The sequence below is a fragment of the Ursus arctos genome, unplaced genomic scaffold (assembly GCF_023065955.2).
Source record: "Ursus arctos isolate Adak ecotype North America unplaced genomic scaffold, UrsArc2.0 scaffold_64, whole genome shotgun sequence".
Taxonomy (NCBI): domain Eukaryota; kingdom Metazoa; phylum Chordata; class Mammalia; order Carnivora; family Ursidae; genus Ursus; species Ursus arctos.
In genome coordinates this window covers 139,939-212,027 of record NW_026623083.1, presented here as the reverse complement: position 1 = coordinate 212,027, position 72,089 = coordinate 139,939, and the positions used below count along the sequence as shown (strand labels likewise).

General features: G+C 48.9%; 2 long non-coding RNA genes across 4 annotated transcripts; both read right to left on the bottom strand.

Annotated features, from left to right (window-relative positions):
* Positions 1-24,866: 24,866 nt before the first annotated feature.
* On the bottom strand, positions 24,867-26,223 carry LOC130542971 (uncharacterized). The gene is made up of 3 exons (XR_008957923.1): positions 26,164-26,223; positions 25,545-25,569; positions 24,867-24,916 (listed from the first exon to the last, which is right to left on the bottom strand). It is a non-coding gene; the product is annotated as an uncharacterized LOC130542971 (long non-coding RNA).
* A 2,758-nt stretch (positions 26,224-28,981) lies between these two features.
* LOC125281529 (uncharacterized) lies at positions 28,982-56,715 on the bottom strand. Of its 3 annotated transcripts, XR_007188770.2 has the most exons (7): positions 56,518-56,715; positions 46,834-46,988; positions 40,036-40,268; positions 35,532-35,594; positions 30,076-30,128; positions 29,641-29,665; positions 28,982-29,020 (listed from the first exon to the last, which is right to left on the bottom strand). It is a non-coding gene; the product is annotated as an uncharacterized LOC125281529 (long non-coding RNA). The 3 variants fall into 3 exon arrangements; XR_008957921.1 differs by lacking the exon at positions 28,982-29,020 and having other exon boundaries at positions 29,567-29,665; XR_008957922.1 differs by lacking the exon at positions 28,982-29,020 and having other exon boundaries at positions 29,567-29,665; positions 40,036-40,264.
* Positions 56,716-72,089: the final 15,374 nt, after the last annotated feature.

Genomic DNA, 72,089 nt, shown 5'->3' with positions numbered 1-72,089 from the left:
TGGCCAGAGGCTTGGCCGGGGCTGGAAGAGGATCTTGTGTTGGGGCAACCTCTCCGCCGTACCTGAGACACAGGTAATGCCAGTTGTCCGTGGGGGGAAATGTCCCCACCTGCCTGCTGATGGGGATTTAAGGGGCACGAATACTCTGGGTGCGTGGCTCGTTGCCACCACTCAGGCCTCCCTCCTTCCCTCCGTTGAGCAGGTCCGTGTTGATGGTCTCCTGTGCTGAGCTCTGTACCACACACACTCCAGACAGACTTCTAAGCAGAGGACGTTCCAGTCTTCCTTGGGTCACTGGCTGGCCTGCTCCTGTGGCTTTCCTTGCCATTACTTCTGAAGGAGCAGATGAGGAGACCCCACCCCACCCCTGCCCCGCTGGCAACAGCTCTGTTTCAGGCAAGGCTCTGCCCCTGTGTCCATCTCCCAGACCAGGAGAGCAGGAGTGGCTCTGGACTCTGCCTGCTTCCTCAGCTACCAGTGGGCAAACCCTCAGGGCCTCTATGCTGGGCCTCTGTCCTCCCTCCCAGGCCAACCTGTAGACTCGTGGGTTTCAAACCGAGCACCGTGGAACCCCCGGAGTCTCTGAGGGATCCTCTAGGAGACCAGAGGGTTCCCATGCCCCCCGAGTCAGACAACAGCAGCCCCATTTCCATCTGATTTGCAAATGGGGTCTGGGTAATCCTTTGCCTACAGGAAGGTTCCTGTGTTTTCAAAGACTGATAACTATCTTTGGACACTGGATCAGAAGAATCGTCCTCTTTGGGGTGCCTGGGTAGCGCAGTCGTTAAAGCGTCTGCCTTCGGCTCAGGGCGTGATCCCGGCGTACCGGGATCGAGTCCCACATCGGGCTCCTCCGCTGTGAGCCTGCTTCTTCCCTCCCACTCCCCCTGCTGTCTTCCCTCTAACGCTGGCTGTCTCTCTGTCACATAAATAAATAAAATCTTTAAAAAAAAAAAAAGAAGAAGAATCGTCCTCTAACTGTTTCATATGCCCTCCTGCCTAAGATGGGAGTACTGTGGTTCTCTGTCGGCCGGCACCTCAAAGGATGCTCTCGTGCCAGCTTGCCCTTCTACGGCTGGTCCGCGACCGCAGGTCTGTCTCCTGACCTCTCTGTGCCCCCATTCCACAGCTGGAGAAGGCATGCCAGGCAACCTTGCTTTGGCCCTGGCTGTCCTGGGGGTGCTTCCAAAGTTCCATCCTTAAGAATGCTCTTTGTTCCTGGTTTCTGGGGGAGCTATCCTTTATAAAGTTAAAACAAATTGTTTCCTATCTGTTTCTGGCTTCCTAGGAACTATTTTATCTAATTCTGGTGACAACTACATGGTTTTTTCCTTGGGTTCCTGCCTCAACCACCTGAGGCCCCATATTTGCATTAGCTTCTCTTTCCTAGATTAGACGGTGGCCCAGGGTGGTTGTCAGGAACATGCACTCTGAAGCCCAACAGCCTACATGCTAACCCCCACATAGCCTTGGGCAGGTCAGTGAGCCAGAAGCATCTCACCTGGGCTGACAGAAGCACTGAGATCATGAGGCGGTCATGCAGCTTCCGTTCAGAAGCAACACAGGAAAGAGACTCTAGTACCCAAGGCGTGCTCACTCATCCTGGCTGCTCTCCTTATCATCAGGACCCTCTGGCAGCAGCTCAAGTGGCCCCAGGAAGAGCCCGTGCCCTGCACACTGTCCTCTAGGCCCATCCATCCCCTCAGCAACCCCACCATGATTTGTAAGTAACCATTCCCCTCCTGGACGACTGTCTGCCTTCCCCCACAGGGACAGGGACCAAGGTGGTCTCCTTTACTGCTCTGCCCTCAGCACCAAGAACAAGGCCCCACACCTAAGAGGCTCTTGGCGAGGAAGGGAGGAAGAGAGGAAGGAAGGGGAGGGAGGGAGGAAGGAATGGGGGTAGGACTCGGGAGGGGTGAATGAGAGGACGCTCGTCACCATCAACATGGTGTCTGGCACATGTCAGCATGCCAGAAACGACCCTCGTCCTTGTATTTAGTGCTCATGTTCACCTAGCATGTTACCTTGAGGACATGTGTCAGACGTGTCATTGATCCCTCCATGTTTAGCACCTACTGTTCTCTAACGCTTTGTTTTGGAATCTGAGGCAGGGCCGCCTCCTCCATTCCCACCCCAGCACACACAGCAGGGGTGCAGTTCACACACTTCAGATAGCTGGAAGCTTCCGCCAGGGTCTGAGGTCAAGCGGAGGGTTCACGGAGAGCAGGAAGCAGAGTTCCCAGCTTTAGGCCTGTTTCCTGGGCTCGTGTCATTTACAGGACTGTTAGCTGTCTCGGGGGCCGCAGGGCACACCCAGGGGCTGAGCTGCAGGAGCACCCTCTCCTCGGGGTAGGAAGCCCACTAGGTGCCCTAAAAACAGACCAAGAGGGACCCAGCAGCAGTGAAGGGAGCTCCATGGGAGGTGACCACAGTCCCAGTGTCCCCTCTCCTGGTCCCTGACCCCTGCAAGTTCACCCAGCCCTTCCTCCTCATCCCTGCATAGCCAGTCCTTGAGACCCCTGGTCTACCTCCCAGTCCTGCACTGGCCTCCACCCACCCCCGGGCCCTTGCCATGCTCCCCCCTGAGGCAGAGCAGGACTTCAGGGCTGGTGACCTGTAAACAAAGGCACAAACCATCCTGGACCCTCTTCCTCAACCCCTCTCATTTCCCCCAGTTCTGTTCCCTGTTCACACGCCACGCCCACATCAGGGTCGGCCCAACCAGAATCCAGAGTCTGGTCCTGGCATCTAAGCCTGGGGAAGTCCTCAAACTTCTCTGAGCCTCCCTTTATTCATCTGTGAGAATGGCGGTACCGGTACCCGGCCCTCCCAGGGCTGCCATGACAGTCACAGGACATGACCCCCTCATGGAATAGGCGTATCCTACATGTGACCTCCTCTTTCTTGTCTTCCCAAAGTCCTCCTCTACCCCTGCCCACAGTGACCTCGTTGTCCCCAGATGCATCCGCCACACACAGACTCCCTTGGCCTCTCCCACTCAGCACCCTCTACCCACCAGCTTTCTGCCATCCACCCTCGAAACTGGCTGGATTTAGGTAAATGTTTGAGGTAACACCTTTTCCTAAACTCCAGCTGTCTGGGGAGGGAACAGGTCGGTGGCTCAGGATGCTCACTGTCCAAGCTCGCAGGAAGCAAGCACAGTTAGAAACCAAGCTTGTGCTTGACCTGCCTGTTCAGCTCCACAGCCAAAGTACTCGGGTGGGGGTGGCACGGAGGTGGCTTCCTGTCCCTGTCCCTGCCACGGAGCTGGAGGGAGAGTCTCATACACAGAAGGAGCTCCCTACATTCATTTGCCCGGTTTGGTTATGAAAATAAAGCCTGAGTCCTGATCATTTTAGAGGCTACCTACCGCTGCCTTTATGCCTCATCTATTCAGAACTCGTGATTAGCACCACAAAGATCAAAGAATATTGAACCCATGCAGGATATCCCTGGCCATTTAAATTAACCTGACCTTTCACGTGGCTTTATTTTTTAAAATGGCATGGAAGAAGAAAAGAAAGAACCCCGTGGAGATGGGGCCAGCATCCTGACTTGAACTGAATCCCTCTAGTTTCACACAGTAATCCCCTTCCGGCCCTCCTGGTTGGGTCCATCGCATCGCCCTGGGGACACGCAGAGGAACAGCAGGACCTGTTATCGGTGGATACACAGCTGTCAGCTGAGCTCACACTGCTGCTGTCTCATCCTAGTAACACCCAGAATGCCTGTGTGGCTCTGGGCCCACGGGCCTTCTCCTCCTCTATGGTACTGCATGTCTGCGGGATGCAGCCCCGATATGTCCCTCAACCCAGAACCTCCCTCCTGCTCCAGACCCACACCCTCTAAATGTGGGGACGGCCACTTGATGTAGATGGCGAAACTTTTTGCTTTGAACTTTGATTTAAACTTTTATGTTTTCTGGTCATTGGCAGATTTTAAGCAATCGGCAAACGTCAAATGTAACAAGAACGCTGAGAAAGAGGAGGTTAAAGTTGCTCTGAGGCTGTTGAACAGGAGGGAGGCCACACCACGGCCACGTGCAAAGCGCTGCTTTCCTAGAAACTCGGCCCACGGCGTGTGTCTGCTGACGAGTGGAAGAGACCCTGGAGGGGATGGACCACAGCGTCTCCCACACCAAATCAAACTGTCTGCCGGGAAACATGGCCCCTCCTTTCCAACGTGACGTCCCCTGCTCACCATTGTCTGTTTGATCTCAGGAAGCTCCGGGACAGAAAGGCCATTGGAGTTCCTTTTTCTCCTGTCTTTCACATGGCTACCCAAAGAGGTGACTCCCTGTGATGCCCAGTGCTGACCACACCCACGTGGGCATCACGTGGCACCCCAGTCACATGCTTACACCTTGAACCCAGGAGAGGGAGCTCCTTTTCTCTCTAAACTTTGCTGTTGCCCCATGTCAGAGGCAGAGACAGAGCCACATGCCAGCCCCCACTCCTCCCCCACAGCTTGAACTGCGCTGGGGGAGAGGGTGCCTGAGGATCAAGGCCGGTGCAGGAGCTCCCCCACCCCGGCTGCTCCTTTCCCTTGGCTGAGGTTCAGCAGCATGCAGAAGCTGAGCTGGGGAGCCTTGCAAAGGAGGTGCACCCATGGGAGGTGCTGGGGCTTCAGGCGAATATGACCTTTGCGATCCTCAGCTCTCCTCTGTAGAATGGGGACGATGATTCTCCCTCGCTGGGCTAACATGTGGGCTCGATGAGAAATGTGAGATTTTACAGCACAGTGCTCAGAATAGGGGGGGGAGGATCAGTACATGGTGTTCTATCTGAAAGGTGAGAGGAACATTGGCCAGCCTGGGAATGGGGTATAGACCTCCTCCATCATCCCAATGAGAGGTGCTGGCCAGGGTCCTGGAACCCTCAGCAGGTGGGACACGCTCCTTCGTGGCCCCCTCACAGCCTGACGTGACCTTCAGGGAATGTGACCACAGTCAGGGCCAGAGGAGGAGGACAGGAAAGATGCGAGGCCAGCTCCCCAGACAGGCCTGCCCACCAGAAAGACCCAGGGGGCTTCTACAGGGTGGCGTGAGCCTGCACAGCCCAGGCCTGCTTGTGGAGACACAAAGCCTGAGGTCCCTTCTGAGAATCCTCACCTAGATGGTTCGATAGCCCTGGTCCCCTATGAGCCATCATAAAGGAGAATGCCCTGGTCTCCAACCATAGCGCGAGGTGGGGGGTGCCCTCATCCCCCACTGCAGAGGGGGCTACCTTGGTCCCCCACTGTAGAGGGGGTGCCCTGCTCTCCCACCATAGAGAGGGGGGTGCCCTGGTCCTTTACTGCAGAGGGGAGGGTGTCCTGGTCCCTCACTGCAGAAGGGGTGCTCTGGTCCCTCACTGTAGAAGGGGGTGGGAACATGAGGAGGGGCCCCAATGAGGCTGTAGGTGCCAAGAACTTAGCTGTGGTGGTTGGCACCACTCCCCTCCACCTTTGCTTGGTGGTTCCCTCAGCAGCTGGATAAATGCTGGGTTCTCAAGGTGCAGTGGGGATGCCTCTGCCATTTCCCTTCTCAGCCATCACTAATGGATGACAGAACAAGTCTGCCTTGCTGACTAGGACAGAGAGCACAAAGAGAAGGTGCAACTCTCTCAGCCTGTGACACCCCTTCCCCCTACCTCCCCCTCCTCCACATCTGCCTCTCAGGGGATAGGGCACTAGAGCCCATACTTCCAGGCTCCCTGGCCCCATCATCTGTGCTTCATCAATCTCTGGGACCTGGGGTATGCACATGACATGCACAGGGCATGCCCAGAGGACAGACCCAGGGCAGAGGCCAGAGCAGCTCCAGGAGGTGGGAGTCCTGGTCCCTGGTACAGGGAGTGTGCACTAGGAGAAGAGAGCTCAGCGTCTCTGGCCCACACATATTCCCTGCTCTGTTCCCTGGGGAGGGCGTGCCTGGCTCTGGATACCTTTCAACAGCACAGGCTTTGGCCTTGTGGCGGATGGATGAGGAGTAGGTCTGCTGTTCTCCCCGGGGGCAGCTGTCACACCTGCACAGTGAAGTAGTGGATGGGGGGGGGCGCCATCGCTGCCCGGGACCCACTGGAGCTGGAGGCTGTGCGCAGTCACTTCTGACTGTGACACCAGGAGTTCTCGGACGGCGGGGGGGGGGGGGCACTGGACGCTCTGCAACCAAAAAAGAACAGACCAGGGACACGTGACCGGCTGCTTCTCCAGGAAGGCACCATGTCAGCTCAAGCATAAGGACGCGGGCTGCCCATGAGGGCAGAGAACAGGGAGGTCATTCCCAGTTCCGCAGGCACCTGCGGCTCCCTCACGGCCAATTCTGGACCTGCCCCAGCCTGGACCTCATGGGAGACCCTGGCTTGCTCCCAAAGCGCTGCTCTCTCCTGTCGGAGACAGTCGGACAGACAGGAGGATGAGCCCACATGTGCTCCGTGGCAAACACACATCCCTACAACATCTCGAAGTTGACACCTGGGCTCTGCTGAGCACATCCAGGCCCCTGTGGACTCTCCTTGTGATCTCAGGCTCAGTGCATCTTTCATGCTGACTCCTTCTTCCTGGAAGCCAACCCGAGCCTGAAACACAGATGGTGTCCCACTCGGCTCCTCCGGGATGTGTCACCGCCACTCTGTCCCCACAGTGCTGGCGACTGGGAGTGCAGAGCGCAGGGAGCGGGGACCTGGCTCCCGAGCGTGGATCGTTCCCAGCATGCATCTCCCTGTCCCATCAATTGCAGCAGAGAAACCCCACAGAGGAAGGAATAATTGATTAATTGTTTATCATGAAGAAAGTGCTGAATTTCCCTAGGGGGCTGCATCAACTCTGGCAAGAGCCTTTGGGAGAGGCACTCAGGGCCCTGAGCATGCCCCGGACAAGGGGGAGCCTGAGGATCTGGGCCAAAGCTGCAGGAGGGGTTCTCCTGGTGCCTGTCCCCGGTCTCGCCAACCCCACCCCTGTGCTGGCAGCTGCAGGTCAGACAGCGCTATGCGCCAAAAGCCAGGGGCCAACTATGCATGGCTGTCTCTCCACCCACCTCAAGCTTTGGCGTCTCCAGTGACTTCAAGGCTTCCTTCCTCCAGTTAGCAGTAGAGGTAACCTTGTCAGAGGAGGGGCTGTGCATTTGTCTTCATCCTTGGGGGACTGAGGCTCGGCGGTTGAGGTCGCGGGACTCACAGCAGGCTATGGCCTTCCCCTGGAAGGTGTGGAGCCCTGGAAGCTCCGAAGCCACAGATGGGGGACACCAGCGTCCCCCCATTGGCCATCGCAAGGGTCAGCCGTGTGCCTGGGCCAAGCAGCCCTGTCCTGAGCAGCTGGGTGTTCCAGCCAGGGCGGCCTCCGAGCAGGTGCCAGAGCTCAGTGGGCCCTTCCACCTTGTGGGGCATCAGCTTCCCCAGCTGCTCAGCCTGCTTGTGAGGGAATTTGAGAGAGCAGTGAGCCGCAGTGCCTGGAAGGTGGCCAGAGCGTGGCACGGGCTCAGTGCACGCTAGGCTCCTTTGCCTTCTACCTTTTGTAGGTTTCAGATCGGCCCTTGGGATGGTTTTCCAAGCACTCTGGGCTCAATTCATGCCTCCCTAAGACTGTCTAGATCTTCTCCTAGAGTGATCCCACAGGCCACGGGGACACTGGCTCACGTTCTGAGTGCAGCCATGGCACCAGCTCTGTCCCCGGAGTTCTGCGGGCCATTCTGGCCCTCAGGCTTCCCAAGAGGCCACCAGGTGAGTGCAGGGAACAGAGAGGGGAAGGGCCTTGCCTAAGGTCACACAGCTCCAGAGCCTGATGCTTAGGGACTCCCAGAGCCCACCCATTTACTCTGTGCGCAAGCACCTTCCTGTCATCCTCTTCCCTGAGACCTCTGGGTCTGGCCCTGATCTCCCAACCTGGAGTTGGGGCGGCCTTGGGGAGGGAGTCTTCTGAGGCAGATTCCAGAGTGAGGCTGGAGGGCATGTCAGGTGCTCGCTGAGATGGGAACCCACAGCAGATTTCTGTAGGTGGAGGAGATTGAGTGTCTGTGGAGGGTGTCCACGTCATGGCCTCACAGCTGTGTCCCCGGCAAATGACTGAATCCGTCTGGGCCCCACTTCTGTAGAACTGGGGCTCACAGCGCTTTGTTCCCCAGGCCTTTTTGAGGATAAACCAAGACAATGTACAATAAACATCTCACCAGTGCTTGGAACGGAAGCAGTGTCCGTGGAGACAGATCTCCCTATGACTGCTGGGTAGAAAACTTGTTTATTGAGCCCCTGCTGAGCTGGGCACCTGGTTTTGAACATCAGCCATCAAGTGCCTGGCTTCAGGGAGCTGCACTCCAACAGGATGACTCAGAGCCACCCTGGGCCAGTTACACAACCTCGCTGAGCCGCGTCTCCAGCTTTAAACCTTGGACATTCCTGTCTTTCTGGTAAATGGGCTGTGCAGACATGCGACAGTGCAGGGCCTGACCCAGGAAGCCATGGACCCAGCAAGTTCATGGCTCTCATTTAGGCCCAGCTCTCCTCCCCACAGCACCACAACAGTGGACTTGGGCCCCGGGGTCGTATGTCTCTTCTCAGTGGTGATGACAGTGGCCACCAGCAGCAGCCCATAGTGGTGTTTCGTCTTGGCCAAAAGCCTGAAGATGTATGCCGACTCCAGGGCCAGCTTGGCTGCTGTGAACTGCCTCACCGTGGTCCCCACTTCCACCGATGTGAACGTGCTGGGGCTTTTGCTGGCCAGGCGGTAGGGGATCTGGTACCCTGTGGACAGGGCAGGAGGACCACCCATTGGTCACATCACCCCCCTCGGACCCCCGCATTCCCGCCACCCAGCCACCACCGCTCTGCTTTGTTTCCCTGACATTCTTCCTCCTCTGCCAGCATCTGAGAGGGAGGGCACAGCCATGTTGATGGATGGAGACTCTGAGTGCTGGGCCCCCATGACCCTCGTTCCCCTTCATCCTTCCCGCCACCAAGATGTGGACAGTTTCATCTTCCCCAGGGCTGTTGGAGCTGAGAGAACATGGCAGGAACCAACCAGTGCTCCTGAGGGGCAGGCCCAGTGCTCCCTGCTTTTTCTCTTCCTCCTCACCCCTCCTGCCACCCCCCCCTTATCCTCCCAGGGCCCAGGGCAGTGCCTCCTCCTAGAATGTTCCTTCAAGTGTGCCCTTCTCCCACGGTTACATGTCTTTCCTCTCAGTCATCCTCCCTGTCTGTCCACAGATCCCAGCTTTGGGAATGGGACCTGGTGCAGCTCAGCATTGACTCCTGCTGTCGGCCCCTCCTCTGCGCCCACCCCCAGGAAACCCCAGCGTGGCCCCCATCCTGGGGGTTCCCCTGCAAATAATAACCCCCTGCCAAGGAAGCAGTGGGGTGCATGTTCTCAGTTCTGGGGGGCTTCCGCAGCTCTGAATGGCTCCTGAAGTTCCTTGGTTTTCAAGGGATTGCAGTTGATGAGATGTTATGAATGACCAAGCCTCCCAACCAGGCTGTGCCAGACCGCCTCCACGCATGTCTGAAGAGGCAATGCCAACTGTCAGACCCAGCCCGGGACCCAGCTGTGCTCCTGCCCTGATTAAAACCAGAGCTGGTGGGGTGCGGTGGCATCCACAAACACAGAAGACAGCCTACCTGCTCATTGACAGATGACGTGGGCCTCAAAGTCAGGAAATCATGGGGTCCAGAAAGAACTTGTGTTTACTCAATAGATGTGTGCCCCACGAACCCAGAAAGCTCTGGATCAGCAGAGGGGCTTCTTGGGTCTGTGACAGCAAGGGCAGAGTGGTGACAATGGTTACCGTCCCCATGGACTGTGCTCAGTCAGCCTCCAGGCCTCCCGGGTCCCTTTCTGCAGCCACCTATCGCAGTCAGTCCCTCCCAAATGTCCCCTGGGGGACACACTGCCCCTCCTGAGGACCATGGCTCCACAGTCGGACCCGCAGCAGCTTGCCTCCCCTGGGCCTCTCTGCTCTGCACTCTCCTCCCTTCTGTTCATCAGCAACAGGCAGGAGCCTGTTTGGGTCCATCCAGCCAACTCCTGGTGGACCTGCCATCCCAGAGCCGACCTAGGAAAAATTCCTCAGCCCCTCAAACTGTGAGGAGTGCCCTCCACTCTCTGTTCTGCTCACCACCTGCTTGTTCACAGGCCACATGCCTTGATGAGACCCTGGACTCCCTGGAGACCTGGAAGGCATCTGTCTTGGCCTCCCCGCAAAGTCCTTGGAGTGGCAGGGTTTCAGGGCCCTGAAGTGGAATCATGCAATATTGGTCTTTCTCTCCGTGCTTTATCGCACAGAGCATAATATCTTTTCAAGGTCCGTCCATGTTGGGGCATATTTCAAAATTGAATTCCTTTCTAGACCTCCAGTTAATAAAAGTGTATCGATATTGTTTTGCTAATTATAACAAATGCACCACATCCATATAAGATGTTATTAGTGGAGGAATTGGGGTCGGGGGGCGTGGGTTATGGGAACTTTCTATGTTACCTGTTCAACTCTTAGATTTGTCTAAACCTCCTGTTGTCAATAATGCCTATTAACTTTTTAAAATCTGAGAACACTCTTTCAGGGAGCGATCTGTGTCAGCCAATATTGGTTCGAACATCAGCTAAAGGTCTGTACGTTAGCTAAAGATGTTGTTTACTGGTAAAGGTGAGCCCATTCTTGAGTTAGAAATGCACGTTGACTGCTGGAGTTACAGCGATACTGACTGACTTGATCATTTGCCTTTGCATACAGAAGAGAAAAAGGTGGCTTCACATTTTGATGGTTATCTCTTACATACGGGTCACTGAATAAAGTAGCATCATTCTTCTTGAATGAACCTAATGAGTCCATCCCCACAGTACCTTCAACTGGGTCATTGGTAGGGTGCCCCCTGTTGTTTGGCCAGAGGCGGAGTTTTCAGAATCACTGCTTGGGGTCAGGTGATACTCTTGACTTCAGGCAGGAGCCGCGAGCACCTGAGAAAGTTACGGACACCCCTCTGTGTCTCATTTGCCTGTTCTGAGATGTTGAAATGTGACTGTGGCCTACTTGTTAGAATTATGTTATGAGGCTAAAAGTAAATAAACACAAGGAAAGCCTTAAGAAAAATAAAATAAATGACTGGTGTTTCATAATCACCCTAAGTGTTCAATTACTGAGCGACTGCAAGAATAAGGTAGACACTTGGTGGTGGTGGAATCCAGAGAGGGGACGTGGATGGCTCCACAGCAAGATAGGATGGACGCTCACTCTTAGCTTTACATGGGGAGGATGCTTTACTGCTCGTGGACAATACCTGTTACCATCTCCTGTAATCCTCAGGTCAGCCCTATTGAGGTGGGTGGGGGCAGAGCAGGGGCTGTAAGCCATATTCTAGTGGGAGGCACTGAAACGTAGAGAGATTAAGTGACATGCCAAGAGTTACCAGTCGCTTTTGCCAACATTAGAGATAGATTTCTTGTTTTGTTTTTTTTTAAAGATTTTATTTATTTATGTGACAGAGAGACAGCCAGAGAGAGAGGGAACACAGCAGGGGGAGTGGGAGAGGAAGAAGCAGGCTCACAGCGGAGGAGCCCGATGTGGGACTCGATCCCGGTACGCCGGGATCACGCCCTGAGCCGAAGGCAGACGCTTTAACGACTGCGCTACCCAGGCGCCCTAGAGATAGATTTCTTACAGGCTTTTTCTATTTATGCACTTCCCACCAAAGGGAACACTGTTCTCATTTGGGGCAGACGTAGCAATTCCTCCAAGTCGTGTGCCTGAATCATCACAAGTGGCCTCGGTTTGGAGCTGACACAGGAGTTGGAATGTCCAACCTTGGTGATTCATTTCATTTGATGAAATCGGAAGTTCCCAGAGGGACGTACCATGGGGGGTCCACGGACGGACGGCACATCCAGCAGTCAGAAACCCAGGAGTGACGTCAGGGATGTTCTGACCTATCAAGGGTAATAATTAGTAGAATGATTAGAATAAGAAAACGGGAGTAAAGGGGTCATTCTGGGTGAATGGCAACAAGGGTTTATGGAAAATGAGAAGAATTATTTTAACTGAGCAGATACAAAACAGAAAAAGAATCAAATGGGAGTCTTGACCCAATATCTTGTGTGGAAACTGCCCACTAGCCATCACAATTTGCCTGCTCTGAAAATCTTGGGGCAGCTGCCTGCTTCTGAAGACTGGCTATTTTCAGAGGATCTCTGAGAAACCTCAGTTTGAGTAGCCCTCTAATTGTGTGAAATTCTGATTTTTTAAATTATTATAATTATTTTAGTGGAGACATGTGAAGCCAAGGGTGAACTCCCAGGAGTTACACTGCTTTGTTTTTAAACAGTACCTGAAGGGGTCCCTTCAGGGGATGTGTAAGGGCAGTTTTTCTCTGATGTCTCTGCCTGAGGTTGAAGATCATGAAGAGGCTTCCAGGAAGATTTCAGGAATGGAGGCCTGAAGCTGTTGGTGAAAACCTTGGGCACTATTACAAGGGCTCTTTGCAATATGCTGCCATGTCTGCACGTAGTAGGGTAGTGCAATCTAGTCTGGGTAGTGAAATTCCTAGAGATAAGGAACTTCCAGCTACTCATTTAGTGGGAGAGCCCGTGTGTTCCCAAGGGTATAGACTGGAGAGCCATCATCGCTAGTGTGTATTTGCACCCAGGGAGCTCACAGGTTTCTGAAAGTTTTGCTACTTTTAATGGAAGGATGAAAATGTTTTGCCCACTTGAAACAGTTTATGTCTTAAATAATGAACTGTGTTCCAGCAAAATTGTCATTTCTTGTGAAACTCTATATTTCTTTTTGGCCAAGTAAAGAGAACCCTTTTTAGAGGCTTTTTTGTTCTCTGGACAAAGTCGGAGATCATTCACACGTTATATAAGAACTGAATTACAAGGGAAACTTAGATTTCCTTTTTCAGTCTTGATCGAGCACATGGGAAAAGGAGAGGGGCCTTCAGTGAACTCCTGGGCCATGACTGTCCAGGTATGCCACTGTTCTGTCCAGGAGAGAACAAAAAGGATATACCCTTCTGGTCTCTTAGTGAAACAACTTTGGATTCAGAATTTCTTTTGGAGGCCTCAACATAGCATCCAAAATGTGCTGCCCATTGGGCTTCCTCCTTTCCGATGATGCTTCTCAAATGAATGATTTTGCTCCAATCAGGTTGTCTAGAGTTGGCCCTGAAAAGCCAAGTCATCGTTGGTGAAGTCGTGGGGAACAAGAATTCGGATTGTGATGAATGTACACATGAGCATCAGACATTTTTTTCTGGAAGAGGAGAGGGGTTAGGTTTAGAGGATTCCCAAGAGAGCTGGTGACAGTTGGTTGAAATAGAACATTTGTGCATCTCATGCCTTGGGCCCCAAAAATGACAGGGCTGAAGAGAGAGATGATAGATTTGAAGATCCAAGAACATCAAGTGCCGGGAGGAGCCCAGGTCCTGCAGGAGGAGGATCATAAAAAGCAGGAAAGAGGAACTTGGCCAAAGCTACAAAAAGGACCTTCTCAGTAAGAGAGAGGAGACGGATGCCTGGGTGGCAAAGGCGGGTAAGCATGTGACTCCTGATTTCGGCTCAGGTCATGGTCTCTGGGTCCTGGGGTCAAGTCCCATGTCAGGCTCTGCCCTCAGTGGGGATTCTGCTTTGGGGTCTCCCTCTCTCTTCCTCTGTCCCTCCCCCACTCGTGCCATCTCAGTCTCTCCCAAAATAAAATAAATAAATCTTTACCAAAAAAAAAAAAGAGTATAAAAATGAAAGAGGAAATAAATTACATGTGGATGGTGGATCTATGGGTCCGAGTCTTCGCATCCTGCGAAGTCGTCTTCCTTACGGACGACAGTGGCCATCGTCATGGCCTGGTCTTGGGAAAGGAAAGGGGACAATCAGGGTGAAGTGAGGATTCAGGCCACTGCCCCCGGGATTATGTCCCCGACCCCAAAACTCAATGCTGCCCTCAGCTCCGCAGTCCCCCCACCTCACCACCCATGGGGCCGTGATCCCTTTACCTCACTGATGAGAAAGGCGTCCAGGGTCTCTGGGCCCTTCCCAGCCCTCAGATTTCATAACTGGGACCAGGAAGCAGTGCCTGTCAGCCCATTCTTTCAAGAGGCAGCCACAGTGGTGCCCACGACTTTTTGTCCCCATGATTTCCTACCTTCCTCTGCTCCCTCCTGCTACCCTCCCTCCTCTCTCCCTGAATCATTAATTCCTTATTTCCCTTCTCCTGTCATCTCCAACAACCAGACTGTTCTCTGCAATGGGAACAGTGGAGGAATGATCATGGGTTTACTGACACGCTCCCTAGTCAATCAGTTGATCAATGAGCCAATGCAGCTAACATGGAGGCGGCTGCCACGGGCCTGGGGTGATGCTGGGCCATGAGAGTGACCATCAGCTGGGCAATCAAGTAGACTGCCCCATGCCTGGGCTCATCTTGGGCACTTGACACACACTTCCAATTGATGACAGCCCGTAAGTGTCCTAGCCCAGAGAGGAGATGAGTGTGACAGTAGAGGTAATGGTACTTGTCCGAATTCCCCTAGTCTGTCAGTGGGGGGATGGGCATTCTCCAGCTGGTGTGGCCACATAAACACCAGTACCTGCAGTGTTCACCAAAGACCCTGAGACCTGGAAGGACTAGGGGAGGCCCCGAGCAGATGGATGGAAGGTCCGACGGTGGGCCGTGACCACGATGTGGGGACCAGGCCCGTCGCTGTCAGTGGACTCTGACAGGAGCAAAGACCCTGGCCCCGCTTCCCAGAGCCTCTGTCCTGGGCCTAGTCAGTCCCAGGAGACCAGCTCAGAGGGACGTGAGAGCCAGTGTGTGCTGCCAGCCCAGCAGCCTTCACACAGGCCTCTAGAATTCCCGTCAGCCAGGGAGGGTCTCCGGGCAGCTGCATATGAGCCTCTCTCCCATGGAGCCAAGTGAAGGTCTTGCTCTGCTCCCAGTATAAGGGATGTGGTGAAGAGAAGAGAGAAATGTGCTCCAGAATGTGCCTCTCACCTCACCTCTGCAGCAGAATGCCTCGGGGAGTATTGCTCGCTATGAATGGGGTTAGAGCATATGGAGGCATTTGGTTCCCAGGCATGAGCTGAGGGCCACCGCTTGGCCTCCCGCGGTCATAGGGCTATAATGTGTGCGCTGTGACGAGATTCCTTTATCTCGTCTTTTCATTTCGTTTCTTTTCTTTTAATTTCTTTTCTTTCTTTCTTTCTTTCTTTTTTTTTTTGAGAATGTGGACAATGGACATTGTGCAGTGGCAGTGGGATACACCTCCTGGAGCAATATGCAATCTCTCTCTCGCTCTTTCCATCTCTCCCTCTCTGCATCTCTGCATCTCTCTTTCTGTGTCTGACTCTCCCTGTCTCCCACACAAAAATACAATCTTATCACATAGAGCCACAAAAGACACCCCAAACCCAAGCCTCACGCACACACACCCACACCACACACAGGGAATACAATGGCTTCCTAGGACTGTAGACACATGGACACACTTTTTCACCTGGGAAATCTCCTGTCCACCACACCCCCACAACCCAATCACGGCGGCTCGCCAGACTGAGGATTGCAAGGATGCCCCACCTGCATTAACATCTAGAGTTTTGTCTCAGGAAGAGGCTGATTCCAGAATACGTACCGCATTCACCGGATGCTCCTGTCCCCTGCAGGTACAGAAAAGAGGACACCGTGAGGCCCAGGTCATGCTACACACTGTCTGTCTGCATGAGCTTTATTTCCCTCAATGACTTTAGGAACCCAGATGGAACACAGTGGTTGAGTCCAACGATCCCAAAGTAAGTGAACTGGGGATGCCTTAGGAAGTTGTTTTTCCTGGGGGACATGTCTGTCCAGTCCATTCAGGACGGTGACTACAAAATGCTTCATCCAAGCAGGAGAAAGTGTTACTGAGGGACAGGATCCTACCACAGCGTTTAGAACCACGTTTGGTGTCGCCAATGCTAAGTGTCCTCTCAAATCAGCTAACGGTTGGCAGAGACAACCACTCAACGCTCTCCCCACCAGGGAAATTCCATATGTAGAATCTCAAAAGTATATATAGCTTTTTACATAAAATCTGTATATAAAAATAATTTCATTTCCATATACAAGCAGTTGACATTAGGAAAATGATTTTTGTTTTAGTATTATGTTCAATTCGCCAACACAGAGTATACTGTCTGAATTTCATCTGAATTTGATTGGAAAGAAACCCAGAGAGCAACATTTGTTCCTCGGGGATAGACAGGCGAGCTCACCTTGTCAGGAGGCAGGCCCTCCTCCTCTGGGATCCTCTGATACAGCCAGGACCAGACAGCGCCATCATCAGTCACATCTAGAAGGACACAGAGTACCTGTCAGCGTATTGGTGGTGCTGCTCAAGAATGATGCGGGGAGGGGCGCCTGGGTGGCTCAGTCGGTGAACCATCTGCCTTCAGCTCAAGTCAGGACCGCAGGGTCCTGGGATCGAATCCCGCATGGGGCTTCTGCTCAGCAAGGGTCTGCTTTTCTCTCTCCTTCTGCCCCTCTCACCTGTTTGTGATCTCACTCACTCTCTCTCAGATAAATAAAATCTTAAAAAAAAAAAAAAAAGAATGCCTCGAGGTGTATTGCTCACTATGAATGGGGTTAGAGCATATGGAGGCATTTGGTTCCCAGGCATGGGCTGTATGCCCCGCTGGGCCTCCCGCGGTAATAGGGCTAAAATGTGTGCCCTGTGATGAGATTTCTTTATCTCATCTAATCTTTTCTGTTCTTCTCTTTTCTTTTCTTTTCTTTCTTTCTTTCTTTCTTCTTCTTTTTTTTTTTTTTTGAGAATGTGGACAATGGGAATTGTGCAGTGGCAGTGGGATACACCTCCTGGAGACATATGCAATCTCTCTCTCACTCTTTCCATCTCTCCCTCTCCCTCTCTGCATCTCTCTGTCTGTGTCTGTCTCTCCCTGTCTCCCACACAAAATCACACACTCACAATCACACCACATAGAGCAACAAAAGAAACCCCAACCCCAAGCCTCATGAACACACACCCACACCACACACAGGGAATACAATGGCTTCCTAGGACTGTAGACACATGGACACATTTTTTCACTTGGGAAATCTCTGGTGCCCCACACCCCCACAACCCAATCAGGGCGGCTCGCCAGACTGAGGATTGCAAGGATACCCCACCTGCATTAACATCTAGAGTTTTATCTCAGGAAGAGGCTGATTCCAGAATACGTACCGCTCTCGCTGGTGATGGTTGAAGGTGTCACCTGCAGGTACAGAAAAGAGGACACCGTGAGGCTCAGGTCATGCTACACACTGTCTGTCTGCATGAGCTTTATTTCCCTCAATGACTTTAGGAACCCAGATGGAACACAGTGGTTGAGTCCAACGACCCCAAAGTAAGTGAACTGGGGATGCCTTAGGAAGTTGTTTGTCCTGGGGGACATGTCTGTCCAGTCCATTCAGGACGGTGACTACAAAATGCTTCATCCAAGCAGGAGAAAGTGTTACTGAGGGACAGGATCCTACCACAGCGTTTAGAACCACGTTTGGTGTCGCCAATGCTAAATGTCCTCTCGAATCAGCCAACGGTTGGCAGAGACAACCACTCAACGCTCTCCCCACCAGGGAAGTTCCATATGTAGAATCTCAAAAGTACATATAGCTTTTTACATAAAATCTGTATATAAAAATAATTTCATTTCCATATACAAGCAGTTGACATTAGGAAAATGACTTTTGTTTTAGTATTATGTTCAATTCGCCAACACAGAATATACTGTCTGAATTTCATCTGAATTTGATTGGAAAGAAACCAAGAAAGCAACATCTGTTCCTCGTACAAAGAACTTCTAGCTCACCAAGGCGAGAGGTGTGCCTCCGGCGCTGTCTCCTTTGATGGGATCCAGGGCTTCCTCCAAGGCATCTAGGACACAGAGTACCCGTCAGCACATTCCTCTTGTTGCCCAAGATATTCATGAAATGTTGCTTGATATGGACACAAGGCTGGGGTGTATGGAGCCAGCTGGTTTCCAAGCATGGACTGAAGTGCCCCTGCTGGGCCACCCACTGCAGTAAGGCTCTAAAGTGCGCAGTGTGATGACATGGCTTTGGAGAAGGGTGACATCATGCAGTATCTGTCTGACATATCTCCTGGAGAAACACCTTTCTCTCTCTTTCTCCCCCTCTCTGTCTCTCTTTCTCGGTCATCTCTCTCTTTGTCTTTGTCTCTCTGTCTATGTCTCTCTGTCTTTCTGTCTTTGTTCCTCTCTCTCTCTCTCTCACACACACACACTCACAATCACGCCACATAGAGCCAAAAAAGACACCCCAACACCATGCCTCACGCACACACACCCACACCACACACAGGGAATACAATGGCTTCCTAGGACTGTAGACACATGGACACACTTTTTCACCTGGGAAATCTCCTGTCCACCACACCCCCACAACCCAATCAGGGCGGCTCGCCAGACTGAGGATTGCAAGGATGCCCCACCTGCATTAACATCTAGTGTTTTGTCTCAGGAAGAGGCTGATTCCAGAATACGTACCGCATTCACCAGATGCTCCTGTCCCCTGCAGGTACAGAAAAGAGGACACCGTGAGGCTCAGGTCATGCTACACACTGTCTGTCTGCATGAGCTTTATTTCCCTCAATGACTTTAGGAACCCAGATGGAACACAGTGGTTGAGTCCAACGACCCCAAAGTAAGTGAACTGGGGATGCCTTAGGAAGTTGTTTTTCCTGGGGGACATGTCTGTCCAGTCCATTCAGGACGGTGACTACAAAATGCTTCATCCAAGCAGGAGAAAGTGTTACTGAGGGACAGGATCCTACCACAGCGTTTAGAACCACGTTTGGTGTCGCCAATGCTAAATGTCCTCGCGAATCAGCTAACGGTTGGCAGAGACAACCACTCAACGCTCTCCCCACCAGGGAAGTTCCATATGTAGAATCTCAAAAGTACATATAGCTTTTTACATAAAATCTGTATATAAAAATAATTTCATTTCCATATACAAGCAGTTGACATTAGGAAAACGATTTTTGTTTTAGTATGTTCAATTCGCCAACACAGAGTATACTGTCTGAATTTCATCTGAATTTGATTGGAAAGAAACCAAGAAAGCAACATCTGTTCCTCGGACAAAGAACTTCTAGCTCACCATGGTGAGATGTGTACCTCTGGCGCTGTCTCCTTTGATGGGATCCAGGGCTTCCTCCAAGGCATCTAGGACACAGAGTACCCATCAGCACATTCCTCTTGTTGCTCAAGAATATTCATGGAATGTTGCTTGATATGGGCACGAGGCTGGGGTGTATGGAGCCAGCTGGTTTCCAAGCATGGACTGAAGTGGCCCTGCTGGGCCACCCACTGCAGTAAGGCTCTAAAGTGCGCAGTGTGATGACATGGCTTTGGAGAAGGGTGACATCATGCAGTATCTGTCTGACATATCTCCTGGAGAAACACCTTTCTCTCTCTTTCTCCCCCTCTCTGTCTTTCTCGGTCACCTCTCTCTTTGTCTTTGTCTCTCTATGTCTCTATGTCTTTCTATCTGTCTTTGTCCCTCTCTATCTCACACACACACACACACACACACACACTCACAATCACACCACATAGAGCCACAAAACACACCCCAACACCATGCCTCACGCACACACACCCACACCACACACAGGGAATACAATGGCTTCCTGGGACTGTAGACACATGGACACACTTTTTCACCTGGGAAATCTCCTGTCCACCACACCCCCACAACCCAATCAGGGCGGCTCGCCAGACTGAGGATTGCAAGGATGCCCCACCTGCATTAACATCTAGAGTTTTGTTTCAGGAAGAGGCTGATTCCAGAATACGTACCGCATTCACCAGATGCTCCTGTCCCCTGCAGGTACAGAAAAGAGGACACCGTGAGGCCCAGGTCATGCTACACACTGTCTGTGTGAGCTTTATTTCCCTCAATGACTTTAGGAACCCAGATGGAACACAGTGGTTGAGTCCAACGACCCCAAAGAAGTGAACTGGGGATGCCTTAGGAAGTTGTTTTTCCTGGGGGACATGTCTGTCCAGTCCATTCAGGACGGTGACTACAAAATGCTTCATCCAAGCAGGAGAAAGTGTTACTGAGGGACAGGATCCTACCACAGCGTTTAGAACCACGTTTGGTGTCGCCAATGCTAAATGTCCTCTCGAATCAGCTAACGGTTGGCAGAGACAACCACTCAACGCTCTCCCCACCAGGGAAATTCCATTTGTAGAATCTCAAAACCATATATAGCTTTTTACATAAAATCTGTATATAAAAATAATTTCATTTCCATATACAAGCAGTTGACATTAGGAAAATGATTTTTGTTTTAGTATTATGTTCAATTCGCCAACACAGAGTATACTGTCTGAATTTCATCTGAATTTGATTGGAAAGAAACCCAGAGAGCAACATTTGTTCCTCGGGGATAGACAGGCGAGCTCACCTTGTCAGGAGGCAGGCCCTCCTCCTCTGGGATCCTCTGATACAGCCAGGACCAGACAGCGCCATCATCAGTCACATCTAGAAGGACACAGAGCACCTGTCAGCGTATTGGTGGTGCTGCTCAAGAATGATGCGGGGAGGGGCGCCTGGGTGGCTCAGTCGGTGAACCATCTGCCTTCAGCTCAAGTCAGGACCGCAGGGTCCTGGGATCGAATCCCGCATGGGGCTTCTGCTCAGCAAGGGTCTGCTTTTCTCTCTCCCTCTGCCCCTCTCACCTGTTTGTGCTCTCACTCACTCTCTCTCAAATAAATAAAATCTTAAAAAAAAAAAAAAAAGAATGCCTCGAGTTGTAAAGCTCACTATGAATGGGGTTAGAGCATATGGAGGCATTTGGTTCCCAGGCATGGGCTGAACGCCACCACTGGGCCTCCTGCGCTAATAGGGCTAAAATGTGTGCCCTGTGATGAGATTTCTTTATCTCATCTTGTCTTTTCTTCTCTCTTTTTTTTTTTTCTTTGAGAATGTGGACAATGGGAATTGTGCAGTGGCAGTGGGATACACCTCCTGGAGACATATGCAATCTCTCTCTCACTCTTTCCATCTCTCCCTCTCCCTCTCTGCATCTCTCTGTCTGTGTCTGTCTCTCCCTGTCTCCCACACAAAATCACACACTCACAATCACACCACATAGAGCCACAAAAGAAACCCCAACCCCAAGCCTCATGAACACACACCCACACCACACACAGGGAATACAATGGCTTCCTAGGACTGTAGACACATGGACACATTTTTTCACCTGGGAAATCTCTGGTGCCCCACACCCCCACAACCCAATCAGGGTGGCTCGCCAGACTGAGGATTGCAAGGATGCCCCACCTGCATTAACATCTAGAGTTTTATCTCAGGAAGAGGCTGATTCCAGAATACGTACCGCTCTCGCTGGTGATGGTTGAAGGTGTCACCTGCAGGTACAGAAAAGAGGACACCGTGAGGCTCAGGTCATGCTACACACTGTCTGTGTGCATGAGCTTTATTTCCCTCAATGACTTTAGGAACCCAGATGGAACACAGTGGTTGAGTCCAACGACCCCAAAGTAAGTGAACTGGGGATGCCTTAGGAAGTTGTTTTTCCTGGGGGACATGTCTGTCCAGTCCATTCAGGACGGTGACTACAAAATGCTTCATCCAAGCAGGAGAAAGTGTTACTGAGGGACAGGATCCTACCACAGCGTTTAGAACCACGTTTGGTGTCGCCAATGCTAAATGTCCTCGCGAATCAGCTAACGGTTGGCAGAGACAACCACTCAACGCTCTCCCCACCAGGGAAGTTCCATATGTAGAATCTCAAAAGTACATATAGCTTTTTACATAAAATCTGTATATAAAAATAATTTCATTTCCATATACAAGCAGTTGACATTAGGAAAATGACTTTTGTTTTAGTATTATGTTCAATTCGCCAACACAGAATATACTGTCTGAATTTCATCTGAATTTGATTGGAAAGAAACCAAGAAAGCAACATCTGTTCCTCGTACAAAGAACTTCTAGCTCACCAAGGCGAGAGGTGTGCCTCCGGCGCTGTCTCCTTTGATGGGATCCAGGGCTTCCTCCAAGGCATCTAGGACACAGAGTACCCGTCAGCACATTCCTCTTGTTGCCCAAGAAAATTCATGGAATGTTGCTTGATATGGGCACGAGGCTGGGGTGTATGGAGCCAGCTGGTTTCCAAGCATGGACTGAAGTGGCCCTGCTGGGCCACCCACTGCAGTAAGGCTCTAAAGTGCGCAGTGTGATGACATGGCTTTGGAGAAGGGTGACATCATGCAGTATCTGTCTGACATATCTCCTGGAGAAACACCTCTCTCTCTCTTTCTCCCCCTCTCTGTCTCTCTTTCTCGGTCATCTCTCTCTTTGTCTTTGTCTCTCTATGTCTCTCTGTCTTTCTGTCTTTGTTCCTCTCTCTCTCTCTCACACACACACACACACACTCACAATCACACCACATAGAGCCACAAAACACACCCCAACACCATGCCTCACGCACACACACCCACACCACACACAGGGAATACAATGGCTTCCTGGGACTGTAGACACATGGACACACTTTTTCACCTGGGAAATCTCCTGTCCACCACACCCCCACAACCCAATCAGGGCGGCTCGCCAGACTGAGGATTGCAAGGATGCCCCACCTGCATTAACATCTAGTGTTTTGTCTCAGGAAGAGGCTGATTCCAGAATACGTACCGCATTCACCAGATGCTCCTGTCCCCTGCAGGTACAGAAAAGAGGACACCGTGAGGCTCAGGTCATGCTACACACTGTCTGTCTGCATGAGCTTTATTTCCCTCAATGACTTTAGGAACCCAGATGGAACACAGTGGTTGAGTCCAACGACCCCAAAGTAAGTGAACTGGGGATGCCTTAGGAAGTTGTTTTTCCTGGGGGACATGTCTGTCCAGTCCATTCAGGACGGTGACTACAAAATGCTTCATCCAAGCAGGAGAAAGTGTTACTGAGGGACAGGATCCTACCACAGTGTTTAGAACCACGTTTGGTGTCGCCAATGCTAAATGTCCTCTCGAATCAGCTAACGGTTGGCAGAGACAACCACTCAACGCTCTCCCCACCAGGGAAATTCCATATGTAGAATCTCAAAACCATATATAGCTTTTTACGTAAAATCTGTATATAAAAATAATTTCATTTCCATATACAAGCAGTTGACATTAGGAAAATGATTTTTGTTTTAGTATTATGTTCAATTCGCCAACACAGAGTATACTGTCTGAATTTCATCTGAATTTGATTGGAAAGAAACCCAGAAAGCAACATTTGTTCCTCGTGGATAGACAGGCGAGCTCACCTTGTCAGGAGGCAGGCCCTCCTCCTCTGGGATCCTCTGATACAGCCAGGACCAGACAGCGCCATCATCAGTCACATCTAGAAGGACACAGAGTACCTGTCAGCGTATTGGTGGTGCTGCTCAAGTTTGATGCGGGGAGGGGAGCCTGGGTGGCTCAGTCGGTGAACCATCTGCCTTCAGCTCAAGTCAGGACCGCAGGGTCCTGGGATCGAGTCCCGCATGGGGCTTCTGCTCAGCAAGGGTCTGCTTTTATCTCTCCCTCTGCCCCTCTCACCTGTTTGTGCTCTCACTCACTCTCTCTCAAATAAATAACATCTTAAAAAAAAAAGAGAATGCCTCGAAGAGTATTGCTCACTATGAATGGGGTTAGAGCATATGGAGGCATTTGGTTCCCAGGCATGGGCTGAACGCCACCACTGGGCCTCCTGCGCTAATAGGCCTAAAATGTGTGCCCTGTGATGAGATTTCTTTATCTCATCTTGTCTTTTCTTCTCTTTTTTTTTTTTTTTTCTTTGAGAATGTGGACAATGGGAATTGTGCAGTGGCAGTGGGATACACCTCCTGGAGACATATGCAATCTCTCTCTCACTCTTTCCATCTCTCCCTCTCCCTCTCTGCATCTCTCTGTCTGTGTCTGTCTCTCCCTGTCTCCCACACAAAATCACACACTCACAATCACACCACATAGAGCCACAAAAGAAACCCCAACCCCAAGCCTCATGAACACACACCCACACCACACACAGGGAATACAATGGCTTCCTAGGACTGTAGACACATGGACACATTTTTTCACCTGGGAAATCTCTGGTGCCCCACACCCCCACAACCCAATCAGGGCGGCTCGCCAGACTGAGGATTGCAAGGATGCCCCACCTGCATTAACATCTAGAGTTTTATCTCAGGAAGAGGCTGATTCCAGAATACGTACCGCTCTCGCTGGTGATGGTTGAAGGTGTCACCTGCAGGTACAGAAAAGAGGACACCGTGAGGCTCAGGTCATGCTACACACTGTCTGTCTGCATGAGCTTTATTTCCCTCAATGACTTTAGGAACCCAGATGGAACACAGTGGTTGAGTCCAACGACCCCAAAGTAAGTGAACTGGATGCCTTAGGAAGTTGTTTGTCCTGGGGGACATGTCTGTCCAGTCCATTCAGGACGGTGACTACAAAATCCTTCATCCAAGCAGGAGAAAGTGTTAGTGAGGGACAGGATCCTACCACAGCGTTTAGAACCACGTTTGGTGTCGCCAATGCTAAATGTCCTCGCGAATCAGCTAACGGTTGGCAGAGACAACCACTCAATGCTCTCCCCACCAGGGAAGTTCCATGTGTAGAATCTCAAAAGTACATATAGCTTTTTACATAAAATCTGTATATAAAAATAATTTCATTTCCATATACAAGCAGTTGACATTAGGAAAATGATTTTTGTTTTAGTATTATGTTCAATTCGCCAACACAGAATATACTGTCTGAATTTCATCTGAATTTGATTGGAAAGAAACCAAGAAAGCAACATCTGTTCCTCGTACAAAGAACTTCTAGCTCACCAAGGCGAGAGGTGTGCCTCCGGCGCTGTCTCCTTTGATGGGATCCAGGGCTTCCTCCAAGGCATCTAGGACACAGAGTACCCGTCAGCACATTCCTCTTGTTGCCCAAGAAAATTCATGGAATGTTGCTTGATATGGGCACGAGGCTGGGGTGTATGGAGCCAGCTGGTTTCCAAGCATGGACTGAAGTGGCCCTGCTGGGCCACCCACTGCAGTAAGGCTCTAAAGTGCGCAGTGTGATGACATGGCTTTGGAGAAGGGTGACATCATGCAGTATCTGTCTGACATATCTCCTGGAGAAACACCTTTCTCTCTCTTTCTCCCCCTCTCTGTCTCTCTTTCTCGGTCATCTCTCTCTTTGTCTTTGTCTCTCTATGTCTCTCTGTCTTTCTGTCTTTGTTCCTCTCTCTCTCTCTCACACACACACACACTCACAATCAAACCACATAGAGCCAAAAAAGACACCCCAACAGCATGCCTCACGCACACACACCCACACCACACACAGGGAATACAATGGCTTCCTAGGACTGTAGACACATGGACACACTTTTTCACCTGGGAAATCTCCTGTCCACCACACCCCCACAACCCAATCAGGGCGGCTCGCCAGACTGAGGATTGCAAGGATGCCCCACCTGCATTAACATCTAGTGTTTTGTCTCAGGAAGAGGCTGATTCCAGAATACGTACCGCATTCACCAGATGCTCCTGTCCCCTGCAGGTACAGAAAAGAGGACACCGTGAGGCTCAGGTCATGCTACACACTGTCTGTGTGCATGAGCTTTATTTCCCTCAATGACTTTAGGAACCCAGATGGAACACAGTGGTTGAGTCCAACGACCCCAAAGTAAGTGAACTGGGGATGCCTTAGGAAGTTGTTTTTCCTGGGGGACATGTCTGTCCAGTCCATTCAGGACGGTGACTACAAAATGCTTCATCCAAGCAGGAGAAAGTGTTACTGAGGGACAGGATCCTACCACAGCGTTTAGAACCACGTTTGGTGTCGCCAATGCTAAATGTCCTCTCGAATCAGCTAACGGTTGGCAGAGACAACCACTCAACGCTCTCCCCACCAGGGAAGTTCCATATGTAGAATCTCAAAAGTACATATAGCTTTTTACATAAAATCTGTATATAAAAATAATTTCATTTCCATATACAAGCAGTTGACATTAGGAAAATGATTTTTGTTTTAGTATTATGTTCAATTCGCCAACACAGAGTGTACTGTCTGAATTTCATCTGAATTCGATTGGAAAGAAACCAAGAAAGCAACATCTGTTCCTCGGACAAAGAACTTCTAGCTCACCATGGTGAGAGGTGTGCCTCCGGCGCTGTCTCCTTTGATGGGATCCAGGGCTTCCTCCAAGGCATCTAGGACACAGAGTACCCGTCAGCACATTCCTCTTGTTGCTCAAGAATATTCATGGAATGTTGCTTGATATGGGCACGAGGCTGGGGTGTATGGAGCCAGCTGGTTTCCAAGCATGGACTGAAGTGGCCCTGCTGGGCCACCCACTGCAGTAAGGCTCTAAAGTGCGCAGTGTGATGACATGGCTTTGGAGAAGGGTGACATCACGCAGTATCTGTCTGACATATCTCCTGGAGAAACACCTTTCTCTCTCTTTCTCCCCCTCTCTGTCTCTCTTTCTCGGTCACCTCTCTCTTTGTCTTTGTCTCTCTATGTCTCTCTGTCGTTCTATCGGTCTTTGTCCCTCTCTCTCTCTCACACACACACACACTCACAATCACACCACATAGAGCCACAAAACACACCCTAACACCATGCCTCACACACACACACCCACACCACACACAGGGAATACAATGGCTTCCTAGGACTGTAGACACATGGACACATTTTTTCACCTGGGAAATCTCCTGTCCACCACACCCCCACAACCCAATCAGGGCGGCTCGCCAGACTGAGGATTGCAAGGATGCCCCACCTGCATTAACATCTAGAGTTTTGTTTCAGGAAGATGCTGATTCCAGAATACGTACCGCATTCACCAGATGCTCCTGTCCCCTGCAGGTACAGAAAAGAGGACACCGTGAGGCTCAGGTCATGCTACACACTGTCTGTGTGAGCTTTATTTCCCTCAATGACTTTAGGAACCCAGATGGAACACAGTGGTTAAGTCCAATGACTCCAAAGAAGTGAACTGGGGATGCCTTAGGAAGTTGTTTTTCCTGGGGGACATGTCTGTCCAGTCCATTCAGGACGGTGACTACAAAATGCTTCATCCAAAAGCAGGAGAAAGTGTTACTGAGGGACAGGATCCTACCACAGCGTTTAGAACCACGTTTGGTGTCGCCAATGCTAAATGTCCTCTCGAATCAGCTAACGGTTGGCAGAGACAACCACTCAACACTCTCCCCACCAGGGAAATTCCATATGTAGAATCTCAAAAGTATATATAGCTTTTTACATAAAATCTGTATATAAAAATAATTTCATTTCCATATACAAGCAGTTGACATTAGGAAAATGATTTTTGTTTTAGTATTATGTTCAATTCGCCAACACAGAGTATACTGTCTGAATCATCTGAATTTGATTGGAAAGAAACCCAGAGAGCAACATTTGTTCCTCGGGGATAGACAGGCGAGCTCACCTTGTCAGGAGGCAGGCCCTCCTCCTCTGGGATCCTCTGATACAGCCAGGACCAGACAGCGCCATCATCAGTCACATCTAGAAGGACACAGAGTACCTGTCAGCGTATTGGTGGTGCTGCTCAAGAATGATGCGGGGAGGGGCGCCTGGGTGGCTCAGTCGGTGAACCATCTGCCTTCAGCTCAAGTCAGGACCGCAGGGTCCTGGGATCGAATCCCGCATGGGGCTTCTGCTCAGCAAGGGTCTGCTTTTCTCTCTCCCTCTGCCCCTCTCACCTGTTTGTGCTCTCACTCACTCTCTCTCAAATAAATAACATCTTAAAAAAAAAAAAAAGAATGCCTCGAGGTGTATTGGTCACTATGAATGGGGTTAGAGCATATGGAGGCATTTGGTTCCCAGGCATGGGCTGTATGCCCCGCTGGGCCTCCCGCAGTAATAGGGCTAAAATATGTGCCCTGTGGTGAGATTTCTTTATCTCATCTTGTCTTTTCTTCTCTTTTCTTTTCTTTCTTTTCTTTCTTTCTTTCTTTCTTTCTTTTTTTTTTTTTTTTTGAGAATGTGGACAATGGGAATTGTGCAGTGGCAGTGGGATACACCTCCTGGAGACATATGCAATCTCTCTCTCACTCTTTCCAACTCTCCCTCTCCCTCTCTGCATCTCTCTGTCTGTGTCTGTCTCTCCCTGTCTCCCACACAAAATCACACACTCACAATCACACCACATAGAGCCACAAAAGAAACCCCAACCCCAAGCCTCATGAACACACACCCACACCACACACAGGGAATACAATGGCTTCCTAGGACTGTAGACACATGGACACATTTTTTCACCTGGGAAATCTCTGGTGCCCCACACCCCCACAACCCAATCAGGGCGGCTCGCCAGACTGAGGATTGCAAAGATGCCCCACCTGCATTAACATCTAGAGTTTTATCTCAGGAAGAGGCTGATTCCAGAATACGTACCGCTCTCGCTGGTGATGGTTGAAGGTGTCACCTGCAGGTACAGAAAAGAGGACACCGTGAGGCTCAGGTCATGCTACACACTGTCTGTGTGCATGAGCTTTATTTCCCTCAATGACTTTAGGAACCCAGATGGAACACAGTGGTTGAGTCCAACGACCCCAAAGTAAGTGAACTGGGGATGCCTTAGGAAGTTGTTTGTCCTGGGGGACATGTCTGTCCAGTCCATTCAGGACGGTGACTACAAAATGCTTCATCCAAGCAGGAGAAAGTGTTACTGAGGGACAGGATCCTACCACAGCGTTTAGAACCACGTTTGGTGTCGCCAATGGTAAATGTCCTCTCAAATCAGCTAACGGTTGGCAGAGACAACCACTCAATGCTCTCCCAAAAAGGAAAATTATATGAGATCTATATGTATAATCTCAAATATACATTGTCTGATTTTCATCTGAATTTGATTGGAAAGAAACCAAGAAAGCAACATCTGTTCCTCGGACAAAGAACTTCTAGCTCACCATGGCGAGAGGTGTGCCTCCGGCGCTGTCTCCTTTGATGGGATCGATGTCTTCCTCCAAGGTATCTAGGACACAGAGTACCCGTCAGCACATTCCTCTTGTTGCCCAAGAATATTCATGGAATGTTGCTTGATATGGACATGAGGCTGGGGTGTATGGAGCCAGCTGGTTTCCAAGCATGGACTGAAGTGCCCCTGCTGGGCCACCCACTGCAGTAAGGCTCTAAAGAGCGCAGTGTGATGACATGGCTTTGGAGAAGGGTGACATCATGCAGTATCTGTCTGACATATCTCCTGGAGAAACACCTTTCTCTCTCTCTCTGTGTGTCTCTCTCTCTATGTTTCTGTCTTCTCTCTTTCTGTCTCTGTCTTTGTCTCTCTTTCTCTTGCTCTCTCTCTCACACACACACACACTCACAATCACACTACACAAGACACCTAACCTCCAAGCCTCATGCACACACACCCACACCACCCAGGGGGAATGCCTTGTTTTCCTAGGACTGGAGACACATGCACATAGTTTCTCACCTGGAGTCTGCTTTTCCCCACACTCCCAAGCCTCAGTCCTACCAGGGACCTGGAATCAGATGGCTCTCCAGACTGAGGACAGTGAGGACATCCCCCCAACCTGCCTTACCATCTAGAGTTTTTCCTCAGCAAGGGACTGATTCCAGAATACGTACCACCTCCACATGGTTCTGGGGCCACCTGAATTTACAGAAAAGAACACACCCTGAGAGTCAGGTCATATGCATACTGTGTCATCAACGGCTCTCTTGGTGACTATTGAAAACCAAATGAGAAACAGCAGGAAAGACAAAGGCCCGGAAAGGAAGCACAGTGTGCACCCGTGGAAAAGGCATGAGCTTTTCCTGGGGGATGGATCTTTCAAATTCCCTGAAGCACAATTACAAAACTCTTAATTCAGGGAGGAAATACCGCTTCTGAGTAAAAGGTCCCCTACCACACAGTTTACAACCTCCCCTCCCAACACCCCAAGAAAATGGTACCTCACGTCTAAAAACTACACTGTCATGTTGTCATAGCTGAACTCACTTCAAAAAGACGAAACTCAAGTAAGAAACATTTCTTTCTCAGGCAAAGACAGCCAAGCTTACCCTCGATGTGTTGGGCCATGGTGGTTTCTTGCCAAGGTCCTCCTTGGTTGACTCTGAAAGGACACAGAGTAAGTGTCAGTCCATTGTTGGTCCTACTCGGGAATTACTCTATGATCACTGTTGATATGGACACGGGACAAGACTCTATGGGAGTGACTGGCTAAGAAGCATGAGCTGAGCTGCTGCTGGGCCATTCTCCTTGGTGGGTGAGGAAAAGCAAACAAGAGGATGAGAAAACGAAGGAGAAACAGACCTTTGACTTTCTAGCTTAAGGCAACCTGGTCGATGTGAGTCAGTTAGTCTACAAAGAGGTCGCCTGGTTGCACACTGTGGTGTCGTGAGGGAGCCCCACCCCTCCCTCTGCCCGTAGCAAAGTCTCTCTAATTGTTCTGCCAGGACGAAGCTCCTCCAACTGGCCATCTGAACAGGAGACAGACTACAGGACACAGAGTACCTTCCCGCCACGGTGCTCTATCTCATGAATGACTCAGAGAGCTCTGCTTGACTTGAACGACAGAACAGTGGAGATGGATGTGGTTGGTTAAACAGCATGCAGTTGCCAATGGCAAGATTTGATTCCTTCTGGTGGTTGAGTAATTTACAGTGTATCTATATTACAAACTGAGGGCTGCTGAAGGGGGGGTTGGTGAGGGATGTGGTTGGTTTAACAGCATGCACTTGCCAATGACAAGATTTGAGTCCTTCAACAGTTGAGTAATATTCCCATATATCTAGAGAACACACTGAGGCTGCTGAAGTGGGGGGATGGGGTAATTGGGTGATGGGCCTTAAGGAGGGCACTTGATGGAATGACAACTGGCTGTTACCGCAACAGATGAACCACTAAGTTCTACCCCTGAAACTACTAATACAGTATATGTTACCTAATTTGAATTTACATTAAAAAAGAAAAGCCTGCAGTTGGCTATTGGTGAGCCCCCTTCTTCATGGAAGGAGATGCAGAGAAGAGAAGCAGCAAAGAAGGGAGAAACAGAGTCCTGGCTTTGCCATTGAAGGCAAAGGTACACCTGAAACGAATGGAATATGGTGTGTCAGCTCAACTACTTCCATTAAAAAATAATAATGATGAAAAATAAAGACACTCTAAAGACAGAAGATAGTCCAAAAATTTAAAAATATGAAATAAATAAAAATAACATCATTAATCTTATGGTATTTCCCCATCCAGTGTGTGTCTCATGTATGTGTTCACTGAGTCGGGTGGCTCTCCGTGCTAGCAGTAGTCATCCACTAATGGGATGGTCCTTTACAGTGGGAGGCCTGGGTTCCTCCCGACGTCCTCTACCTCAGCTCTGTAAGAGAGGTGCAGGAAAAAGAGCGGACCCTGGGTTAGTAACCAAATGTTACTTGGAGTTCTTATTTGTCCTTGTTGCTTGGGTGTGTCATTGCCAGCACTGGAGGCTTTCTGGGGCTCAGGGGGATCATGCAATCAAAGAGCACTAAACTATCTCTTGATTCCCGTTTGGGGCCAGCCGCTGAGAAGTGACCCAACACTGAGAGAGATTTACCATGTTTTTCAATGTTGTGCCTCCCAGTCTCAAAATCTGTGAGCTGGACAGTTTGGACCTTCTGTGTGCTTTTCACACTAAGGGCTCTGCCCAAGTCTGCCCTCCATGTGACCACTGAGGCCACCTCATAATGGTAGACAGTACTTGGGATCTCTGTAGACTCATGCAGCTCAGATATATACACAGGCCTTGGAAAGATCCTGCGTGGTTTCTGTTGAACCCATGGCTCAGAGCTATGCTTGTCAGTGTGGGAAGTGCAGTTCAGTATCTCAGAGTAGCAGCATGGGTCCAGCCATCTGGGTGCACATTTTGGCATTTCCACTTAAGAGCTTGTGTGCTTGGGCGCATTCAGCTCTGTGCCTCAGTTTCTCCATCTGAATACTGCCCTTAGCAAGCAAAGTACTGCATTGGTGGTGAGGGTTGAATGGTTAGTGTAAGTAAAGCATGCCATGGAAATGCTCAGGAAGGTTCCTTGGAGGTGAAATGTCTCATCTGAGATGCCATAACTCCACAGAACTCAGAGCTGCAGTCAAACTCTGCTGTCCAAGCTCCCAGGCCAGTGCTTTCCCCATGACGCACACCTGCTTTGTCTAAAAAGGACTCCTTTATGTTAAGCCAGACCCGGTGTTTAAGGAGTCACATAAAGGTCTCAGAAATGCTTTTTCTGACTGCCTGAGGACACGCTAAGTGGCCATTTCCCAAAATAATGTGCATGATGCTTCCAGAATGAATTAGTTGCCTGACCTGACAGCTATCTGGTCCAACACGACGAACACCAGTTGACTGGTGGGAGAGAGCTTATGTACCTAACATACTCATGTTCTACAACGTGTGAAACTCTATCATCTTGTGAGATTTCCTCCTCCTACATGTGAGCACCTCAAGCTAAGACCTGTTGCCCAGCCATGCGAGAGACCAGAGCTTCGCCTTTGCACAGCAGGCTGGATGCAGACTCAGGGGACCTGACCTGTGCATTACCTCACAACCACATGAATAGAGGCTCGTGCTTTTCTAAAGCTGGAGCTCTATGTGCACAAGGATGCAATTGTCTACATACAGAAATTCATATGTCTCTTCATCTCAAAATGTTACCTTTTCTTTTTTCTATGTTACTAACTCCCTATGTACATGTGTATCTATCCATCTCTGTCAATGGGTTTCTTGGTCTGTCATTGTGTGTGAAAGCCTGGATACTCAATGGATATATGTAAAAACACATATATTCTCTATTTTCACTAGTCCATACCTCTGGGAGGGTAACACGTTGAGTGAAAGCATATGGCTGATATTTCTGTAAACCTCTAATTTAGGATAACAGCCAATGTAAAAGGTGGAACGTCAAAGAAAACGTGTGTTTTGCTACGTAAGCTGACATCTAGACACAGGCTTCTCGGCTGTTTTTGGAGACCTGGTTATATGAATGGAAGCAGCGTGTGCCCAAATATCTTGAAGTCAAGACACATTTCAGGAGAAGGGAGTTGAAGGCACATGAAGACAAAAGTAGAGGGCTCCACATGCAAGGATCATGGCAATCACTGTCCACCCTACGAACAAGAAAAAGCCTGAAGACACTGAAAAATCAACCACTCTCGGATCCATGGAGAGGGGAGGACACAGGACAAACCATGGCCCTGAGGAGACAGGAAAGGGAACACAGGGAATCCAGGTTTCCTGGAGCACAGACTCTCTAGCAGAATATACTGTTTCTCCAGCTCACCTGGAACATTCAGCAAGAGACCACATGCTGGGCCATAAAACACACCCCAACACATCTCAAAGAGTAGAAGCAATACAACAGCTGCTCTCAGACCTCTATGAAATTAAACTAGAGCTCAACCACAGCAAGAAATCTTGGGAAATCCCCAAATAGCTGGAAATTTTTTAAAAATGGTCAAAGAGGAAGTTTCACGAGAAGCCTGAAAAGATTTTGAACTAAACGAAATGAAAATATACGTTGACAAAAATGTATGCAAAGGCAGTGCTTGGGAGAATTTATACTACTGAATGTCATCGTGTTGGAAAGTAAGAAAGATTCAAAGTGAATAGGCTTCCTCCTTAGAAAACAAGGCAAAAAAGAGTCATGTCATATAAAGCAAGTAAGAGAAAAAAAATCCTATAATTGCAGATACCAATGAAATGGAACACAAAAAACTCTCAGACAAAATCAACCAAACCAAGACAAAAGCTGGTTCTTTGTAAATATCAGTAAAATGGATAAAGCTCTAGCCTGACTAACCATGAAGAAAGAGGGAAGACACACATTAACAACAGATGAAAGAGGAGACGTCACGTTGAAAGGATTCTAAAGGAATACATGGAAAAATTCTAGGATTCCTGAAAGGAAAGAGGCCAATTCCTTCAAAGTCACAAAACTACCAAAACCCACTGAAAGGAAATAGATGATCTGAACAGGCAGGTATCAAAAACATTTAACCGATAGTTAATACATTTCCCAGAAAGGAAGAGCCGGCCCCAGATGGTTTGACTGGTGAATCCTATCAAATCTTACAAAGCAAAACACAGTCTTGCTGTGTCATCCAGCCATCTCACTCCTAGGTATTTACCCGGTTGAGTTGAAAAATGTGTCCGCATGAAAACTGGCCCAGGAGTGCTTCTATCGGCTTGATTTACAAACACCAAATCTAGAGGCGACTAAGCTGTCCTACACTAGGTGAACGGAGAAACAACCGGCAATACACCCTTACGATGCAATACGATTTGGTAATAAACATAGCTGAGCTACTGGAGCACATAGCTGGCTCACTCAGTTAAGCATCCACCTCTTGATTTGGGCTCAGGTCATGATCTCAGGGGCATGATATCCAGCCCCACGTCAGACGGGTTCCCTGCTGAGCATGGAGGCTGCTGAAGATTCTCTCTCCCTCTTCCTCCGCCCCTCCCCACACACTTTCACTCACTCTCTCTCTCAAACAATAATAAAAAGAAGATTAAAAAAAATAATTGAGCAATCAAGTCACAAAAAGACATCGACGAATGTGAACTGTATAGATAAAAGTGAAAGAAGTCAGTCTGGAAAAGCAACATGCTTTACGGTTCCAACTAGATGACATTCTGGAGAAAGGAAAGCTATAGAGATGACAAAAGGTCAACGGTTGTTAAGATTTCTAGAGAAAGGGCAAAGGCATGAATAGGTTAAACACAGGATTTTCAAGGCAGTGAAGTTACTCTGTACATGGTGGATACACGACTTTACACATTTGTCAAAACCCATACTCCTGCACAACACAGAGCAGACCTTCCTAGCGATGCTGGCCTTCAATGAGTATTAATATCGCTACGCTGGTTTGTGATTCGTGACACGTGTTCCACACTGATGAAGCTTTTAAGGATTGTGGAAATTGTGCGCCAAGGGATAAGGATGATAGGGAAACTTTTTATATTATCTGCTCAATTATTATCTTAATCTAAACCTATTTGAAGTAATAACGTCTATTCATTAAAAATAATAAAATCTATTTTTCCTAATATTTGATAACAGACTAATGTCCATTCCTTAGCTTCACTATACCTACCATGAAATGTGAACAGACTTGAGTTGCAAATGCCATTTGACTACTGTGGTTATAAACTGATGAGTGACCAGCTAAATTAAAATTGTCACACGTGAAACAAAAATAATATGGCTTGGCATTTTTGTCTTAAGTATGGGACACTGAAAACTAGTGTAATGATTCTTCTTCTTCTTTTTTCTTTTAGAGACAAAGAGAGAGTGTGAGCAGAGGAGGGGCATAGGGAAAGGGAGAGAGAATCTGAAGCAGGCTCCATACCCAGCATGGAGCCCAACACGGGGTTCAATCTCATGACCCTGACATCATGACCTGGGCCAAAATCAAGAGTTGGACACCACCCAGGTGCCCCTAGAATAATTATTCTTGAATCAACTTAATGAATGAATTTCCACGGTACCTTCGACAGAGTCAGAAGTGGGGTGAACCTTCGGCTTTATTCTCCTGGCCAGCTTCCGGAGACCTAGAGAAAATATGGATGTTTTCTTCACTTTTGTTTTTTGTTTTCTCAGAGACCATGGGAAATGCATGACAACAGAAAGAGCTGTTGACATCTTGCTATCAGAAGGCCATAGGAAAAGGAGTGATAAGTTCATCAGAGTTCAAACTTTTGATCCCATGGTTCATCATTTGCCTAGCAAAGCCACCTGAGTCAGAGAGGGCTTTCGGAAGGTCTTAGGGTTCATATAGCCTTCAAATACCCCACAGAGAATGTAAACTGATGCAGTCACTATGAAAACACAATATGGGACTTCATCAAAAAAATTCACAAAAGAACTACCATTACACCCAGCAATCCCACTCTTGGATAAGAAATCCATTTGAATTCAAGTCTAGATTTCAGAGAAATATCTGCCCATGTTCGGCAGCACTATTTACCAAAGCCAAGCTATAGAGACAACTTAATGTTGAGTGGGGGAGCCGGGACAGGAATGGAGTTGGTTCCTTGGGGAGAGAGGTCCCAGAACACCTGACACCTGCCCAGACACCTGAGATCAAGCCCTGCAGCCCTGAACCAGGGCTCCCTCATCTCTTTCTCATATCCTCCAGCCCCGAGTTGTCTGTGGGAGACAGTGGATGCCCTGGGGGAGGTGCCTGAGCCAACAGCAAAGTCCAAATCCTAGCTCACCTTCGCACATCTAGGTTTCAACCCCTGACCCAGAACACAGTGCAGATGCCCCTTGACAAGCCCCTCTGAAGGGCCAGGGGAAGCCCAACTGTGGCCATCCTCCCACAGCATTCACCCTACTAGCTGTCTGACGTGGAGCCTTCCCCGGGACCAGTTGAGCACCCTCAGGGACCAGTGGTCTGCGGGGCTCCCAAGCTGATTCAGAACCCAGGACTTTCCAAACTAATTGTCACATGACAGCTCTACCAAGAATTAGCTTCCCTTCAACTGACCAACCCTGGCTGAGCAGTTCCTGTGAATTAACTGGAAAAATGGCCACCTGGGCTAGTGCTTTGCTGGTTTAATAAATTAAGCCTATGACCTCTAGTATCTCACTGGTATTGATCTAAGTAAGTCTCCAAACTGCCTGGGCTAAGGCCTGGCTAAGAGTGAACCGGGACTGCACTGGCTCTGAATGGGCACCTTCCCTGTTCCTTCCTTCCTTCCCCAGATCCAGTCTTTATAGACTCCTCATCCTTCTCTAAACCCTGCAGTGGCAGGGGACCAAGCCCCACCTCCTTTGAGAGGGACCCCTCAGGGACGCCTGTGTGGCTCAGTGGGTCACGCGTCTGACCTGGCTCAGGTCATGATCTCAGGGTCCTGGGATCGAGCCGGGCCTCTGTTTCTGCACTCAGCTTGGTGCCTGCTTGTCCCTCTTCTCCTCCCCCACCCCACATCCCCCTTACTCACCGCTTCTGCTCTCTCATTCTCTCTCAAATAAAATCTTTTTTTAAAAAATCAGGGAATATACAAAGGACACATAGACAGGGACCCTTCCATACCCACACCCTGGAGAAGCTCCCCCATCACGACTCTCCGTAAGGATCACCCACACCTGCTTTTGCATTTAAATCTATCATCTGCTGTATACTATTTTGCACATGATAATAAGCAACCTTTTATTGAGAGACTTAGATTCAGATCTAAGCACGACTTTCTGTTGCATTTCATCTCACATCCTTTGTGAGGAAGCTCATCAATTGTTGACGATTTGTCAATAATGAAGTTCTATCATTGAAAACCAAGCACCATTATTCATTTGATGCTGTTTGACTTCTAGTCTTGCTTTGCAAGGCTATGTGTATATAGTCATGAAGCATGGCCTCTCTCCATGCTTGCACTTACTAGCCAACAATGGGAGAGCTCCGGAAGGAGCAAAGGCCCCCACTGGAGCATGGACACTCCCTGGCCTAGCTGGAAAAGCGCGTCCAAACAAGGATGATGGACAGCAGGCTGTTACGAGTGTTTGAGTTCTTGTTGGTCACTGTCCCTAAAGTGTGTAGTTCATGGCATTCAAGCATTTTTTTAGGGCTCATGGGGAGAATGTTATCAAATCTACAACACTATGTCCCTGATTCCTTTCTCTCTGTTTTTAAAATAGGCTCCATGCCCAACATGGGGACTGAACTCACGACCCTGAGATCAAGAGTCAAATGCTCCACTGGCGGAGCCAGCCAGGCACCGCTCAGCATGCTCCCTATTCTTATTCTATTTGTGCCATGCCCTGAAGAGTGACCATGCCATGACACTGATTGGCCAGGCACTGACCAGCTCTGGACAGAAGGTTAATCATGAACTGGTTCTTTGAGTCTTATTTTTCCTTGTCCCAGCAGTGTCCCTAAGGTCACAGGATGTCGGCATGACTAGGGCTTACTCATACTGACAATGCCATCAAACACCATGAAAGGGTCTCCTCCATTCTGACCAGATTGAGGTCAGGTGCTGAGGAGTAGCCCAGTGTTCAAACAGAGTTTGACTGGCTTGTCCTAAATGGTGCCTCCAAACCCTCAGAATCTTTGGACTGAACACAATCATGGCTTCAAACGGACCAGGCTTTCTACGTCCTTTTCAGATGAATGACTATGGCAAGATCTGGACATCTATGGCTCAAGAGCTTCCCTGGGCTATGTGACCACTGAGGTGACCTCATAATGACAAACAGTGTTTGGGATTCCCCTTGGCTCAGGGAATTCCTGACATCCATGCAGATGCTAAAGCTTCTTTGCACAGTAACTACTGATCCCATGACTGAGTCATAAGTGCAGTTCGGTTCAGTAGTTAGAGCACGAGCACTGGACTGCAGGCCTGGGTTCACCTCCTGGCTCCTTTACTTAGAGGAGTTCATGAACCTGGTCACATTCATCTCTGTGCCTCCGTTCCTCCACCTGAGGAACAGGGAGAGGAAACAAATCATCGCATAAGTGTGTGATGAGCATTGAATGAATGAACACCTGTCACGTGGTCAGAAAGGTGAATTAGAGGGTCTAGATCTTGTCTGACATCTCACAATTTCACAAGTTCCAGAGCTGGATTCAAATCTGGGAGTCTGAGTTCCCACACCATTGCTCTGTGACACACAGCTGCTTTGCCTAAATACAAGCATTTTACCCCAACATGATTTCCTCTGGACAGAATCAGAGGCAAACAACAACAACAACAACAAAAAGCAAACGAGCAAATCTATTGCTGTCTCCCTGAATCCACTCTCTGGGGCCCTTGTCCACAAATATCCATGACTGTTCTCTAGAATGTTCCAGTTGCCTGTCTTAAGGTCAGCAGATCAAATGAGATGAATCCCAGTGTAAAGGAAGGGAGGGTCACTGTTACAAAGTCTTGTGTTTTCAAACATGTGAAACAATGTCATCTTGCATTATTTATTCCTCACACAAATACAAGTGCCTCCAAACAAACTAGGAGTTCCTGAGACCCTTGTCAACTCATAGAAGAAAAAAAAAAAAAACATAGCTTAGCTTTTGGGAAGAGATCTGGATGAAAGTTCAGGAGAACTAAGAAACACATTACATCAAAACCACTTTAATGTAGACACGTTCTGTTTTCAAGCTACAATCCTCTGTGCAAACGTATGCAATCATCTATATATACATATATACTTATATATATAATGCGTGTGTCTCTGCTCTTGTGTCTACATCACCTATTTTTCTTTGTGCATCACTAATAATCTGTGTACTTGCTTATCGATCACTCATTAACTCGATCCATTAACCAGTTACCCATCTTTCACCATACATTAAAGGCCGGCTATTCATTGCGGCACCGAGGAAAAAAGGTCATGCTATTGTCACCATACTTACGTCTGGGGCACTGAATGGGACGGGTGGTAGCATACCATTGAAATCTCTAGAAAATGTCATTTTGGATAACACCCAAAGTTCTTAGAAATGGAAATGTGTGTCTGGGGGTCATAAACTGAAATGTAGACTCTCATATTCTGAGGATCTCTTTGGGGCAACTATTGATAGGAACGAACCCACATGTCCCCAAAATCCTGAAATCCATACCCCTTTGGGGATGAACGGTACAGGGCAGACATTGTAAGACACTGAGAAAATAATGATAAATGTCCTCCATATCAACCTTTCTGGGTTCACTCTAAATTTCAGAAATGCATAATGTGAATATAGAATTTAGGATGCTTAAAAAAACTTAAACGAACATAGACACTGCCGTATTTCCCCCCCTTGAGAACCTAGGGGTGACAAGTGAGGAGTGCAGGATATCATGGAAGTAGTCCATTGTTCTCCATGGAGGACAAAAACCAAGGCTGCTAGGTCAGTAGAACCACCAACAGTAGAAATCAAGGGATAAAACAAAACTATAAAACATGTGTAGATGAAATTGGGAGAGAGGAAATTTTCAACGATGAGAAAAATAGTTTGAGAAAGAGTGAACTGAGTCCTAGCAAACAGCATTCAGAAGATCATTAGGAACATACCATCACAGCAGGAACCACAGCAGAAACCACAGCAGGAACCACAGCAATTTCCCATTCTGAGTTGGAGCAGCAGAGCAAACACCAATCCCTAGGAATGGGTCAGCTCAAAGAGTCCCAGCTGGAAAGGACAGCAGAGGTGTGGCTCAAGTCACCATGGCGATGGTGTCATCATAGACCTTTCAGAGTCAATGCAGCTGCACAGCGGCCAACTTCTGGTGTCGACAGGGGCCTGTCTTCACAGACAAGGGGGGCATGGGAGAGTAAATGCTTTGTTTCGAAAGTTGAACCCCACTCTCACACTTTCTCACTCTTTTTTTTTTTTTGAAAATAAAAGACATGAGGGGGGATGACCTGCCACCCCCCCCAAACAGAGTCACTAGCCAAACTTCAGGGTGAAGAGGGAAAAGAAAAACAGATTGAGAATAAATAGAGGTCCCACTCTTGATTTAAAACACCATCCCCACCCATTCTATCCTCCAGTCACCAGACATGTCTAGAATATAGTTTAAAATGGGTCCCAGGTGAAATGAAGAGCAGTGTTCACAGAAATTCCATTCTTCAAATCATTATTTCTCTAAGTATATACTAATGAAAGTATGTCATTCTCTCACCGTCTATGCATACTACCTGATTTTTCTCTGTGTATAGCTGAGAGGACGTACTTAGTTACCTCTCAACCTTTGTGAATTTCTTGGTTAGTATGTGTATATAAAGCAGACTCTTTCCTGAATAATGAGGGGGGAAATATCACTGTATCTTCACCACTGCATTTCTGTAATAGTGAACGGGTTGAGGGCAATACATACAACTAGTACTTTTCTAAATGAAGTACTTTAAATACTCCCCAAAATGCAGGGTTCAGTGTGTGTTCTGGCTCATGGATGGGCACTCAATAGACACAGGATTTTGATCTGTTCTTGAAAAGTAGCAATGGAAATGGAAGGAACCAGTTCCAAATATACATAAAGAAGGAAACCTTTTAGAACAAAACCAAGTGCCGTGGACTTAACCAAGGAACTACAATACATGCTAAAAAAACAAACAAACAACAACAACAAAAAACTGGATGTAGTCGGGGAACCTGGTGAATCCTTGGACTCTGAATTTTGGCTCGGGTCATGATCTCAGATTCGTGAGATCAAGCCCCAGAAAATAATGGCATAAAACAACCCCTTTACTTTGGTAAAGTACTATTTTGGTAAACCTGGTCACAAGGTTAGGAATTCATCCAGGACACAATGCTGACATTAGAAAACGAAAGGTTTCACATATCCACACCCAGGATGATCCCCACTAGGTAGAACTTGGGGTCCATGAAAAGAGCAGCCCTAGGCCCAGTGCCAATAAATAAACGAGGGCTTTCTATTTCTCAAATCCACAATCCAGAATCCAAGTTTTGCAGGCAGTTGGAACTTCCTGAGTTAGTGAACAGATTCTTTGCAAATGCCCACATCTATTCTTTGCATGTTCCCCAGATCTACTTCCCAGTAGGGTGGCCAGAGGGCAACCAAGGGGAGTCCATGATGCCAGTTGTGTAGCTGAACCTCTCAGCACCTCTTTCAGATTCTATCTGAACCGAATACCCACTTTGGACACTCCTCAGGGTAGCAGAAATCATGAGGTTGTCATTGGGTGTATCTACATCTGAGGTCATACCCATTGGAGAGAAAAAACAAATTCAGCCACTGGTCAGAATGCAGAGCCTGGACATAGAAGAGGCCCACATATTCCTTTTGCATTTCAGTGGCTTCTCTCTGCTCTTTCCACAGTCAATAAACCTTCCCACAGAAATCTGTCCTGAACATCGAACTCACGACTCAATTAATGATGCCTATAAGAGAGACCTTGTCTCACAATCATTAAGCAGTGAATCAGTAAAAATGTTGTAAGGAGGGAAATAAGCAAGACCAGACATAGGGGGCAGTATGATTTTTGAAGCCTTTTTTTTTTTTTTTTTTTTTTTTTTTTGGACTCTGGGGTAGCCACAACCTTTTCCATATCAAAAGGTTAAGACACACATTAGTATCATTTTTCCCCCACAAAGCCAAGAAAAAGGATGAGACTGTGCTACATGTCTTGCGAGGGAAATCAAGAGTCGAGGCAGGTGCTTTCCATAGGAAATAGATTCCACCTGAGGTCTGGCATGGCAGGGAGACCTTCCACAAGGGCACCAGTCAAGAGCCCAAAGGAGGTGGGGAAGCAACGGGAAAGGAAGAGTGTATGAGGCGATCGCTCCTCCAAAGAATAGATGTCTCACAAGAAACCGAGCTGTCCTGATAATGGACTCTGTCGGGTGGCTCACTTGTGTACAGAGCAGGACTCAACCGTCAGTCTTTATCAGAGACCTACCAGGTCACTCTACTCTGCACTTGGGACTGAGGGGCACAGGCCCATAAAATGCCCAAAGTCAGGTAATTCCCACCTTTTGTGGGGAACCAACTGTGATATCACAATCTCTGAGTCATTAGTGAGGAAGGGGGCAGTGGGGTCGTTTCGGCATCCACGGCTTCACCTAGGGAATAGCTCTCAGCTAGGCTCCACATCTTTGATCTTGGAAACCAACTTCCCCTACTGCCAGTCGAACCTGACTCCATTCTTCCAAGAGACCACAGAGCACAGAGGACCCCTAAGGGGGGGCTTTATGCAGTCAATTGGTGCAGTGGAGGAAGGAGATGTGTTCACGTTTCAAGTACACCCGTGTGCTCTATTTCCTGACACCAACCACAACCAACTCGCCACGTTCTCCAACAATTCAATTCATACTCCACAGATTTCAGGGCTCAGTCCCACAAGTCTGTCCCCACTGCAGAGGCCAGTCACAAATGGGGTGTTCAAGCTACCCACACTTCTGCCCAACCACAAGGTCAGGTACTCCCTCAGACCCCCTCCTTAGGGTTGATAATTTCACTAGAATGACTTACATCCACAAGTGGATGGATAAAGAAGATGGGCTCCATGTATACAAAGGAATATGACTCAGCCATTCGAAAGGATGAATTCTTACCACTTACATCGACCCGGACGGAACTGGAGTGTATTATACTGAGTGAAACACAGCAGTCAGAGAAAGACAAGTATATGGTTTCACTCATAGGTAGACTCTAAGAAACAGTGCAGAGGATCATAGGGGAATGGAGGGAAAACTGAACTGGAGGTCATCGGAGAGGGAGAAAAACCATGAGAGACATTTAAGTATATGAAACAAACTGAGGGTTGCTGGAGGTGAGGTGGGGGGGATGAGGTAATTGTATGATGGGCATTAAGGGGGGGGCGCGTGATGCGATGAGCACTGGGGGTATACGCAAATGATATATTATTGAACACTAGATCTGAAACTAACGATGTACTATACGCTGTCTAATTGAATTTAAATTTTAAAAAAGGAAAAAACAATTATAAATACACTGTAATAAAAGTTATATGAATGAAGGGGAAAAAAAGATCGACTCAGAAGTCAGGAAAGCACTTTACTTACATCGACCAGTTTATTATAAAGAATACAACTCAGGAAACGCCCAATGGAAGAGATGCGTGGAGCAAGGAAGGTCTAAAGGGGGTGGGGAGTGGCAGAGAGCTTCCACGCCTTCTCTGGGGGAAAATCACTTTTCCAGAATATTAATGTGTTCACCAACGTCTTGTTCAAGACTTTTTATAACCCAATCTTCAGCCCCCTCCCCTCACAGATGGCCAGTGGCTGGGGCTGAAATTTCCAATCCTTGACTCCCAGTTTGGTCCTTCTGGTGACCAGCCCCACTGTGATGCCATTTCTGGGCCCCACCCTATGTCAGCTATTTAACCTAAACTCTGGAGAGGTCTGTTGGAGATTTTATGACTAACAAAAGTCTCTCCTATCCCTCAGGAAACTGCAAGGATTTTAGGAGTCCTGTGCCAGGAACCAGAAATTAATTAATTAATTAATTAATTAATTAATTTATAAATTTTCCACAAAGCACTTCTCCAGAAAGGCTAGGCAGACAGGACATTGGCTTGCCTCTTCAAACTACTTCATGGTGGCTTCCCAGAGGGAGATCACCTGGACAGCTGAATGGCAGGATCATCTGTGATTTAAATGCTATTGTTTCCTGAAATCCTTTCATCCTTAAAGTGGAAATACCTAATGGGTCCTAAGTAAATGTCCTTTCTAGTGCTAACGAATGAACACACAAAATCAAGGGCACATGGTCCAAACCGAGAGAGATCTGAAATGCCGATTGGAAACCAAGTCTAGAATCCTCACTGGGCTTTGAGCTGAGACGGGAGAAGGATCCGAACTTAGGCGGATCCGCAGCTCTGCCTGCAGGTCCTGCCTGGCCCAGACACTAACCCAGAGCAGGGTTGAGTTCAAGGTGTCCTGACAGGGCAGAATTCTCCACCTTCTAGTTCAGGGCTCTCTGATAAATACCTAATGCAAGACACAGACATGGTTTCATGTTTTCTAATAAGCACACTGGAAACAAGAGAAATGAAAATGGTGAAGTAAATGTAAATGATGTTTTGGGTTTGGTTTTGTTTTTTAAGGAGGCTCCTGCCCAGTGTGGAGCCCAAGGCAGAGATTGAACACACAACCATCAAGACCTGAGCTGAGATCAAGAGATGGCATTTTAACCAACTGAGCCACCCAGGCACACTAAACAATGTATTTTTAATTCACTATCCCCCAAATGTTCACATTTCCACATGTGACACAAGAAAGGTGGCCACATTTCAAGGGCTCAAGAGCCACTCCGAGCTGGTGCTACCATATTGGACAGGGCAGACAGAGATCGTTTACTCATGGAATCCTATCGGCCAGTGCTGTTCAGGCTCCCTCAGGCTATACTGCACTTTGATTTATGAACATCCTGAAATAATCCACTTCTTCAGACTGAGTACTGAGACTCACATCTGTGCCAGGGATTCTCAAACCCAGAGTCAATGTGGGACAAAATTACGTACATGTTGCCAGGCATGGGTGGTAGTGGCTCAGTAACGGTTTAATCAACCTCGTCTAAACTCTCCATCTTGCTCTCTCCTTAGCCACCCTCTGGAGAATGTGAGAAACTCATGAATGGAATGAATGATTATCAATCATTTTAATGAATGAAAATAAATTAATGTAGGGCTCCTCTCTACTCGCCTTGAATCCTGGCTTCCAGGCGTTTACACGGTGAGGCGGCTTCCATTGGCGTTCTCGCTCTCCCTGTATTCACATCCTGTCAATGTCTCTTCAGTCTGAGATTAGTTTTACTCCATTAAGGGGTACATAATAGAATATTATACCCAGAGGGTGTACCTTCCCAGTTCTCTGGACACATTCTATTGGCTTCCAGTGGTCCCCAAGCAGGGAGTGCTTTGGCCCCCAGGGAACACTCGGCAATGTCTGGGTACATTGAAGGTTCCCAACTGTGGGGCGGGTGCTACTGGCATTTGGTGGGTAGAGGCCGGGGATGCTGCTCCACATGCTACCAGGCTCCCTGCAGCTCCCGCAAGAGTTCCCTTGCCCCAAATGTCAACAGAGCCAAGGTTGAGAAGCCCTGTCTTAAGCCATGTTTGCTAACACCCTTTAAGAAAAATGGGGGTTCCTAGGGGAGCCCTGAATTGGGCTCTGCATTCAACATGGAGTCTGCTTGAGATTCTCCCTCTCCCTCTGCTCCTCCAACTCATGCTGTCTCTCTCTCTCTCTCTCTAAAATATACAAATAAATCATCTTAAAAAAAAAGAATGAAAAATGGGGATTCCTCCTGATCTCTTTGAACCCAATATTAAACGGCCAATATCTATCTCTATGGAATTAGTCACAGACCCCACTGATGTAAAAAGGAATACACCTATTCTTATATTTCAATTTTTTCAAAGTAGCGGAAGTGTTTTGGGAAGTGTTCTCTCAAAGCTCACTCTCTGGACCCAGTCATTTCTCCCCAACTGTTTTTCTCCATGATTGCAAATATGTATTTTCAAGCATTGTTAGACAAACTGGAACGGGCCCCAGACCACCTGAAATTGGACAACAGCCTTTCCTTTTTGAAAATTTTGCAAGACAGCATAATAGAAACGAGACATCTAAAGTTGCAGTAAATCATATCGTGTCTTTTATCCAAACTAAAATTCATATTCACAGAACAATTATTACTGCTCAGCCATTTCACACCATTTTTCACCCCTTGTTAATGCTAATAAAGTGTATGAGTTTTGAATCTGCGGGTGGCTGACCAAAGTGTGACCCCACAGCATGTATAGCCTGTTAGAAGGCTGTGTGCCTCACAGTCAAATCCAACCACCATTTCTAAATATTGCAACTCACGAGTTTCGGATTTGCTTTCTTTTGTTCGCCACAAGTTTGGATACATTTGAAAATGTCCAAGAATAATGAGAATTGTAGACTTTACTTCTGAGATGGGAAATTACAAATAATTTTCATAACATCTTCATATTTCCCTTCTTGACATCGTACCACAACTTAGGTAAATGGCCTTTGGTTTATTCTTTGCATAATGTCCAATCAAGTTTTCTCCCTTCAATTATGCCATATTGTTTTACAGTACTCCTAGATAAGCAGGAAAGTGTAGGGAGCATGAAAATCAAGAGATAATATAAGGGAAATCAGATTGATTTCAAGTTATAAAATTAAATTCTACATCAATCCAGTAATAACTATTTGTTGTCTACTTTTTGCTGGATACTGCTTGTAGTTGATATCCAAAATCAAGACCACAGACCCAGCTATTAAATTTGTCTCATTCAAAAAGAATTAAGACCACACCCATCCAAAAAGAAAAGAATAGTAACCGATTCTATTAGAAATGTTTATAAGTTGGGTACCTGGGTGCTTCAGTCGGATGGGCGTTGGATTCTTGGTTTCAGCTCAGGTCATGATCTCAGGGTCCTGGGATCCAGCCCTGTGTCAGTTCCACACTCAGGAAGGAGTATGTTCCTCTCTCTCTCTGCTCCTCTCCCTGCTTGTGAGTGCTCTCACTCTGAAATAAGTAAATAAAATCCTTAAGAAAGGTATTTCTAAAAGGGAAGTTTAGAGTGATACAGGCCTAACTCAAGAAACAAGAAATGTCTTGGATAAGCAACCTAAATTTACACCTCAAGGAAACAAAAAAGAACAAAGGAAGGCAAAAGTTAGTAGAAGGAAGGAACATATCAGAACAGAAACAGATGAACTACAGACTAAAGAGACAATGGAAAGACTTTTAAAAAAACAATAGAAAGATCAACCAAAGACCCGGTTCTTCGAAAAGAACAAAGCTGACAAATTTTCAGCTGGACTCAGGGTGAAAAAAGGAATGAGAACTCCTAAGCAGCAATGGAAGAGATGTTCCCACGGATTCCGTAGATATACAGAGGCTCACAAGAGACTACTATGGACAACTACTCCCCAACACACTGGACGACCTAGAAGAACAGGATTAATTCCCAGAAACATGCAACCTTCCAAGACTGAATCACGAACTGAAAGAAATTCTGACTAGACCAGTTACCAGCGGAGAAATTAAATGAGTAACCGAAAGCCCCTCAATAATCAGAAGTCCAGGACCAAATGGCTTCACTATAAATTCTACCAAATGTTCAAAGGAAAATGAATACCAATCCTTCTCAAACTTTTCCACAAAAAAAAAAAAAAAGGAACGCTTCCCAAATCATTTTAGGAGGCCAGCATTGCCCTTAACAAAAGCTGCCAAGATGCCACAAGAACAGAAAATTACAGACCAGTATATGTGATAAACATGGATATAAAAACCCTCAACAAAATATCAGCAAGCCAAATTCAACAATACAGGAAGAAGTACGATCAAGTAAGATTTATTTCACGGATACAGCGTGGTTCAAAATCCAAAAATCAGGGGCCCCTGGGTAGCTCAGTTGGTCAAATGTCTGCCTTTGGCTCAGGTCATGATCTCAGAGTCCTGGGATCCAGCCCCACCTCAGGCTCCCTGCTCAGCAGGGAGTATGCATCTCCTTCTTCCTCTAGGCCTCCCCCTGCTCCTGCTCTCTCTCTCTCAAATAAACAAAATCTTAAAAAACAAAACAGCCTATAGGCCCTCCCTCCGTACTTAACACCTCAACTGTCAGCAAGTCCTAAGCCAGGCTTCAACCCCAACCCCAACGCCAAAGTGACTCTCAGCTTCTCATTTCCAGCCAGTGAAGCAGAGTAGCATAGGCCACTCCCAAATATGCCATTTTCAAACATTATGTTGGATTAAAGTTACTTAAGAAACAGCCAGTGCCAGAGGACACTCGGACCTTCCCTCGCTGCACCAGGAGGAAGAGAGGCAGCCTCCTCACCAGCCATGGGCAGGTGAGGGCCGAGGTGGCTATACAACCTTGTTACTTCACTAGATTACCACCCCAAGCCCAAACCCCTCATCTTGTCAACGCTTCACCAATTGACTGTTTCTATTCATAGAAAGCATTAAAAACAGTCCGCTTTGGTCACTTTTGAGCCTTGTGTTTTGGGGGCTCCTGTACATACAAAATTAAATGGTTTTTTCCTGTTCATCAGTCTTTTAAAAAATTTTTTTATTATGTTACGTTAGTCACCATACAGTACATCATTAGTTTTTGATGTTGTGTTCCATGATTCATTGCTTGTGTGTAACACCCAGTGCTCCATGCAACACATGCCGTCCTTAATACCCATTACCAGGCCAGCAGATCCCCCCACCCCTCCCCTCCTAACGCTCAGTTTGTTTCCCAGAGTCCATAGTCTCTAATGGTTCATCCCCCCTTCAGCTTACCACCCCCTTCATTCTTCCCTTCCTTCTCCTACCAATCACCCTGTTCATCAGTCTTATGTCAACTTAATTCTTGGACCAACTGTAGAACCCAGAAGGGAAGAGGGAGAAGTTCTCACCCCTACACTATGAATCAAGAAAACAACTAGCCCCCTCTTACCGCCTCTGCATTTCAGGCACAGGACGCATGTCCATTTTACCCCCAAGGGCCAGAAAAGGACACAGTGAACAGAGGACAGAATTGGGCCTTCAGTGTGGGAGCCCCGTCCTGCCCAGGAGGACCTCCTGCTTCACACAGCTCCTTCCTGCTCTAAAATGGTAACATTCTGATGATTTGAATAAAAGAGAGACAAACGGAAAAGAAACTGGTCACTCTCCAGGAAGGGGATTTTGAGGGACTGGGAGAGACTGCAAGGCATGTGGGAACAAGGGGAGGTACATCCCAGTGCCAGGGGGTCAACACCAGCACAGCAGAGAGGCAGAAACTCCAGGGCCAGGGTTCCTCTGGAGAGGATGAGTTGTTTTGTAGAGTGGACAAAAAAACCGGGGTTGTCTGGAAGAGCCTTGGGGTACCTGCACCAGGAATAAGGTCAGGGCGGTGGGTCCAAGTCCCCCACAGCAGGGCCCGGAGCCAGAGCCGTGGCTAGGTCTATGACGGGCATGAGAACCTGTGAGGAGCAGCCCTGCCCAGCCCAATGCCAGAGCCCTCGGCCACTGGAGCCCAGAGCACCAAGGAGGGGTAGAGAGTGCACCAGGAAGGAGGTGGCCCAGAATCCTCTGCATGTCACATCCCACGGGCTGTGGTGGGTCACCGTTGGCCGTGCTGGCCAGCAGAAGAGAAAGGAGCCGACTACGCAGGGGCAGGTGCTAGAGACGCCAGGGCTCTGCCCACACAAGATGCTCTCTGTACTGTGGATGTTGCTGCCTGACTCCTGAGGGGCCCAGGGAGCTCCAAGAGAGCCCAGAGTGAAAAGTTTTCTCAGGAGGTGAGCCCAGGAAACAGAGGAAGCTGACAGAAGGCCTGTTGAAGCAGTTGCTCTGCTGGGCCCCCAAGGATCTGCCCACTGGGGGGGGGTGGGGGGGGCTGCGGCGGCATCCCCCCAACCCCCAGGAGTCATGGGCGGGGGGCTGCTGGTCGGCAACTCCCCTAGAAGCCCGGCCCCAGGGTAGAGAGCACCTTCGGGCACAGGGCACTGCCAGCGTCCCAGACGCTGCGGGATGGGCCTTGGCGGGGAGTGCCGGGCCCCGACCACGCACATGGCATCTGCCACCATCCAGAGGTCACGGTTTCTATCTTCGGGGCTGCTTCTGGCCATCATTTTTCTATGCATATGAACGTGAAACAAAACTGATTTTACTTCAAGTGCAGACTTTTCATTCGTGTCTTCTCACTACATCTCCCAAGCGTCATTCTTTTCCTTCAGAAACGTGAGTTTTGATGGCTGTACCATTCCACCACATGGACCTGCTCTTCCAGGTGCCACCAGCACTGAGCCAGAAGCAGGGTGTTCGCAGCTCGATTTCCCAGGGCTCCTCTGCCACTGAAACACAGAGACGACGAGGCCCACTTCCTACAGCCACGGCGCTGGCTCTGAGGCAATGCATGGGACAGCAAGGACAGCATCACCATGTGCACCTGCAGGAAACCCGGCTTATTATCCCTGCCTCTGCTCCAGCTCCCACATGAACCACTGGGAGAAAGCCCCTCAGCCTGCGGGTATGTTCGTACTTTCCTCTTATCTGCCCTAAACTCAGGGTGATATACCCCAGTCCCCACTCTGGCCTGGTGAACATACAGACGGGCACCTCAAATGTCCTTACAAAGCCCTAGCCTCAACGGACAATAGAAGAGAGCCCTTTCCTGTGCCTAAATGGCAAAAGCAAGCAGATGAGTACCCGTTCTTGCATTTCTAGAGAATAACAGGAGATAGTTTTGAGGGAGAAGAGTGTTTTGACAGAAAAGACTAGTTACATAATTACACTTCGAGCGAGATCAGAAACATTAGTGTGTGGGAAGCCAGTCTTGCAAAGAGATGTTTCCATTTATTCCCTATGAACACTGATCTGAACATTTGGAAGCTGTTTTCTCAACCCTCCTACAGCATCTGCAATTTGGGGTGCTAGCTGTAATAATATTCAGGTCACAGGTTACCCTGACAACATTTGCTACCATTACAACTGGACCATTACAACAAGATGTTCAAATGTGGTGTTTTTCTGCATTACAGGTAGACATAGCACTATTGTACTTTCTGTCTGTCTTGCCATGGTTGGAATGCTTAAAGTATTTATATACTGCCCTCTCCTTACCTGGATTTTTGTGATTTTTAGTGACCCCCCACTGCCCTGGGACTATGGATCAAAATGTAAACTTTTGAATGTCCCTTAGGAGCTCTTATAACCTGGCTCCAACCTGCCTTTCCCGGTTCTTTTCCCTGTCATGTCCGTGTGAAACCTCTGCTGGGGAGCACCAGCTAGATGCTGGCACAGGGTGACGTCTTGGGCGACAAGAAGAAATTCTCTGGTGCGGGAGACACGGTGAAATACTAAACAGCCATGCGTTCCAGTGAACATTCGCTGAGTGCTTACCACGTGCTGGGCGTTGTCCTAAGGTCCTCAGGCACAACTCAGTCAACACTAGGAGGGAGAGGGGTGTTATTCCCATTTGAGGGATAGGGAAACCGAGGCACAGAAAGGCTCAGTAACGTGCTTAAATTCATCAGGCTGGGCTACTGAGTCTGCAGGGTTGCCCACATTGCCTTTGGCCTGTCTGGAGCATGGTGCTTCAAACCCAGGGGAGAGCAGAGCAGGCAGCCCGGGATTCTTGAGTGCATTGTGCAGATCTTGGCTTGCTGGGGGTGCAGGGGAGAGTGAATCACACCACCTCGATGTGAGGTTGGGGAAACTTCCTGAGAACAGCTGGCTGACTCAGATCCTGAGATCGGTGTTGTTTGGCCTTTCCTCTCGCTGGGTCTCGCCCTCCACAGCCTGAAGAGGCTGAGCCCGTCGACCCTCCCACATGCCCCAGTCCTGCCACTGTGCCCCGAGTGGACTCAGTGCCCAGGGAGTGACGTGGCTACAAGTGCAGGGTGGCAAGAGGGGCCACCACTCAGAGTGAGGAGTGGAAGGAGCCACAATGGCCCTGAGAGGGACTGGGGGCCCACTGACCCCAGCCTACGGGGCCTGCGTGCAGGTGACAGCACCTGCTCCATCCACCATGGAAACGGCACACGACGGGAAGGCACACAGGTTTCAAGTCCACATGAAAGTCTCTGTGACCAAAAATAAAAGGGGAACTTTTGCAACATCCGTGACATTGAATATTGTTAATTAGTTAATGATCATGTTGGGTGGTGTTTACTGGGCTAAGTTGCCCAGACCCTGTGTCACGGCACTAACAGAGCAGAGTCAGGCCTCCAACCCAGATTCAGAGCCCAACAGCGGACTCAGGTCTCTCAGCCACTTGGTACTCTGATGCTGCCAACGAGTAAGGTATGTGAGAGCCCATAAGGAAGGGGTGACTCCCCAAGAGAAAAATGGCCAAAGGACGTGTTACGGGCTGAATGGCATCCCCCAAATTCACAGGTTACAGTCCTTGCCCTGAGCATCTCCAATGTGACTGTATTTGGGGAGAGGGTCTTTACAGAGGGGATTAAGGTGAAATGAGGTCACTAGGGTGGGCCCTGATCCAGGGGGGACTGGCACCCTTACAAGAGGAGATCAGGACACAGGCACACACAGCGGGATGACCAGGTGAGGGAAGACATGGGAGGGGGGACAACGAGAGAGGCTGCTGGAGACACCAGCCCAGCCATGCCTGGATCTCACACCTCCAGCCTCTGGACTTGACAGAAAATAGATTCCTGCTGTTTAAGAAACAAACTAGTACAGAATATAAACTGGAAATTCCCCCCCCCCCAAAAAAAATAATAACTTATGGCCAGTAAACTTTGAAAATGTTCTCTTCATATGTTCTATTTAATGTATCAAACTGGCCCAGATAAAAACAAACAAAAAACAAACAAACAAAAAGCCCATTAATGTTGATGTTGGTGAAGGTGGAGTGAGATGGGCACTGCTGTCAGGAGAGCTGACTGACCCAAAGTTTCTGGAGGGAAGAAGTTTCGATCCCGAGCCTATCGAGTGTTGGCAACGACGTGCAGAACCATGGGGGTCCTTACACCTGCTGGTGGGAGTACAAATGGCTATTACTGCTCAGGAAAGTGGTCGGGCGTCATTGTGCAGAGTTGAAAAGGCTCCAACTCTGTGGCCCACCAAGGCTGTTCCCGGGTGTGTGCCCCGGGGAACCCTTCCACCTGCGCGCCAGGAGGCAAGCACCAGGATGCTGGAGGCGCTGCGAGCATCCCGTCCGGTGTGTGCAGAGCCAGACAGCCAAGGTGTGTATGTAGGAAAGATTCGTGACGTGGCAAGAGAGGAGCAAAGTCACAGAAAAACACAGGACAGGAGTTTGCATGAAATCTAAAAATATGCAGCACTAGTATTAGCTTTTTAGGCTTAAGTTTACCTCTACGAAAATCATGCAGAAAATTGAAGGAGAGATAAACACAAAATCCCTCAGGGGGCCTGGCGGGCTGTCCATGCTAGACGGGGTGGCAGGGACACGGGCAGGCCACCACTGCTAAACATGCACGTGCTAGAACGAAGAGAATCCTTTCTAAGTAGGAACTATTTTGTAATTAAAATAGTAGAAAAATGAACAGAAGAAAAAAATCATAACATTATTTTGGGGCGGTGGAATTGTGGGTGATTCTCATTTTCTGCCTGTTACTTGTTTGAATTTTCTGTTTTTTAAAAAGTCTATAGTGAACGTGTTGTTTTTATCTTATGATCGTCCTTTTTTATTATAAATCTTTCAAACATACAGGAAATACTGGGAATGATATAGATGAAACACCCAAATATTGATTGTACCAAACTGAACAAATCTTGAGATTTTGCCAAATTGGACTGTTTTTGTTTTCATATAAGAGAAGAGACAGAAAAAGTTGAGGTTGTCTGGTGGCCCCACCAGCTCCTCTTCCTCAGAGGCCACGCCCCGTCTCAACTCCAGGTGTAGTCCTGTCCATGAGCTCACACGTTGACTGTACATGTAAATGACTATAGTAACACTCCTGGAGGTTTAAATGTACAGGAACATTCTCACGCTCTGTGGATTCTCCTGCAACTTGTTTTCCCCATGAACACATGCTTGTGAGACTTCCTCACGTTAGCTCGTGTAGATCTTGGTCATTCCTGTAACTGCTATCATGTTTTCTGTTGCGTGAAGAGCCCAGGATACACATTTCTGTTGCCTGATTGATGGACACTTGGGTGTCTGGCTCTTTGTTTTTCCCTGTTATTGAACACGACACTGCAAGAGTGTCCCGTGTGTGTCTCCTTGGGTAGAGGTGTGAGAACTCCAGGATTTAAGACCTGACAGGAAGGGCCTCCGGGATGGAGAGGACAGATGGGGTCACCTCGCCCAGACATGACCATATCATTCTCCGGGAGCATATGAGCATGTGTTTGCCCACTTACCCATCTCACCTGGGTCGTATCAAGACTTTCTAGGACTCCCAATCTGAATAATGTAAATGCTACCCCATCATGGTCTGAGTTCTCCTTTCACAGTGCTTTCTCAAACAGACGCACAAACGTTACAGATGCCCTTCAAAGTACGTGATGAGATTTTATCTTTGGACAGTGAGACTCGTGTGATGACAGTGGGCACAACCAGGCAGGGATGGCCGTGGAGTCACATCGAATGTAGACTTTAGAGGCACAGAAGGGGCAAAGGACCAGCAAGCACAGTGGGCTGGCCCTGGCTCAGGCCACAACGTCCCCATGTTTGCGAGGAGGACCCAGGATGAGACTGTGACAGGACAGAATTCACATTCTGTGCTCCAGAAAGGTTTCCTGTCTCACAGCAAGCTGGGGACGCCCACTGGGTCATCAGATGTTTAGCCCTGCTCTGTCCAGAAGAGGCAGCAGCCGGGGCGTGGTGCTGAGGGGCTCCAGGAGACTTCTGGCCCATCCATGCACTCTGCAGACCATCTCCCGCCCCAGGTCTGGAGCACAAGGTGTGGGGCCTAACAGGTGTCTGGGATCCCATCTCATCCGACAGGATCTGAAATACCATTTCACCAGCAGCTTCCTCGGCGGCTCCTTGTGATTTTAAAATAGCAAGAACCTGCGGTTCCGAAGGTCACCCATTTCAGAATTACTGTACTCAGCAAAATACCCCACCCAGCAACTCCAGAAATCGCACAAGGAAGGGTCAGACTGAGGAGGGCCCAGCCTGGCAGCAGACGACGTCAGGATGCCTCAGGCTCTGTCCTCCCCATGTTCGTGACTCAAGAACTCAAAACTATTTGCCTCTCTAGTTGTTACCTAGAAGGCAAACCTGATTCCATCACTTTGCTGCTCAAAGCCCTTGGGGGACTCCCTACTGCCCTCAGCACAGATTATTTAAAAATGTTTTCTAATGAAGTAAAACCCTTTTTCAAACTGAATCTTAGAATCCTAATATCAGAAGCAGGTGTAAGTGGTGAATTTCACTACCTGTCTGTAAGCTCAGGTTTATAATCTTCCTGTAAACCACCCAGTACACGAGCTAACATATCTGGGGGTCTGCCGCGAGTCTGGATTAGGGACATAGCCTATCAGAGGCTGGCCTGGGTCTGGAGAGTAGATCGAGCCTGGGGCCCTGGCCGTTAGATGCCTGATTTCACAGGTCTGGGCCCCTGGGCACTCCCTGCATGGCAGAGCCGGCCATCCCCAGGCAACCCAGGCCCGGCCCTGCCCACATCCGCAGGCAGGGATCTGCCTACACTCTCACAGGAAGAAGGCATTCCCTCTGGCTGAGTGGATGTCCCTCTTCCCTTCCTCCAGGACTCCAGAGGCCACTCATCGACAAGATCCAGCTCTAAAGCCACCTTCCGTCCGCTGAGAGCCCCTTGGCCTGGGGGACCCGCTTGTGGATCATCTCGTGAACCGTTATTAGTCACCTATCACATTGCATCATCCTTGTGCCTCTCCCCAGTGGTGCCATGAGCCACACGCCTCCTGAGGACAGGTGCATCTTCTTCACTCCTTACTGCCCACCATGCAGGCGACACCACGCATAGGGGAAGCCCTGAATTTGTCATGGTGAAGGGGTGACTAAATAAGGGAACTGATGATTTCTTTTTTTTAAATAAAACTTGCCTCCTTTGGGGAACTAAGAAAAAATAAGGCTTTTCATCAATGCTATCAGAGTTGCCCCCCTGAATGAAACATTAAAAGTAAACCATTTCCTAGGGACCCAAGGCACAAAATTCACGCTGGAAACTTCTTAGAAGGATGAGGTGAAGGCCCTGCAGCCGAGGATGTTTCCTGGAACTTGGGAGCAAAGTCCAGGTCTCTGGTTCCCATGAAAAACGAGGCTGCTGCTTCCCAGACACCCATGGAAACAGCCTGGTTATTTCAGAGCTGAAGGAAGGGCCAATTACAGATGGTTTTGTTGTGAACCATGAACAAATGGAAGAAATTCTGGGCTAACAAAATGTAAATTTCAATCTGCAAAGAAACCTCAGAACACAGCTCCCAGGACAGTAGAGGGTCCCACATTTCCCAGCGCTAAAAATGCCGGGCTGTGGCAGGCAGGATTTTGTTGTTGTTGTTGTTGTTGTTCAACCTCTTTGACATGTAACAAGAACAGAGGAAATCAATGCAATTGCGATTTCCCTCTGAGCTACGATCTCTTTAATCACGGCCGCTTCCTTACCCAGAGCGATGCCGTTGGGCTCCTCTGGCGGCTGCCACACCATCCACACGGACTGAGTGTCACTTCTGGCAACACGAGCCTCACTGGCAGGCCCGGGGCTGGAGGGAGGAGAGGAAACCATGAGGCAGGTGCCTCTACGGTGTTACGTGGAGACATGACGTGGAGACAGCCCAGGACTCTGTGGGCTGGCCGAGCATTCTCTACCACAGCTGACTCTGTGCATGGACCAGACACTCTAAGGCCACAGACGACTTCTGGAATCTAGCTGACTCCGTGTGGCCCCCTAATGATGGTAAGAAAACACCTCATTTAGAATCCAGATCATCTGCTTTTCCAACTTCTAGAAGCGGTGCTCACACACTGTGCTGGGAGCCCATGAGTGCAAGGGGTGCGAGGCTGCAAGCACATCAAGCTGGAGGTCAAGATTCTGCCCATCTGGGCTGAATCCTTTCGGGAGCTTGACACCTGCCAGCAAGTGTTAGGTAAATCAGATGGCCTAAAGTCCCTCCCCACTGACAAAGTCACGTATTTACAAGGAGTGATTTTTCTCGTGTGCACCGTCTTAGAAAATTAAGAGTTGGCGCACGAATGCACAAAATAATCCCGTGTGATGTGGCCCCTTTGCCTCCAGCTCACAGCCGTCATAAATATATTCACGTAAACAGCCCGGTGAGTGAGTGTGCGGCCAGCACCAGAACTTGTGGTTGGAGCTTACCTGACTCCCAGATGAGAGGCAATGGGCTCGGAGCAATGCATACAGAGACAGGAGGATGTGTGTTACAGTCATTCCGGGGCCACTGAATTCTGCCTCTGGTTACTAAGCTGAGAACGGTATTTAAAAGTTTAAACCCGTGTTTGAACACATCTGTGACCCTTGCGCTTGGTAACCTAAACGTAAGGAGGCTATGGGCTCCCACACCAGGACCAACTGCACAAACGGGCAAATTTTGATGGCAGCCTCATGGGTCCCCATCCCCCGCGCCATCCCCAAAGCTGATCATTTGGATCGCGCTGAAATGAGGGAGAGGAAAACCTGCCTCCAATCACACTGCAGGAGAAGAAGGAAAAGTATTCTGTGACTTACAGCCTCTACTTCAGGAAGTTGTAACTGGCCAAGGTTGGAGGCTCCTTTTTCTTTTCCTTTGTGTAACCGGGACTCCATGGCTTCCCATAGTTTTGCAAACAACCTTGATCCAACTGCCCCCGTCAGACCCTAGCCCCCCGAGGCTCTGCACCCAGGAAAGGATGGTGTGCAGAGCTCCTTCCTCTCCTTGACTGAAGCCCAGCGCTGGTGCTGTCTCCCAGCAGAACACAGAGATGCCTTCCAGCTCGACAGCCGAGCACCATGGGGGCTAATTGAATGACTTTGGCCGACATGTATCAGGAAATCTACAGTTGTCCTACTTCTGTGAGAAGCTTCTGATCCCTAATGTGTGTGTGTGGGGGGAGCAGTATCTCCCCCAGGATATACACCCCTCCCTGACTATTTGCTACAGTCAGTGTAACAATAAAAATGTAAAAGGAGATAACCTTTAAATGTCTGACAAACTGGAAAAACATTTGCTGATGATTTAGACGTCCACAGAAGCAAAGCCATCAAGAGGCGCTTGTGATTCTGGCCCAGAAACACAGGTGCAGGGCAGTGTGGGAGCCCGTGGAACCCACCGCACTCTGTGTGAGAGCTTCTAGGGACCTCCGGGCATGTGGACGATGGGAGTGGGTGGCACCACGGAAATCAAGGCACCCAGGCTGGGAGTGGGGCTCTTAACCCGATCTGTGCTGACACTGCCAGCGGGGCGTTTTATGGCCCCCGCCCACCCAGCCTTTACTGCGCTGCCTCTCATAGAGTTATGACAGAAATTTGCAGAAGTTCGTCATTAGGCTGTAGAAATTCACTCCAGGCTAAAATTGGCCATATAAATGCCCAGTGACTGAAAAACAATTCTGTTTTGTTTTCCTCAACTGAAAAAAAGGGGTACAAAAGTGGTTCGAAATTTAAGTTAAAAATGACAACTGGGAGGGAGTTAAGATGGCGGAGGAGTAGGGGACCCCTTTTTCAGCCGGTCCCCTGAGTTGAGCTGGATAGGTACCAGACCAGCCTAAATAACCACGGAATCAGCCTGAGACGCAGGATGATGCATCTGGATCTCTACAAATGAACATCTCCAGCGCTGAGTATTGAGGTACGAAGAGGGGAGCTGTAAACCGTGCACAGATATCGGAAGATAAACGGAAGGGGGAGGGAGCCGCCGTGCTTGGGCGCCGGGAAGCGGCAGCCACCTGCACGGGGGAGCGGGCGGACTCACAGAGGGCACCCGCGAGAGAGCGGACTGAGACCGGTGAGCTGTGAACGCGCGCCACCAGGCATCTCCCAGAACACCGGAATCCCGGTGTGCTCACGGGATCCAGACTGAGACCGGGAGCTCCTGGAGCGCGCGCGCGGGGCGGCTGGTGGCTGGCGGGCCACCTGCACAGGGGAGCGGGCGGACTCGCGGTCGGCACCCGCGAAACAGCAGACTGAGACCCTGAACCGGGTGCGCGCGCCACCAGGCTTCTCACGAAACTCCGGAATCGAGGTGTGCTCACCGGGCATAGACTGAGACCGGGAGACCCGGGAGCAGTGCGGGGTGGCCGGTGGCTGGCGGCATTAGAAACACAAAGGACAGAGACGCGCCGGCCCTGGAAGTGAGGGCAGGGACGCCGGGTGTGGGGCGCACATCCCGGGACGCTGCAGGGTTGAGCAGCACCAACAGTAACAGAGTAAAAGTGGCCAGAACATCAGTGGAGAACGGGCCACAATCCCTCTGTTCTGTGACAATGCTGCCTCTGCTGCTCTGACTCTCAGAAGAGGCATAGCCGGCCGCCAGGGAAAGCCACCAGAGAACAAAAGCCTGGAGATACCAGCTCAGAGAGTGCCCATCCCCATCCTCCCTCGCAGGGGACACGGAGACTCTAACCAAACAGGGTTGCCTGAGTATCGGCGCAGCAGGCCCCTCCCCCAGAACACAGAAGGCAGGCTGAAAAATCAAGCAGCCCACAACCCGAGGCGCCTGGGTGGTGCAGTCATTGAGCGCCTGTCTCCGGCTTAGGGTGTGATCCCAGCGTTCCGGAAAGGAGTCCCTCATCGGGCTCCTCCGCTGGGAGCCTGCTTCTTCCTCTCTCACTCCCCTGCTTCTGTTCCGTTCTTGCTGACTGTCAGTCTCCCTCTCTCAGATAAGTAAATAAATAAAATCTTTAAAGAAGAAGCCCACATCTCTAATATCCCTATAAAACAAGGGGCACGGCCTGGGACCCAGTCAATAATTTTGGGCTCTGGACAACCCCGCAACCTCTCCTCATTAGAATGACAAGAAGGAGAAGCCCCCTCCAGCAAAGAAAAGACAGTGAGTCTGTGGCCTCTGCCACAGAAGTAACGGATATGGATGTAACCAAATTATCAGAAATGGAATTCAGAGTAACAATGGTCAAGATAATGAGTAGACTTGAAAAAAGTATTAAGGAAAATGTTACTGAGAATATAGAATCCCTAAGGGCGGAAATGAGAGCGAATTTGACAGAAATTAAAAATTCTATGAGCCAAATGCAGGCAAAACTAGAGGCTCTGACGGCCAGGGTCACGGAAGCGGAGGAAAGGGTTAGTGAATTGGAGGATGGGTTAATAGAGGAAAAAATAAAAATAGAAGATGGTCTTAAAAAAATCCACGCCCACGAATGTTGGCTACAGGAGATTACTGACTCAACGAAACGATCCAATGTAAGAATCATCGGCATCCCCGAGGGGGTGGAGAAAAACAGAGGTCTAGAAGAGATATTTGAACAAATTGTAGCTGAAAACTTCCCTAATCTAGCAAGGGAAACAAAAATTCGTGTCCAGGAGGCAGAGAGGACCCCTCCCAAGCTCAACCATGACAGACCTACACCACGTCACGTCATAGTGCAATTCGCAAATATGAGATCCAAGGATACAGTATTGAAAGTGGCCAGGGCAAATAAATTTCTCACGTACCAAGGCAAAGGCATCAGAATTACCTCAGACCTGTCTACACAGACCTGGAATGAGAGAAAGGGTTGGGGGAGCATTTTTAAAGCACTTTCAGAGAAAAACATGCAGCCAAGGATCCTTTATCCAGCAAGGCTGTCATTCAGAATTGATGGAGAAATAAAGACATTTCAGAATCGCCAGTCACTAGCCAATTTCGTAACCACGAAACCAGCCCTACAGGAGGTATTACGGGGGGTTCTATAAAAGTAAAAAGGCCCCAAGAGTGATACAAAACAGAAAGTCACAGCCAATACAAAGACTTTACTGACAACATGGCAGAATTAAAAGCATATCTCTCAGTACTCAGTCTTAACATTAATCGTTTAAATTCTTGCTTTAAACGCCACAGCGTTGCAGATTGGATAAAAAGAAATGACCCATCCATTTGCTGTCTACAAGAGACTCATTTCGAACCCAAAGATGCATTCAGACTGAGAGTAAGGGGATGGAGTACCATCTTTCATGCAAATGGACCTCAAAAGAAACCTGGGGTAGCAATTCTCATATCAGATAAATTGGATTTTAAACTACAGACTATAATTAGAGACGCAGAAGGGCACTATATTATTCTTAAAGGAAGTATTCAACAAGTGGATATGACAATTATAAATATATATGCCCCCAACAGGGGAGCAGCAAGATACACAAGCCAACTCTTAACCAGAATAAAGAGACATATAGATAAAAATACATTAATAGTAGGGGACCTCAACACTCCACTCTCAGAAATAGACAGAACACCCTGGCAAAAACTAAGCAAAGAATCAAAGGCTTTGAATGCCATACTCGACGAGTTGGTCCTCTTAGATATATATAGAACACTACACCCCAGAACCAAAGAATACTCATTCTATTCTAATGCCCATGGAACATTTTCAAGAATAGACCATGTTCTGGGACACAAAACAGGTCTCAGCCGATACCAAAAGATTGAAATTATCCCCTGCATATTCTCAGACCACAACGCTCTGAAATTGGAACTCAACCACAAGGAAAAATTTGGAAGAAACTCAAACACTTGGAGACTAAGAACCATCCTGCTCAGGAATGACTCGATAAACCAGGAAATCAAAAATCAAATTAAACAATTTATGGAGACCAATGAGAATGAAAATACAACAGTCCAAAACCTATGGGATACTGAAAAGGCATTCCTAAGGGGGAAATACATAGCCATCCAAGCCTCACTCAAAAGAATAGAAAAATCTAAAATGCAGTTTTTATATTCTCACCTCAAGAAGCTGGAACAGCAACAGAGGGACAGGCCTAATCCACGCACAAGGAAGAAGTTGACCAAAATTAAAGCTGAAATCAATCAAGCAGAAACCAGAAGCACAGTAGAGCAGATCAACAGGACTAGAAGCTGGTTCTTGGAGAGAATCAATAAAATTGACAGACCACTGGCAAGACTTATCCAAAAGAAAAGAGAAAGGACCCAGTTTATTAAAATTACGAATGAAAAAGGAGAGGTCACGACGAACACCATTGAAATTGGAAGGATTATTAGAAATTTTTATCAACAGCTATATGCCAATAAACTAAGCAATCTGGAAGAGATGGAATCCTTCCTGGAAACCTATAAACTACCAAGATTGAAAAAGGAAGAAATTGATTTCTTAAACAGGCCAATTAATTATGAAGAAATTGAGTCAGTGATAAACAACCTTCCAAATAACAAAACTCCAGGCCCGGACGGTTTTCCTGGGGAATTCTACCAAACATTCAAAGAAGAAATAATACCTATTCTCCTAAAGCTATTTCAAAAAATAGAAACAGAAGGAAAGCTACCAAACTCATTCTATGAGGCCAATATTACCTTGATCCCCAAACCAGGCAAAGACCCCCTCAAAAAGGAGAATTACAGACCGATTTCCCTAATGAATATGGACGCCAAAATCCTCAACAAGATACTTGCTAATAGAATCCAACAGTTCATTAAAAGGATTATCCACCACGATCAAGTGGGATTCATACCTGGGATGCAAGCGTGGTTCAATATTCGCAAATCAATCAGCGTGATACATCATATCAACAAGAAAAGACTCAAGAACCATATGATCCTCTCAATCGATGCCGAAAAAGCATTTGACAAAATACAGCATCCTTTCCTGATTAAAACCCTTCAGAGTGTAGGAATAGAAGGTACATTTCTCAATCTCATAAAAGCCATCTATGAAAAGCCTACTGCAAATATTATTCTCAATGGGGAAAAGCTGGAAGCCTTTCCCTAAAGATCAGGAACTCGACAAGGATGCCCACTCTCGCCACTATTATTCAACATAGTACAAGAAGTCCTTGCAACAGCAATCAGACAACAAAAAGGGATCAAAGGTATTCAAATCGGCAAAGAAGAAGTCAAAATGTCTCTCTTCGCAGACGACATGATACTCTATATGGAAAACCCAAAAGAAGCCACTCCCAAACTATTAGAAGTTATAGAGCAATTCAGTAACGTGGCAGGATACAAAATCAATGCTCAGAAATCAGTTGCATTTCTGTACACGAATAACGAGAAGGAAGAAAGAGAAATCAGGGAATCCATCCCATTTACAATAGCACCAAAAACCATACGTTACCTTGGAATTAACTTAACCAGAGACGTAAAGGACCTTTATTCTAGAAACTATAAATCACTCTTAAAAGACATTGAGGAAAACATAAAAAGATGGAAAGATATTCCATGCTCATGGATCGGAAGAATTAACATAGTTAAAATGTCCATGCTACCCAGAGCAATCTACACTTTCAATGCTATCCCGATCAAAATACCGAGAACGTTTTTCAAAGAACTGGAACAAATAGTCCTTAAATTTGTACGGAACCAGAAAAGACCCCGAATCTCCAAGGAACTGTTGAAAAGGAAAAACAAAGCTGGGGGCATCACAATGCCGGATTTCGAGCTGTACTACAAAGCTGTGATCACAAAGACAGCATGGTACTGGCACAAAAACAGACACATAGACCAATGGAACAGAATAGAGAGCCCAGAAATGGACCCTCAGCTCTTTGGGCAACTAATATTTGATAAAGCAGGAAAAAACATCCGGTGGGAAAAAGACAGTCTCTTCAATAAATGGTGCTGGGAAAATTGGACAGCTACATGCAAAAGAATGAAACTTGACCACTATCTCACACCATACACAAAAATAAACTCCAAATGGATGAAAGACCTCGATGTGAGACAGGAATCCATCAAAATTCTAGAGGAGAACATAGGCAGCAACCTCTACGACATCGGCCAAAGCAACCTTTTTCATGATACATCCCCAAAGGCAAGAGAAACAAAAGACAAAATGAATTTATGGCACTTCATCAAGATTAAAAGTTTCTGCACAGCCAAGGAAACAGTCAGAAAAACTAAGAGGCAGCCCACGGAATGGGAGAATATATTTGCAAATGACACTACAGATAAAGGACTGGTATCCAAGATCTACAAAGAACTTCTCAAACTCAATACACGAGAAACAAATAAACAAATCAAAAAATGGGCAGAAGATATGAACAGACACTTTTCCAACGAAGACATACAAATGGCTAACAGACACATGAAAAAATGTTCAAAATCATTAGCCATCAAGGAAATTCAAATCAAAACCACACTGAGATACCACCTTACGCCAGTTAGAATGGCAAAAATAGACAAGGCAAGAAACAACAATTGTTGGAGAGGATGTGGAGAAAGGGGATCCCTCCTACATTGTTGGTGGGAATGCAAGTTGGTACAGCCACTCTGGAAAACAGTGTGGAGGTCCCTTAAAAAGTTAAAAATTGACCTACCCTATGATCCAGCCATTGCACTACTGGGTGTTTACCCCAAAGATACAGACGTAGTGAAGAGAAGGGCCATATGCACCCCAATGTTCATAGCAGCAATGTCCACAATAGCTAAATCGTGGAAGGAGCCGAGATGCCCTGCAACAGACGACTGGATTAAGAAGTTGTGGTCCATATATACAATGGAATATTACTCAGCAATCAGAAAGAACGAGTTCTCAACATTTGCTACAACATGGACGGCACTGGAGGAGATAATGCTTAGTGAAATAAGTCAAGCAGAGAAAGACAACTATCATATGATTTCTATCATCTATGGAACATAAGAACTAGAATGATCAGTAGGGGAAGAAAGGGATAAAGAAAGGGGGGGGTAATCAGAAGGGGGAATGAAACATGAGAGACTATGGACTATGAGAAACAAACTGAGGGCTACAGAGGGGAGGGGGGTGGGGGAATGGGATAGACCGGTGATGGGTAGTAAGGAGGGCACATATTGCATGGTGCACTGGGTGTTATACATAACTAATGAATCATCGAGCCTTACATCGAAAACCGGGGATGTACTGTATGGTGACTAACATAATATAATAAAAAATCATTATTAAAAAAAAATGACAACTGTCTCCGTTGTTTGGGCTGTTCAAGCACACCGCTACCATACTGTCATCCTCGGTCCACTCTAGGATGAGGGGAGAGCTGGGGACTCCGTTGCCAATGCGGACGAACGTGAGCACCCGGAGCTTGCATAGCATGAACTTCTGGAGACCGGCCAGCAGCGCCGACTGCGTGTGGTTCCCTTGCACGATGGGACTGCGGGGCTCGGGGGTCCAGGTCGTTGGCCCGGAACAGAATCTGGAGCATCCACACACAAGCGTGCATGGTCATGGGGATGCAGGGTGCCAGGAGGGGGCCTCTCAACCACAGGGCAAGGACCAGCAACTGCGGCTTCTCCCCCACAGCAGCGGTGTTTAAGGCTTATGGATCTAGTTTCCATATGCTGGTATTTAGTGGGGAAGACGTGCTCCAGAGCAGAAGAGGAGCTGAGTTAGGACCCAGCCCATGGCAGGGGGAGCTCCCCTGAGCCGTGATTTCCCAGAGCTGAGGCACACAACAGCAGGCACACCAACCACATCCACTAGAACGAGGACTTGGTCATAAACACCGACACTGTGCTTCCTACAGAAGGAGCCAGCGCCCCCTCGGTTTCCCAGGTTCTTGGGAAATTGGGCTCCTGTCTCGAGAGAGTTGCTGGAATTCCCTGCACCCTGGGCCACAGTCCCCCTGGGCTCTGTGCTGCTGCCCATGCACAGACACAGCACCCTGGGAAACTCCAGTCCACGGCCCTGCCTGCTCCTGCTGGTTTGCTAAGTCCTCACTCGCAGCTCATCCTTCCTGAACTGGTCCCTTAGTCCAGGACCCAGAAGGCCATAAGAGATGGCGGACCTCAGGGAGGAGCTTGAAAACAGCAGGGCAAGCTCTCTTCTCCAGGACCCAGGTATGTGCTGTGGAGTTGTGGTCACTACACCTGCCCAGTGAGATCCCCACGTCCAGCAGGGCCTGGGGGAGCAACTGAATGCCCACGAGAACAGGAGGGGGAAAACCAGAGGCTGGGGATCAAAACCAAGGAAAGCCTGGAGTTCCGATGCTGGAAGGCTGTACAGGGAGTAACAGACAGGTGTGGGGCCCTATGGGCCACATCCAGGAAAATCCGTCCCACTGCTCGGGGGAAGTGATGTAAACAAAAGCACAGGTGGATAAGTGCAGGTAAGACTAAACCCAGCAAGGGCCCCCCAAGAGGCAGAAAGGTGCTCGCCCCTCCTGCTGTCGCCATTGCCCTGGATGGCCCAGGATGCTGGTGTGCGCACCAGCATGCAGGTAGCTAAGAACACCCACTCAGCACACGCTAGGAGCACACCGCAGCTCACAAAATCAAACCCCCTTCCCTCTCAGACCAGATCAGAGCCAGCCACCATGATGACTCCCGTTGTACAAGCCAGGAAGCAGAGGCTCGAGCTTAAGTAGCCGGCTCCTACCCGTGTGTTGTTTGGGCCTATGTTAGGAGGTTGTAGTCGTGCCTCGTCACCAGATGGCAAGGAAGTTTAGAGGAGAAAACAGATGTGAACATCACAACACAGGACGGTGCTGCAGGTCTGGAAGACGCCCTGCGCTCCTTAGTCTAAGGGAGTGACACGCAGGAGCACCTGCACAGTCTAAGCACAGGACAGTCACCTCTGACACATACCTTGTAGCCCAGTATGAGCCCGTTCTGGTCCTGTTCAGGCACCAAAGCCCACGTCAGTAAAATCTGGGTGGAGCTGACGGCCTCAGCAGACGTGTTTTCAGGAACGTCTGAAGGAACTGCAAAGGATGAGTAAAACAGATTGGTTCCCAAAGTCCAAAGGCTTCAATAAATAAAGGTCTAATTTTTACCTAATCAAGTTGTCCTTGAAAGAGCAACCAGTTCTGAGCATTTTGGAATGATCAGATTAAGCCGGCAGAGGTATAACAGAAATGTAAATCTCTAATATTAGCAACAAATCCCACAAATCCTGGGTATGTAGGAGCTCAATTTTATCTGAATCTACCCAGCAAGAAAATGTGCTTGGTCTATTTTTAGATTAACTTGTGGGAGCTGCAGACTTGGATCTCAAATGGGAAATCCTCACTCTCAGCCACCCGGGCATCCATGACGCCCCACCTGCGCCATCCCCACTGCTCTGTAGTTACCCAGAGAGCTGTGGGCAGACTGGTTCTTTATTAGCCCATAACACTGTCTAAAACAGGTCTTTAAGAAAATGGCACTATTATGCACAAACAAGCACTAAGCGGGGTTTTTCCCCTTCCCATTTTTTGGAATGGAAACAGATTTATCTCTACCACCAGCATCTTCATTACAGGAAACCTGCTCGAAGCAGCCTTTAGAGAAGACTAGATGGTATCTTGGCTATTAGAGCACAGAGAATGGCTGCAGATGGCAGGGGTTTACAGAGAGAGCGAGAAGGCAAACGGGAGCGGCAAACGAAAACATAAAACATTTGCATTCTCCCCTTCTTTGTGCACCATAAAAATGCGGGTAGCAAGGTTTTGCTCTCTCTACAGTCAACAATTACTAATTAAACAAAGCAGAACCAGAAATACTTATAAAAGCTGCTTTCTAGAACTTTAACCCACATCTGAGCATCGGCTTAGTACAGGGCCTGGCAACGCGTGCTCCTCCAAGGATTAGGGTCTTTCCTTCCGTAATTCACTGAAAATAATGCCAAGTGATACAACCTTCCTGGTGTGCTTTCAAAGCAGTCAGAATTTAAAGAAAAGTTTTCTGCAAAGATGATGTGATTAAGTGGATCAAAAAAGAAAATACTGGTGTCCCGCCACGAAGTGTTTGGTATGAGCCAAATCCTCAATCCTGGAAAGCCGCTCCGCTGTTGCCTGCCCTGCCCAACCTTCATGGCTCCTGGAGATGGGGCGCGAAGCCACCTCCTCCTGGGCCTCCACCGCTCCCCAAGCCAGGGCGGTCCCTCCTCCCTATGTTCTGCTGGCACCCCAGGCTCACTCTGAAATCGCCCCCTGCTTTCAGTGTGATGAGTCCTTGGACGGCCGACTCCTCACCGGACATGGTGCTCCAGCCTCTTGCTCATCTCTGACGTCTGGCCTGCGGCCAGGCAAAGGGCAAAAGGCTGGACAAGGGAACCTGGAGTCTCGTGGCATAGAAAGCCTGGGTTCAGCTTGCACCCAACCAAAGAGAATTAGGTGAGGGATGTTCCAGAGATTTCACCTATCCCAGTGACAGTCTCAAGGGCCATGTTGCTCTGAGTTTAGGCAAGTTGGAGCCTGCCTCGACCACGGAACCCACTGAGATATTCTCGGAGAAGTAGCTGGTGAGCTGAAGAGAGGCTTCAGGGAGGGAACTCGACATGGGCAGACAGTACACATGGAGGCCAGGGACACAGTCCCTGCGGCCTAGAGGGCTGGCAGATACCAGAGGGGATTTCATTTGTAAAGTACCTCATGGCTAGAGAAAGCAGAGGTGCACACATCTTAAATAAGTCAATATGACAAAGTGTTCTAATTCTCTAGCAACCCCTCAGAGCAGGCAGTAACCTCCGTGCGTCACAGTCAAAGCACCTGAGCTGGGTGGCTTGCCTGTGGCCATCCCGCTGCGACGTGGCAGAGCTGGGGTTCAAGGTCCCATCTCTCTGACCCCAACGCTTGTCCCATTTGTTCTCATGTCACTGGCCATTTCATCTGGGCACCAGGTAGCCTCAGGGAACTTGTCTGTGGCCTTTCCTGGAGGATGAGTCGGACGGTGATCCATGGAAGGTGGTGAATGTCCGGGGGGGGGGCAGGGGAAAGGGGCAGGATGGGGTTTCCTGAAAGATCCCATGGCCAGTGTCCTGGCAGTAAGAGTAAGAAGAGGGACCACAAATCTGCTCTTCCCCTGGAAGAGTGTCTGATTCTGCTGGGTCCCCACTTTCTGAACCTCCTATTTTCCTGGAGAAATGTGATTTTCCCCTGGTCTCTGTTCAGTCCAGTGGGGCCTCATGACCACAATTTATTCAGCCCCGGATTTCACCACGATTTTAGACTCAAAAGCCCCAGCAAGATCCTGAATCAACCCCCATGGAAGGGAGCTTATGTGGTTAGAGACCAGGCAGAGCATCTCCTAAAGCACGATACAGTGATGGAAGGCACTCATGGGTCCCAAAGCAAGGGCGATGGCTGAAAATGCGCTTCCTTCTTTCCGGTCATTAAACTCGGGGATTCCAGAACACCAAAAGGTGTCGTAAAGTTCATTCTGATGGAAGCAATAAATATAGTTAGGAACTTGTGCTTGCAGGTAAACAAGAATTTAGAGAGCATCTCAGGGACTTTAATATTAAAAAAAAAAAAAACTGTCAGAATCTGCTGCCCATCTGCAGTCCCACAGCCCACCAACTCGTGCGTGGACACCGAGCCCCCAGGATGGGCAGTGCTGACGCGACATCCAGGGAGGGCAGCAGAGGGGCACTGGCCATGGCTGTCTGGTGCCTCCACGCACACGGCATCTCCCCCATTACCTCTGGTCTCCACCCACGTCCCTGGGCTCTGTGCAGCCCCTCTGGGCTGTGGGTTCCCCCAGACCTCGCTTCTCCTGCCTGCTGCCCTGCTCCCTCTGGACCTCAGACTCTCCCTCCTCACGCCCCTTGCCCCACGTCCAGCCTTCCCCCACCTCAGTGCACCAGACCAACCAGTTCTTTTCATTTTGTTAATTCAGAATTTTGGATCTAATGGAACAATTAAAAATCAAACCTTCTGGGCAATGAGTATCAATAGCTTCAAGTATCCCCAGTGTTCCCGACGTTCCTGTGGTGCTGTGAGCATGTGGCCTACGTTAGTTCATTCAGTCCTCACAGCAGAACTTCCAAGTCACTATCCCCGTTTGCAACTGAGAACGCTCAAGCGCAGAGAGGTTCGTGAACTTGCTGGAAACTAGCAAGGGTTTCTAGGGTTGGCCCGGGCTCCACACTTCCCCACAGAGCCTCCGTCCACACACAGCCTTCTCTCTGAAGCACTGATGTGTGTGTGCACACCTGACCGCCCCCCTGACCTCAGTGGGTCACACCTGATACATGGCTGAACGGTTTGATCCAAAGAGTCTTCCCTGAATGTACAGGAGGACAGGGCTTTATGTTCCAAGCTTGTCTACCAATTTTATTTTTTAAAATCTGATCTTGATCAAAATTTACAAAAATACGGCATGTTGTTCATCATGGTAACCTGGATCCCAATCCCAGCGCTTCAAGCACCCTCCAGGGCAGCGTTGCTGGGGTCTGTGACGTCACCTTGATATGTGGGTGGGCTGGTGTTGTGGACGTGGACAAGACCAAAAGACACAAGCAAAGCCCCTGTGGCAGAAAGCACAGCCCGGACACATCGCAGGGAACGGCATGGGAGGCTTGCCATACACAGATGGACAAAGCGGGGGGGGCACGTGGCCGGTAGAGAGGCGCTTGGATTCCTGCACTGCTCCTCAGGGGGCATGCTCCTTGGGGGTGTGTGGCAGCTCAGGAACGTTCCACCTGCTCCAGCCTGCCAGGGGAGGTGGAGGGGCTGCCCCGGCCGGAGCTGGGCAGCATGGGCCAGACAGAGCGAGATGGGGATGGGGACCGTGCCGCTGCTGGGAGGGACTGCAGAGTATCGCCCACAGCTCTGAGGTCACGGTGGTGTTGCCAGCCCAGGACCCCAGCGGGCAGCCGTGAAAAGGCCAAGCTCCACGGAAACTGCTACTTTAATGACATGGATTTGTTGAAATAAAATACAAAAAGGAGTTCATTAAGCCCTATTAGCTGGTGAGAACAGAGGCTCATAAATGGAATATTGGCAACCACCGCTCATCTGGGATATGCTGGCCCTGCTCGGTGATGACGTGTGCCCATGGCTTCCCCAAAGCTTTACACCAGGAATGAGCTGTGTGTTGTGTTCACCAATGACCACGTGTGTATCTGAAGGAAGGAAGTCTCGGTGTGCATACGTCTACCCAGGCCTAGCCAGGGTTCTGAGGCTTGGCCCTCGTGAAGTCCGCGGGCCAAGCAGGCAGCCGTGGACACTCTGCCTCCGAAATCGATGGTGAGCGCAGCTCTCATTCCAGCCACGGGCCTGACCGGTCCCCGAGGCGTCTGCTGAGAGTCTTTGCTTCCAAGGGCAGCCTCCGTCTATGCACTTTTGGTGTTTCAGCTTTTTTGTTTTCCCTAGCACTGCCTGGCTTGCTTTTTCCTCCCTCTGTATGGCTTAAAGTTAAACTGAACGGGCTCCCTTCTCTGCCCATCCCGCACCATGTTCGGTTCTTCTGCTCCGGGAGACAGGAGGCCTCTCACAGGTGATCCTGTGCTGAGAGACTGGAGAATGAGCTACCTGGTTCCTGCACTGCACTTTCAGTAGTGACTTCTCCCCTTTCCTGGAGCTACGTTGTTCCTGATGGTGACTATCTCAAAGCATTAGGTCTGAGGGCAGAACCAGACCCATACATGCACTCTGGTTAGAAGTGAGGGGCACAGGAGGCTTCAGAGCAGAGGTGCCCTCTGGGGTCTGTAGGGGTGGTCTGCAGGGGGCCCTGGCCCAGCACAGGCGACTATGTGTGGTTTTGAGACAAGAAGCAGGAGGGGTTGGCACCAGGAAGTTCCCTGACTAATGGGAGAGAAAAGAGTTTAGGGGAGGAACGCAGTCCCCAGGCTATGCCCTCAGGCACCCAGGACACGGCCTGGAGCCTCAGACACAGCACCGCGACACAGTGATGCTGGGCACCTCCCGCCTTTGTCCCTGGGGGACAATGGGGAGCTTAAGCTTGAGCTGTTCCGAAGTTCAGGGTGAGGGGGTGCTATACGCCTGTCTGTGGACACAGCCCGTCTTTGCGAAGCTGAGTTTCTGGTGGTTTCTGTGATACGGGAGCAGGTACAGCATGAAGACCAATGAGGGAAATTACGGAAATTAAGGTGGTGGCGTTCACTCCGATCCCACATTCAAGAAGGTGGGCAGAGCCCGATCCCATCAGGAACATCAGGAACACACATCCCTGAAGCCGCAGGATGCAGGTTGAGAGGACAGAGGCAGAAGCCCCAGGCATGGCAGGAGGTGCTGCAGGCAGAGTCCCAGAGAGCGCCTGCCACAGACTGTGTCCCAGACTGAGTGGCTGAGGTGTGGAAACATGAGCGGCTGGCTTGACGTTTCAAGTAATGCTCAGGAAATGGAAGGGGCCGCTGGAGGCTGTGGCCCTGGT